The sequence below is a fragment of the Lampris incognitus genome, chromosome 7 (genome assembly GCF_029633865.1).
Source record: "Lampris incognitus isolate fLamInc1 chromosome 7, fLamInc1.hap2, whole genome shotgun sequence".
In the NCBI taxonomy this organism is placed as follows: domain Eukaryota; kingdom Metazoa; phylum Chordata; class Actinopteri; order Lampriformes; family Lampridae; genus Lampris; species Lampris incognitus.
Window position 1 is genome coordinate 28,835,502 of NC_079217.1, and position 72,089 is coordinate 28,907,590.

The window sequence follows — 72,089 nt, forward strand, 5'->3', positions numbered from 1 at the left end:
CCACAGAGATGAGGGAGGTGATCTTAGACAGAATACACGACGGGCACCAGGGGATAGTTAAGTGCAGAGAGAGAGCTAGCCAGTCAGTGTGGTGGCCCAAAATGACAGAGCACATTACAACAAAGATACAGCAATGTCAATTCTGCAGAGAACACAAGAACACACAGAGAAAAGAGCCTTTAATGTCAAGTGAGCTCCCATCCAGACCATGGCAGAAAGTTGGCATAGACCTGTGTGAGTACAAAAAGCAAAACTACTTGATAGTGTCTGACTATTATTCCAGGTTTTTGGAGATTCTAAATCTACCAACAACTACTAGCAGTCAGGTTGTAGCTAGGCTGAAGGCTACATTTGCACGTTTTGGTATCCCTGAAATTGTAGTTAGCGATAATGGGCCACAGCTAGTTTCAGAAGAGATGAGGAGGTTCAGTGAGGATTATGATTTCATCCATGTGACTTCAAGCCCACACTACCCCCAGAGTAATGGACAGGCAGAGAGGGCTGTTCAGATAGCCAAAAGCATATTAAGGCAGGAAGACCCTCTCCTCGCCCTGTTGACATACAGAGCTACACCCTCTTCTTCCACTGGAGCCAGTCCATCGGAATTGCTCATGGGTAGGAGACTCAGAACCACCTTACCCACATTGCAGCATAACCTGAAACCGGCCTGGCCTAAAGAGGAACTGATCAAAACCGCTGACGCCGCAGCCAAATCGAGGCAGGCTTTCTACTACAACCGCAGGAACGGCGTGCGGACACTGCGCCCACTGAACTCGGGTGACGCAGTACTCACCAAACTTGATGGACAGAAAACATGGACAATGCCAGCAGTTGTTCACAGTCAGAGCTCCACTCCCAGATCCTACATAGTGGAGACAGCTCAAGGTGAACATTACAGAAGGAACAGGCGCCACCTGTTGGCCACACCCAAAACACTCACCTTTGTCAGCAGGGATCCTGACCATGTCACTCCAGGGGAGAGTGGAAACACGGATGAGTCCCGAGCAGCAGAAATGCCAACTTCCACACCATATGTTACTCGCTCTGGCAGGGTGAGCAAGCCTTCAATCCGGCTGGATTTGTGAGGCGTATGGACTTGTGTATTGCGGGGGATTTTTTATTTTTTGTGAAAAGGGGGGTGATATACAGGTTAAAATTGTTGGCAGTAAATGTTCAGAGAAATGTTTAGAAAATCATCTTAGAGGGGGAGATGTAATGAATGAAAGGTCACGTGTTTAACTTGACCTACTCACGGATGTACGTGCAGTGCGTGTGACGTATACAGGAAGTTAGAAGCGCATGTTATGAAGGTTGTAACTCGGATGAACGCTAGTAAAAGCTACACAGTTAAGAACCTACGAAGTCGGCTCGTTCTTGAATTATTCTTATGTCAGTAAGACAAGGCGTCTACGGACATTACAGCTGGTCTTCTCACTTCTTTCCCTCTTAAACATCTATACATCACTCTCGTTTTAACACTCATCAGACTCACTCTCCTCTCTCCTCCCATATAATAATACACATTTATACATTTCTATCTCTCCTTTCTCATCCAACACAGCCTCTCTCTCAGTCATACTGGCCCATTCTCTCGGCATCCCCCCCTTGATCTTTCCCATCATCCTCTTTGTTGTTCCCAAACTCATTTCATCACTCCTTCCCCTAACTTCATCTACCACTGTGCCCTCATAAACCCTGGTATTGTGTTTAGAAATCACGTCAGGACATAGCGCTGTCGCTCGACACAACCTCTGCATTGCATTCTTTATTTTTACTGGCACAGCGTCACAGACAGACCCGATCAAACAACCCAGAGCCCGCAGGCATCACCAATCGATCTCAGTACAATAGAACAGCGCCAAATCAAATGCAGCACTGTCGATGTGTGCAGACATAACACCCCCCCACCCCCCACCCCCGGCAGGATTTAACAATAACAGAACTACTGGGCATCACACATCAATCAAGGTGCAGTAGAACGATGCCAACATCAACCAAAGGCAGCACTGGTGATCCAGTGTGCAGACATCACATTTCAAAGATTAAACAATCACAGAATCACTAGGCAACACATATCAATCAATCACAGCACAACAGAACAATGCTATCATTAACTAATTGCAGCACTGGTGATCCAGTGTGCAGACATAACATCCCCCCCGGCAGGATTTCAAACATGAAAGGTTGACACAAAGTCCTCTAGGTGGCCAGGGCGTAAACGTGTGCGAACAGGTCGCGAGGCAGCCTGAGGCTGGGCAGGCGGAGGTGGGGAGGGGGGAGGCAGGGGAAGCTGAGGCCCAGGAATGTCTGGGCCCGTGTAGGAGCTGCATGAAGCCCCAGGGCGTCTTGCCATGCTGAGGGAATGGCTAAGGTTGTGTCACCAGCTGTGTGTGGTGGAGCTGACACCTTCCGCAGACGACTCGAGTGCCATCGCTGGTAGGTGGCTGGGCCCAGCTGACGGGTGACTTGGAGAACACCTCAGAGCCATAGAACTGAGCAGTGAGTTCTTCTGATGTGTGCAGTGGATACTTATCAGGGACCACTGCCTTATTTACTGCACGTAGATCGACGCAGACACGCAGCCCCCCCGACTTCTTCTTAGCCACCACGAGGTTTGAGACCCAGGGTGACACGTCCACCAGTTCAATGATGCCAGCTTCCAGCAGTTGTTGCAGCTCAGCGGAGACCCCATCACAGAGAGCCAGCGGGATGCAGAGCAGTGGTTGGATGACAGGTTTCACAGCAGGGTTGAGGAGAGGTTGATGGGCGAAGGCGGAGAGGCAGGCCAGCCCCACATACAGTGATGCCCACTTCTGCTGCCAAGGCATGGCAACTAGCGGGAGCTACAAACCTACGATAACTCAGGGCACCGGGGTAGGCACCGGGGTAGACAATAATACCAGTTTAATATAAAACACAATAAATGCACAATATATATATACAGTATAATAATCAGATGTAATAATCAAACAAAAATATAATATAACATAAGCAATTTAGATTATGATGGTCCTAATTTATAATGGTACCAGGGTGCCGTGGGTAGGTGGAGCTCTGGTGGTGGGGAAGGGTGGCCATGATGTTGGTGATAGTGTCCTAGGGTCCTGGTCCAAACGGGGGGGAAGGGGGTGAAAAGGTCCACTGGCTGAGGGAGGGTGGAAGGGGGAAGACGGACTGTCCGATGAGGTGGAAGCTGTTGTGACTGGAGTCCGTGTGGTCGTAAATCACGCGGACAGTGGGAGGCTAGCCAGCGCTAACTAGCTAAGCTAGCAACCCACTCTGAACAGCTAACCATGCTAGCACACAAGGCTAGCGGTGAACAGTCCCGAATCTCCTCTTCACGCTTCCACTTGGTTATAGAACATGCAACCGAACGAAGTTCACCAGACGAACTAATCTCTAACTTGGTTTCAGCTACTCTAGTAACAGCCTAGCTGCTGCTGGACACAGATCCTTTTCTCTACACTATCCTTTTAAAGTGCAAGGCCACACGTGTTTTGAGCTTGTCTCCACCTATCACACTGCTATTCCTGTCATTTGAAAAATGCCAGATAATGGATATGAAGAGGGGAGAGAGGATGGAGGTTTGGTGAAGGGCCTAGCCCTAGTTGGTCAGAGGAAGAATAGGGTGGAGTTGTGTGGAGTGATCATGTGCAATATAGTATGTCACCTTCTCTTGGTCATTGAGGTACACTGCAGTTTCCATAGCATGTAGAAGATGTCTGCTGTAGCTGAGCAGTCTCTTTAATCCATCAACAGGTTTGTTCCTGTACCTCAGTAGACTCAGGTAGGGGTCTTTTCCAGTAGTGACTCAACTGTTCTCTTGGTCTGGCAATTAGCTGTGTGACAGATTGAGATGGGTGCTGTAAGACCTGTCTGAGCACACACAAACACAATCTACCTCCTGGTAATGCCTCACCGCATCACCAGATAAGGGTGTGAGGTCAAACTCAGGAAGATCCTTGACCTTATATTGTAAAGGATAAAAGATTGCTGTCCTGATGGATATTTGCACACATTGGCTCAGTGACACTTTAAAAAGAAGGGGAATAGTGAAACAAGAATGTCTTTAAAAGATGGTCAGCTGAGAACATGGATAGGACGGGTATGAGATAAGTGTTGAATGGAAAAGGGCATCACAAAGATTCTTATTGTGAGTCTTCATATTTCACAAAACAAGAGCACCTTGTTTGATACTGTCAAGCTATGGTTTACACGTAACTGCACATATACAGAGAGATAACAGCATTAATAACCAAAGACCAAAACCGTATCATTCACCAAGGAGAACAAGTAATGCTGAGTTTATAGAAAATTGTAACGTTTTTCGAAGACATATATTGGTTGACGCAAGAAACAAGTACACTGTCGTAGTGACCTACTTTGACGTTACATATTCACCATGTGGAAGAGACTATCCCTTTAAGACAGTGGGTTCAGGGGTTAGCGGGGGGGGGGTTGTGGGTAGACTTAAGGGCGTGGTTTTAGAAAACAAAAAGTTTGTTTTGTGGAATAAACGACCCCACGGCTGTGTGGTCAAAAGGAGAAGCGGTTTCGTCTCCTTTCTTTCACCCTCCACATTGGTGACCCCAACGTGAGCGATGAAAAACGAAGCTACCAGTGCAGCGGCAGTGACTAACGCCGTCTCACTCAAACTACCCGATTTCTGGGAAACGGCTGCAGCAGCATGGTTCGCTCACGTCGAAGCCCAGTTCGCGATTAGGAACATCACCGTGGATGAGACCAAGTACTACTATGTCGTGGCGGCAAACGGAACATCTACGTGTAACCCTGTTGAAATGTATTCATTATTATAAGATATCATTTTGAATAAATAATTTCATAGTTTAATATATAGAATTTACGGTTAAAATGTTAAGATTCATTGACCAAAAAGGAAGTTATGATTTTGCTCAATGAGAGAAATGCATATTGGGTAATGTTCATGTTTTACAGAATACAGCATCTAAAAATGTTAAATATTTGTTGTGTAATAATATATGTGAAAATGCTTTAAAATGCCTGTAAGAATAGGAAGAAAGAGGTACACAAATGTTTTGTGAATTTAGTTGTTTTTTTTCTGAAACTGGTGAATGAGCCAATCACATTGGAGGTCAAAGGACGCGGGAGGGAGTGGAGAAGAAAAACATGAAGACAGTGTATGAGACGAGAGAGTCTAGCGAGAGCGACGAAGGAGTAAGACGGAAGAAGCGTTTGGTCTGATGAAAAGAAAAACACGAAATGTTATGTTAATGTGTACACCATTTTAATGAAAGTGTTCAACCAGGACTCTTATACTAAACTTTTTTTTTTTATTTTTTTTATTTCTGATTTTTCCCTTTTTTCTCCCAATTTAGTGGCCAATTGATACCTATTTTAATTCAAACACCCACCCTCGTATTGCATGCGTTCGCCAACTGCATCTCTCCGGCCGGCAGTCTCGAAGGAGACGCCTCCCCACTTTCGTGACAAGGCGAATCCAAGCCGAACCACTGTTTTTCCGACACACACAGAGATGCATTCACATGACGAACACAAGCCGACTCCGCCCCCCTCCCGAAGACAGCGTTGCCAATGATTGCTGCTTCATCGAGTCCGGCCATAGTCGGATCTGACGAGACCGGGGCGCGAACCCCAGTCCCCAGTGGGCAACTGCATCGACACGAAGCCGATGCTTAGACCGCTACGCCACCGCGGACTACTCTTATACTAAACTTTAATGGTGATATTGCTGTCCGTTTTGAGTGAACTACTCAGCACAAGAAGACCGAAAGAAGTTTAAGTTAGCCGCTGACTTAGTGGCTAGTGCTTTTGCATGGACTTTGCTAACAAGCTAGCGACCAGCGACCTCGACTAGTAAAGCCTGTGTGGAATTGCGAAACGGACGACGAACAAAGACCCCGACGGAGCCCGATAGCGTTGCCGAGTGGTGGACTTTGCCGAGATCGTCAGCATCGTGAATCTTTTTGTCACATCTCCTCCTGCTGCCGCCGCCTTGGACCTTGTGTATTGGAGGCTACATTCCATTGAGGAAAGGTACCGTTCTTTCGTTTTTTGCCTGCGTGGGAAGCAGCCATTTTGTTTTTGCCTGCGAGATGAAGCAGCCATTTTGTTTAAGGCTACAACGTTCACAAGCTACACTCAGGCCTGCATCATTTGAACTGGGTATTTGAAATTAGATTAGGTTATTGCCGGCTATTTTTTTTTCTTGGGCCCTTATGTTTCAATGTGTATGTGTATGCATTTGACTGGGAGATTTCAAAAGATATTTGAAAACGAAGCATTTACACACTGAACAATATTTTCTAAGTAAATATTTTAAACTTCTTATAACACAGGGTGTTGAATGACTACTTTTTATATTTTAAGTTAATTAAGAAAAAGTATTGCATATAGCCTACTAAGTAGTAATTACACACATACAAGTTAAACACTGATATGTTTATTAGTGAAACCCCACTTATTTGATTAGATGTTTTAAAGAACACAGGATAGCCACCTCTCACTATAGCCAAACCCGCTAGAGAGGCGCTACATAAGGCGTCACGGATATTGGGCCTGCTGCAAGCCCCGCCGCCCGCGGATAAGTACGCTACAATTAAGAGACACTTGCTGCAGGCTTTTGAGCCAGCAGAGGTGGAGCGGGCGGACTGGTTGTTTTCGCTGCAAGGCTTTGGAGACGGCAAGCCATCGGAGCTAATGGACAAAATGCTGGCTTTGTTGGGTTCGTGCGACCCCGCCTTCCTTTTCGGCCAGCTGTTCCTCCGTCAGCTCCCCTCGCACGTCCGGACGGACGTGCCTTGGTTAGCTCCAAGTTGTCCACCACCAACAACTTTCGGGAGCTGGCCGCGGCGGAGGCTGACAGGATTTTTCTGGCCAGCCGACAGCAGTGTGCGGCCGCTCTGTTGCCTGCTGCCCACGCTCTTCCACCACCGCCGCTTGAGGCTGCGGGCGTCGCCGCGGCAGCAGTTTCTCGTCGGCAGCAGGACTCAGGGACTGTGCTTCTACCATGCTAGAGTTGGAATCAAAGCCAAGCAATGCCATGCACCATGCGCTTTCAGCGGGGCGGGAAAAGCCAGGGCCGGCGCTCAGTAGTAGCCCTGAGCATTGGCCAGGAAGGCAGGCTGCTGTTTATTCAAGACAACATCTCCGGCCGGCGGTTGCTAGTTGATTCGGGCGCGCAGCGGAGTATCATACATGCGACAGCAATGGACGTGATGGTCGGCGAATTCCCCAATTTTCCCTCGCGGATGAATAAAGTATTGTGACGTGGTTAAATAATGGACTTCTTAGACATCCTTTCAGAGTTAACAAGTAAGCTTTTAATGACCGCAAGTCAAGCAAGTCAGAACAGACACAAGTTTGTATGGGTCTTAGCTCCACCCTTTTCTTGGCCACCGAAGCGACCCTATCTACTTGCCTACTCTTTACCCTCGTGGTGGGAAGTAGCATGTTATCTAATACAACTTCTCACATAACGGCCCCATTACCTTCCACTACATCACCGCTATCTGTAACAGATATGTCCGTTTTTAACATGTTCCATATCCCACAACATAACCATAACGTTGACAGCTCAGTTGCATTGTGGGTAATATGTGAATGAACCTCGGAGCAGAAACACTAGTAGAATTCGCCACACTATTCTGATGCTGCAAATGGCACCCCCGTCCGCACCTATGGCGCGGCACGAGGTATGTGGAGGTGGTTTTTGGAGGTCGACGGTTCGGCTGGGACTTTGTGATGGCGAAGGTGTCATTCCCCTTCTGTGCGCGGCTTTTCTGCGCGCTTATGGACTGTTGTGGACGTTAAAAACCGCCGCTTGATTGGCGCCGTCTCCTTCTGCTCCTATCCATGGTCGCTGGGGGAGGTGGGTCCCATCGGTTTGTCCAATATGCTTGCCACCGGGGATGAATTTCAGCGTCTGCTCGCTGAGTTTCCGAACCTCACAACACCCATCTTCTCATCAGCAGTCACCAAGCACGGGGTGGAACACTACATCATCACCATGGGCCCCCCAGTCTATCCCCGCGCACGGCGCCTCGACCCAGCCAAGCTCACCATCGCCAGGGAGGAGTCTGCCAACATAGAGCTCCTCGGCATCATGCGCCGCTCCGACAGTCCGTGGGCCTCCCACCTGCATATGGTCACGAAGGCTAAGGGTGATTACCGCCGCCTCAACAACGCCACGGCGACAGACCGCTACCCCGTCCCGCACATCCAGGACTTTTCAGTGCACTTGACAGGGGCGGTCATTTTCTCCAAGGTGGAGCTCGTGCGCGGATACCACCAGGTGCCGGTCTGCCCGCAGGATGTGCCGAAGACGGCAGTAATCACGCCATTCGGCCTGTTCGAGTTCCTGCGTATGCCGTTTGGGCTCAAGGGGGCTGCGCAGACATTTCAGCGGCTCATGGACTCTGTTCCTGTTTGTTTACCTGGACGACATTCTCGTGGCCATTATACGCACTTGGTCCACCTCCGGCAGCTGTTCAAGCGGCTCAGCCAGCATGGGCTCATCGTCAACCCAGCAAAGTGCCAGTTGGGTCTGCCAGCCATTGACTTCCTCGGGCACCAGGTTACAAAGGAGGGAGTAACCCCCCTCCCCAACAAGGTGGACGCCGTCGCCAGATTTCCACGCCCAAACACGGTGAAGTCCTTACAGGAGTTCCTGGGCACGGTGAACTTCTACAACCGGTTCATTCCCCGGGCGGCTTATCTCATGCGCCCCTATGAGGCTGTGAAGGTTAAGGACCCCAAGGGCCCGGTGGTCTGGTCGGAAGAGAGAAACCAGGCGTTTGAGGACACTAAGGCTACGCTGGCTGACGCCGCCTTGTTGGCACATCCATCACCAACTGCACTCACCACTGATGCCCCATATTACGCTGTGGGGACCGTGTATGAACAGTGGGCGGGCGGAGCCTGGCAGCCGCTCGCTTTTTTCAGCCGCCAGCTGCGCAGCAGTGAGAGAAAGTACAGCACCTTTGACCGGGAGCTTCTTGGCCTGTTTCTTGCCATCCGCCACTTCCAGTTCCTGCTGGATAGCTGCCAGTTCTCTGTGTTTGTGGACCACAAGCCGCTGACGTTCGCCATGGCCAAAGCCACCGAGCCGTGGTCTGGGCACCAGCATCGCCAGCTATCTTACATCTCTGAGTTCACCGCGGACATCCGGCATGTCGCCAGCAAGGACAACTTCGTCACCGACTGCCTCTCCCGGGGCAGGGGGGTCGTTTGTCCACTTGGGACTCGACTACGCTGCCATGGCTGCAGACCAGGCTGCTGACATGGAAGTGCAGGCCTACTGGACCGTTGACACTAGGCTGCAGTTGAAGGATGTTGCATTTGACCACGCCGGGGCCACGCTTCTCTGTGACGTCTCCACGGGTTAGTCCCGGCCCACGGTGCCCACTGGCTGGCAGCGGGGGGTTTTCGACGCCATCCATGGCCTTTCACACCCAGGCGTGAAGGCATCAACGAAGTTGGTGGGGGCCAAGTTCGTGTGGCATGGCCTCAGGAAGGACATCAAGGACTGGGCAGGCACCTGCGTGGTGTGTCAGCGCTCCAAGGTTCACCGCCACACCAAGGCACCCCTGGTGCCGTTCCTGGCACTGCCTGGGAGGCGTTTTGACCATGTCAGTGTGGACCTAGTGGGACCCCTTCCTCCTCCCGTGGTTTCACTCACCTCCTCACCATGGTGGACAGGACCACCAGGTGGCCGGAGGCTATTCCGTTGTCATCCACCACATCTGCTGAGGTGGCCCGGGCATTCATCGGGTCCTAGGTAGACAGGTTTGGCATGCCATCTGACATAACCTCTGACTGTAGCCCACAGTTCACATCCGAGCTCTGGACTGCAGTCGCTGAAAGCCTAGGGGTGAAGCTCCACCGCACCATTGCGTACAACCCGCAGGGTAACGGTTTATGTGAGCGGTTTCATCGTTCAATGAAGGCTGCTCTTCAGGCCAGCGTCACAGACAGCAGATGGGTCGACCAGCTTTCATGGGTCATGCTTGGCCTGCGGACCGCCCCTAAGGAAAACCTCCAGTCCTTGTCGGCCAAGCTGGTTTACGGCCAGTCACTGCGAGTCCCAGGGGAATTTCTCCCAGATGGCACGGCACCCTGGTCTGCTGCTCACCAACGGGCCGTGTTCCAGGACGGCGCCGGCATTTTCACTCGTCCAAACTTTGCGGCATGGCCTCCCTCAGTCTTACGGCCCCAAGGACCTGAAGTCGGCCGGGTACGTCTTCATCTGGCATGACGCGGACCCCCTGCGGACCCCCTACGACGGCCCCTTCCGCGTCCTGACGGCGGAGACTAAGAACTTTGTGGTGGATGTGGGCGGTAAACCGGAGCAGGTTTCGGTGGACTGCCTCAAGCCGGCTCACCTGGACATGGACAGGCCAGTTCAATTGGCCCAGCCCCCTCGGCGTGGATGCCCCCCTGCCCTACACCCTTCAAGAGGAGCTGCCACGTTGTTGTTGTTTTTTTTTTTTTTTGTCCTGGTGAACTCTGGGGGCGGGGAGGTGGGGCGTGTGTAGTGACCTACTTTGACGTTAGGTATTCACCATGTGGAAGAGACAGTCCCTTTAAGACAGTTGGTTCAGGGGTTAGCAGGGGGGATTGTGGATAGACTTCAGGGCATGGTTTTAGAACATAGAACGTTTTTGTAGAATAAACGACCCCACGGCTGTGGTCAAAAGGACTGCGGTCTTGTCTCCTTCCTTCCATCACTGTAAAAGTTAAATCCCATCATTTCCGTGTTGTAAAGATGTTCCATGTGGGAATATAGCCAATCACATGTTCCCATGTTGACATGGTAAGTTGATTTCAACCAGCTAAATAAATCACCTAAATCATAGTATGTAGCTGGGAGTCTATGTTTTACACTGTTTAGTGACAATGCCCTAAACAAAATGGGTCTCTCTTAGTTTTTCATCCCAAAATAGGATTCTAATTATTCCATTTGACACTGACCTTGACAGTTCTTTTCATACCATTTTCAGACATTTAAATATATGGTTATCTTTTTAAGTGCAGCTTTCCCATAAAAGCCTTTTATTGGTTGGAGAATGTTTAAAACAAGGTTCCTTGCAAGTTCAATGCAAATTAAATTTCAGCCACAGATGGGAAGAGCCAAATAGATTTTTTGGCAGACAACAGCCTCTAGTAAATATTAATGATGCTATCTGTTTAATACAAGGCATTCCACACTTGGATTAAAGAAAAACTATAAACATGTATACGAGTATTTTGTACATTTTAAGAGAAGAAAGAAAGCCACTTTATTTTGTCATTGTACAAGTTACAATGAAATGTGTTCTCTGCATTTAACCCATCCTATTGTATAGGAGCAGTGGGCAGCTGCAGCACCTGGAGACCAACTCCAGTTCTTCTTTCCATGCCTTGCTCAGGGGCATAGACAGGACTTTTAACCCTAACAGAATACTCTGTTATAAACAAACAAACCAATGTAGGTGCACTGACGTTTTCTCATTGAAATTTGTCCCCCCCCCCCCCCCGCTTACACTGCCAGCCTCACCCCACTGGTGACATACTATCAAAGACTCTGAGGATGTCAGACATCAGTGGGCAAAAAGCACATGGGGGGGGGGGCAACGGTTAGAGATGGAGGTGAATCTCCATGCACCCAACTTTAGAGACACCCTGCGTCTCACCACAGTACAGATCACCATTCCAGTTTTGTATGGGGCGGAGATGAGCCCAAACTATGTGTTGCAGTCTTCTGGGCTCAAGGGGGCTGCACAGACATTTCAGCGGCTCATGGACTCTGTGCTGCGAGATATGCCATTCCTGTTTGTTTACCTGGACGACATTCTCGTGGGCAGTATACATCCACGGCGGAGCACCTGGTCCACCTCCGGCAGCTGTTCAAGCGGCTCAGCCAGCATGGGCTCATTGTCAATCCAGCGAAGTGCCAGTTGGGTCTGCCAGCCATTTACTTCCTCAGGCACCAGGTTACAAAGGAGGGAGTAACCCCCCTCCCCAACAAGGTGGACGCCGTCACCAGATTCCCACGCCCAAACACGGTGAAGTCCTTACAGGAGTTCCTGGGCATGGTGAACTACTACAACCGGTTCTTTCCCCGGGCGGCTTATCTCATGCGCCCCTATGCCATTCACCATTCTAGTTTGCACGGGGCGGAGATGAGCCCAAACTGTGTGTTGCAGTCTTCTGACCAACACAGAATAAGGAAATGTATCTTTATTCACAAAAATACTGAACTATTCATCCGAGCCACTTTCATCATTTCTATAACATGAACAAAAATGGAAAAATATCACAGCATTCTTACCAGAAGCATGCCTAGAAAACTAATATTTCATATAACAACTGCTTTATGCTCCAGTAAATAAGTTGTGGCTACATTTAAAGCTTCAGATGACAAAAGGTAGTGAAAGCACTGGGTTTAAGTAAAATGATAAGACTCCCAATTAAGTGCATATTATTTGCTAAATAAGTCAGACATTTTTGGACCTTTCCAAATGGCAGAAACATTGAAGTCATTCATCTCTGACTTAGGGAATTTACACAGGACTATTTTTAACCGTCACACAGCTTTACTAGTTTCTTTAATTTGGGAGAAACTGAAAACAGGGCTGGGTTTAAACACCTGATAATCTCGCTTGCTAAAACTGAAAAAAAAAGAAAAGAAAGAAAAAAAAGCCCTTTCAACAGTCATGATAGAGCATATTTTCTCTGACACTTAATGAGTAAAAAAAGATAAACGGATTAAAAACATGTCAGAAATGTCAGCTGACGTAAACACTTTTTATATGATTCCAAAAATGGAGCACAGAATACATACAACATGGAATAAAACAGAAAAAAGTATCAAAATTCATTGTCCAACAGCAATTTTACCATTACTATACAAAAACATGCTCAAGTGAAACACTATAAAGAGTAGCCATGCAAGAACACAGAGTTTACGTTTAAGACTGAAGTGCCTGCAACAGAGCTGTGCTACATGCAGAAATAAAGTAGCAGACCCACTGCACTAAAGTACATTCACTGCACATTACCACAGCTCTTGATTGCAATAGTACAGTTTGGCTTCGGTTGAAAAATATTCTATGGCAATTCCAGTGCTCTGAGGTGTGCGACTATCAAGAAATAAGTGACAAATGAAATGCAATAAAATAATTGACATCCTAGTAATGTATTACTACTAAGCAAGTGCTCTGTGATCAGACCTCGACACCAAATCCACTTAGTTGTGTTTACCAACTAATCTGCCTGACAGATAGGGTTTGCACTTGAGAAAATCTCATTAATCACATAGTCTCTACCCTGAACCACAACTGCAAAAGCATGGGAGCCCAATGAAAAATAAAATTTCCCACCAGGTCAACTTACTTCTCAAATATAATTTAACTATATATCAAAGCTGTTACAGATGTTAATTAAACTCAGTAGGCCTTGGAGGATTGTGGCTCAAGACATCAGTCAAAGGTAACTTGTACTTGTTTTCCACATGGTATCTAGTTGTCCTTTTTGTTTTCGCTGTCATGAATATTCTGAAGGGAAAAGAAGAAAAAAAGCCATCATGATGTTATAAATTTTTAACTTCACTCATCTAGGTCGACTTCTTTTAGTGGTTGATGTATGGGATGCAGAAACATCGGACTACCTGTCTCTTTTGGGAGCATGTCTCACTAGAGAGGTAGTACCTCATCTACTGTTCAGATTCCTTCAAATTTATTTTTCAACAATGACATGAAAGTGAAGGCAAATCCGTCTCTGGTTAAGGAAAACTCAAGGCTCAGCGTTTTTGGTTTTTATTTTTCAAAGCCATCCAGCATGCCAAATTTCGCCACAAGAGGACATTGTTACATAACCTCACACGTACAGGAACAACTTTTGGATCCGTGGAAACATAAAATCCGGGTGAAAATCAGTTTAAAAATCTGGGTATTTTTCGGGGAAAATCAGTAAAAACCGAAAATGCTGAGCCTTGGGAAAACTGCAGACTGCGGTGCTGATTCTCAATGCCTTCGGCAGTACAAGAGGTCCTTTCACATTACAGATTCACTGATTCAACACGTTCATTGTTAATATCAAATATTTAACTAAATGTAGCTTTAAGCACTTCTCCCAAGACCAAATTCAGGAGAAATATAAGATACTTTAGAGAATGGTCTTGCATGGGGGCCCATTGTCCTTCTCTGGTTGAAAACAAGAGGCTGACCTGTAGTACTTGGTTTTCTTTTAACAGTCTGTCATACTCCTTAGCCAGGCTGTCAGTCTGCTTCTTCATTGCCCCTGCTTCAGAATGGGAGTTCTTCAGGGCTGGGGAAGAGATGCAAAACAAATATAAACAACAACATACCATCCAAGCCCCCTCATCAGCTACATTGTTCATGTTTCAAATTATACTACCAAAATACTTCAGTTAAGCAAATTACTGTTAGCATATTCAAATAAACATGCATATTCAAATAAACATGCGTACTAACCATCTTCTACGGTTTTCAGTTCTCCTTTAAGCTTCTCCACCTCTTTTTTCAACAGCTCCATGCCCTCTACAGTGGTCTTATCGCCCTTACCGTCCTTCAGAGTCTAAAAATTCATCATGCTTATCATTTAATCATCATTACCAACAATTACAGGTTCCATCACTGGCAATATGCACCTTGAAATGTATCTACAAGTCTGGCTATACCACTGACATTCAACAAGAAGATCAACAACCACTGCCAAGAGAATAGTTACAGGAGAGATAATGGACAGCATGCAAAGACAAATCTCCCTGCATAAATTAACAACACAAGCTAAGTCAGTGTACATTGCACCAGTATGAAAACCACTTCTCTGATGTAGATTTTGCCTACTTTGATTCCAGAGTGAAGGATTTATCACACAATATGTATTCATGTCTCCACCAAGCCGTTGAGAAAGCTTACCTGTTTTAGCAGCTCATTGTCCTCCATGTATTTCTTGGCAGCCTGGCTGGTGTGCTCTGCCTGTGTCTGAAGGGCAGCAATGGCGCCAGAGGCTGTTGCCAGTTGGTTGATCAGAGTTATTACCCGCCTCATGACCCTTTAGAGAGACAGTAGTGAGACTCTGCTAAATGACAGGTCATCACTGGAATCACATTTTGTTTTGGGGTTTTTTTTAAATTCTGATGACTCACTTCAAGAAGGAACAGTGTTAAAAATCAGGGAGACAAGCCTTGAATGGGCCACTTACAATAGCAACAAAACTGGGCATTCCTCAGTACATTAGTGTTATCACCGGCTAAATTATGAGAGCGCAAAGACTCACAGCCAAAGGAAAAGGGAGAAGCCAGAAATGTAGAGGTTCCTCTGGGATCTGAAGAGCTTCATGTGGAGGTGATCAAACATATTAGGGTGCAGCTTAGCATCCTTTCCATGGTCTGAACTTGAATATTTCCTCACCTCGCGCACAGCATCTGAATGATAAGAGGCAACCCATAAGTCAAAACAAAGCTTTATTTCTTACATATTGAAAGCTATATAATCCAGTTTTTGTAAACACTTAAACTGTATATGAAACTTCTTGAAGAGGGATCAGATTTACTAACATATATTTACATGCTTTCTAAGGTCCACTTAAAATGTGACTTCCACACCTGGCATTCACTGAACAGAACTTCAACAAAGTCATTTTGGTCATACATCTACAACCAGATATTGTATTTACTTAAAGCCCCACAAAGAAAGTTTTTTTTTCATGGCTCATTAGCAAATAATGTGGTTGTGAGTAATAATTGCACCACGGTTTGACCAAATTACCAGGAAATCCATTGCTTTTGCCTTTAGAGACATCAGGTTATAAACTAAGTTGTAAGATCGGCCCAGTGAAAAGAGCAGTCATTGTAGATTAAAACAGAACTTTACTCTTCTGCTGGTGGTAGAACTGAATTATTTAAAAATCTTATATTTTAATTTTTTAAATTTATACATTTTGTACTTGTACATTTGAAGCCACTGGTAGTTGGAACTGCACTCTCTCAATACACCGTCAAAAACTGATGTGAAAGCTAGCCAGAGGAGGCAGATGTAGACATACTTAGACAAACTGTTTTATGCACACACAACAAAATTCTAAACCCTCATCACAAAGGTTTCACACCTTATCACTTCTTTTTTATTGGTCACTCAACCTCTAACAGAGGATGCTGTTTTAATAGGATTTTTATGACTTTTCCAAAACTCTCACAAGAACTTTAAATGGAAATTGTACTTTCAAACTTACTGACTTTTCCAGGTTATTCATGACCATATGAATCTTGCACAAAGTGGAAAAATGCTAACATTGGTAAACAAACACACCACAATCAGATAAAAGAAAAATGAGACCATTCAAATAAAAATGCATCCATCTCTGCAGCCAAGGCTGTAAACAATGTTCGCCAGAGGCAAGTAATTCAGGAGATGGGCAAGCTCAGATAAGACAGTACTAGCTTGTCTGGCAAGTGGCAAATCTGCTGGCAAACCCATTGCATCAAAGTACAAAAAATTAGAATAATCAAGTCAAGGGTACAACAAATTTATTGGCTGTCTAAATGAAACTGATCAGCCAATAAAACAAAAATCAGTCAGCCAATTAGCAGTCCTTGATCATACAACATACTCATAGGTACAACATGCTCATAGTTGTATCTTGCTCAGTACGTCAACAAAATACAAATACCATCTACTGTTGCCAATTTGGAGGCTTGGTTGTTATATTCAGTGACTTTTCAGACCCTTTTGGCAACTAAATTCCTCAAAAGTAACTCGCAAAAAAGGTAGCACCTTTTTCTAATGTTGGGAGAATGTCTTCACTGATACTAACAGAACGTGATGTAGAAGCATGTACCATAGCCTGCGCTATATGTGCTAGCAAGAGCAAAGTCATTTAAGAGGGGGCTGCAGTGAGTCTTTCTTTCAGTCCCACAGAGCTCATACAGGTCAACCTACATAAAACAGCCACGTGGTGGGCAAAGCAACTTATCTACACCACTAATTGTTGATTAAAAAGATAATTATAATTAGATTACTTAGCAAAAAAAATGTGTTGCTAATTGTATCTTTTTAATACGTTTATAGTTTAATCATGCTAAACATAGGTCACAAGCTATTTTGTCATTCACATTTTCTCTTTGTTTGCCACTGTAGCCCTTTTCTCTCACATTTTGTGGGTTCCTATCTAGTAGCTTTTGAGGTAGCCAATAGCCACTTTCCTTACAGAAGAATTGTGAACACTGACACCATCTAGTCATGGCCTGTATAAAAGGTGACAGTCACACACAGAGCTGTCTAACTAAACTGACTTGGCAATCACTACAGCATGTACAGGTTTATTGCAAATATTCCACCACTACCTCAACTAAACAACTCCTCATCAAAACGAGAAGGAAAAAAAACAAAAAACAAAAACAAAAATCAGCGGAGGAGGACAAGTAGGGAATGGCTATCCATGGACCATTTAATTACATGATGCTCACCTTCGGATGTATTATTTCTGCATTCAAACTTGAATCAAATCCTGGACAAGCAAAATGTTTACAGCACTAGCCAAGTTGGTTAGAGCCAAAAATTATCAAATTCCATCTCCATCTTCATCTGTTCAGATGTCTTTGCTTTTCCTTAACATGCCTCCAATGCATAATGGCAGCAGCAACATTTATTAGTTTTATTCCTCTGCTTATCACTATTTTTTTTTGCCAGTCGTCCCTCCTTAGTTAGAGCTTATCTTTTTAATTTCTTCTGAAGGCTGAGGAGCTCTCCCTACCATTGTTTCATGCACCAAAACAATATGGTTTTGCTATTGCTCACACTATTCATTTACTTTTCCAAGGGTATCCCTAAGGGAAATCCCCTTGGATGTATTCCCAGTCACTGATGCAAAAAAGAAGGGGGGGGGCATCAATGAAAAGATTTCCAAGAAAGGCAACAGACCGTCTATGCCAGACCAAAACGTCTGGGAGAGGGGACAACAAGTAAAAATACTGAGTTTAATAAAATGGTAAAGGGTGGATCTTGTAGCTTCTCATAAGATTTGTTGCATGGAAATAATAGAGATATTTGTTTTAACTTATAGTCAGACTTTAAGGTAGACTTGAAGAAATATTTTACCAGACCTAAGCTTCTGCCTGTTTCCACTACAGAAAAATATTCTCAGTTGCTTGAACTCTCCTTGAGGTTAACACAGGTCCTCGTCCCTTTTCCATGTAAACTAACGTGACTTTGAATTACTATGGCCTGTAATATTTTAAGAGAGACACTGCGGTGTTGTGCATTTTATTGTCAAATGTTTTAAACTTACCAAGGAAGAGAACAACAAGAATTATGATCATTGTGAGAAACACCTTGTTCCAGAACCTAGCCACACTGTTCCAGATGCTCAACTGGAATATAATCTGCCATCTGCAACAGTACAAACACATATTTCAGACGGGGAATGATATGTGTACAGACAAGCATTTATACATGCACACACAGCATACAAGCAGAAATATACCTCACAACAAAAATATTGGTTTAATGTCAACATATGACAGTTTAATTGTCTAGTACTTGAGTTACGATAAAGACTGAAAGGACCACATTCTGCCAATACAAAACAGAAGTCACACAGAAATACAAAGCATTTAAGGTGGCTGTGGCTTACCTCCTTGCTGAGATGAATGGCAAACAAAGGATGAGAAGAACGCCAACTTCCACGTAGAGAAAGAAAGCCACGGAAGTCCACTGCAATGTCATCTCCGCTAGAAATTTCAGCAGAAAGTTTACCATTAATCGGATTTAGCATATATTTCTTCGCAATCAAATGGTTTTGGTCAATCAAATGGTTTTCAGCTCAGCTCTTCTACATGACTTACTCCTCCTTGGATTTAAGTGTAAAAGTAAAGCTTCTTAGCGACTAGTATGCACCATGTTCAAACTTCACATTCCTCGATGTTACCAACTGTACAACTTAGTTGGTAACATTTACAGTTACATAAACTAATCACAAATAACTTTGTTCTTATTTCGAAGAAGTGTAACATCAAATAGCATGCCTATCTGACACCAAAAACCCAATGAAATGATTAAAAAAGGCTAGCTTCATATCTGATCCTCTTTAACGAACAGATTCAAATATACTAGGTTTTATCCCCGATTTGTTCTAAAATAGATAAGCTACATTAATCGGTAACAGGATAGTAACACCTAACATGAGTGTTGGCATTAATTCATCAAATTATCGACAATTACTCGTAAGAAACATTATCAAGGGACGACGTTCATACTCAGATAAAATAAAATGTATGCAACTACCCAGCAAATCACCAATACTCACTCAGTCAACAGGCAAACTTTGACAGAACTCAAATCGAAAAGTTGCTCAGTTATTGCTTTACACTTCCTGTTTCCGCCCAGAACGCCTTTCGTGGACCAATAAACGCATTTTATTAGAACTAACTTGAGGTCGGTTTTATAACTTCCCATCACGTGTTTACTCTCAATAGTGGGAGTGACAGCTGATCCCCAGTCTGCAGTTTAGAATTCTCCCGTGGAATTTTTCTTCTTCTCTTCTAGAACGTTAAGCAGTGATCAACCAAACTAAAAGGTCAATAGCGGCCCCTACGGTAGAGCTCGATAACGGCGAGGAACCTTGTCTTCAGAGTTGCCAGCTTTGGTAACCTGGCCGGAGTGAGATTTTGCGCACGTGCACGCGCTTTCATTCGTTGCATTCATTTTTCTTTGCTGTGCACTTATCTTTAGACAGCTAACATAAAGTAGCACAGCATGTATTCAACAAGGAGATAAGCATCGCGCACCAATCAGAGAGTAATTTAAGATGCATCTCCGTGGAAGCACCCACATAAAGACCCAGTTTTCGAATACTCGGCTGTCTTCTAGAGTCAATGTCGTTCGGTTGGTTTAAACATTACTATAAAGACTTTCAGACCATTACTATACCAGGAAGACTTTTACGTTCACCGGTTCATCTCTGTTGCTATCGCAGTGTTTTGGCGTGAGATTTGCCTTGGTGTTGTTAGAGCGTGAAACAGAGCCCGAAAGCGAGAGACCCACGCCAGATGCGTGAGAGTAGGCAACCTACAATTTTTTCTTTCTAACCTTTCTTTGTGACCTTTCCTTCTGTCCACTCCGACGTCTGGCTGAGTGTGCTTGAAATTATCTGTCATTTCATTTCATACTGAAGCACAAGACCGAGCCCAGGTAATCCACTGCAATCGAACCACTTCACTCATTCGCATGTATTACAAATTTATTTATTCAAATATATTTTTCAAATACATTTATTGTGTCAACTATAAACGATCACAAAACACGATGAAAAAACTTCTCCTTAATTTCTTGGACTTTGAATTTTCCAGGACGTTGACATCAGCTCATGGCAAATACAAGAGTGTAGAGCCGAAGGAACGGAGAAGACCGTAGGTTCACACTTTAGCCGTGTAGGCAACTTTCTTTAATCCACGGTAAATCAGAGAGACAACAAAACCCAGCTCGACTGAGCGGAGGTGGCAAGAATAACCAGAAAACTGGCTGGACAACCATAACTTAACCCTGCGTTAACCTGCCAGGGCAACCATGACTTAACCCTTAGTTCCTGGGTTGAATTCTGTCCCCAATACGTGTCCACCACATGAGCCCCCCCAGAATTCGCCCTAGTAATCGAAGTCAGGCAGGCGCGGGGGGACGACAGGCCGTCCGCGGCGGCTCCGGATAACAGGGGCCGGAGTGTCTCTGGGAGGCATTGACGCGGGCCTGTGGAGGTCGGCCTGAGGAGCAGAAGAGGCAGCTCGGGCCTCCACGGGGGGAGGAGGCGGAGCCGGGGGACGACCGCGACGAGGAGGTTGGGCTAACTCCAACGGCTGCGTCAAGTCCAGGTGTGCGGGTTTAACTCGGTCCACTGAAACATGCTCGGCCGTGCCCCCAAAATCCACCACCAGGTGCTTAGTTCCCCGTTCCAGGACGCGGAAGGGGCCGTCATAAGGGGGTTGTAGAGGGGGGCGGTGTGCGTCGTGACGGATGAACACGTAGTCCGCTGACTGCAGACCTGGGGGCACCTGGGACACCGGAGCGCCGTGTTGGGCGGTAGGGACGGGTGTGAAAGCTCTGACCCCGTCCAGCAAGGAGGCTCGTTGGTCCACAGCTGACCAGGGACGCGTTGCATTGGGCATGAAATCGCCTGGGACTCGCAGCGGCGTGCCGTACACCAGCTCCGCAGAGGAGGCTTGTAGGTCTTCCTTCGGGGCGGTCCGCAGGCCCAGCATGACCCATGGGAGCTTGTCAACCCAGTTGCAGTCCTTGAGAGTAGCCCGAAGCGCAGCCTTCATGGACCGGTGGAAGCGCTCACATAGGCCGTTCGCCTGAGGGTGGTAGGCGGTAGTGCGATGAAGCTTGACGCCCAGAGCCTCACCCACAGCATTCCATAGCTCTGAGGTAAATTGTGGCCCGCGGTCAGATGAAAGGTCGGAAGGCGTACCGAAACGTGAGACCCACGACCCAATAAAAGCCCGGGCCACATCAGCAGACGTCGTGGATGCCAGGGGAACAGCTTCAGGCCAGCGCGTAGTCCTGTCCACCACAGTGAAGAGGTAGGTGAACCCATGGGAGGGGGGTAGGGGACCAACCAGGTCGACGTGGACATGGTCAAATCGTCTCTCCGGCACTGCGAAGCGTTCCAGGGGCGCCTTAATGTGGCGGTGTATCTTAGCCCGCTGACAGGCAACACACGAGTCGGCCCACGCTTTCACGTCTCTCTTAAGTCCCTCCCACACAAACTTAGAGGTCAGGCGCACGGATGGCTTACCGCCTGGATGAGAGAGGCCGTGCACAGCTTCAAATACGGGGCGTCTCCAGCTGTGCGGGACGATGGGCCTGGGCTGTCCTGTGGAGACGTCACACAGGAGGGTGACACCTGTGTCGCTGAAAGGAACGTCCTGCAGGCGGAGCCCCGTGTCGGAGGCCCGGAGACGGAGGATGCTCGGGTCCGTGGCCTGGTCAGCAGCCATCTGTGCATAGTCAAGGCCTAGGTGGACCGCTCCAATCACTGCCCTAGAGAGGCAGTCAGCTACCTGGTTAGACTTACCAGCGACGTGCTGGATATCGGTAGTGAATTCCGAAATGTAGGAGAGTTGTCGTTGCTGGCGAGCGGACCATGGCTCGGCCGTCTTGGACATGGCAAACGTGAGGGGCTTGTGGTCCACGTACACAGTAAACTCGCGGCCCTCTAGCAGGAAACGGAAATGCCGGACGGCGAGCCAGAGACCGAGGAGTTCCCTGTCAAAAGTACTATACTTGCGCTCTCGGGGTGTAAGCTGGCGACTGAAAAAGGCCAAAGGCTGCCAAGCCCCCCCCACCCACTGTTCGTGAACCGCACCAACAGCATAGTCCGATGCATCCGTGGTTATGGAAATAGGCGCTGTAGGTGAAGGATGCGCTAGCAGGGTAGCCTGGGAGAGCGCAGCTTTAGTCTCGGTGAATGCACGGTCCCGCTCTGCTGTCCAGTCGACCGCCTGGTTGGGGGACATGCCTTTCAGCGCCTCGTACAGCGGCCGGATGATAAAGGCGGCTCGGGGAATGAAGCGGTGGTAGAATGTCACCATCCCGATGAACTCCCTTAGCGCACGAGCTGTTTGGGGGCGCGGAAAGGCCGCCACCGCTTCCACCTTTGAGGGCAGGGGGACTGCCCCGTCCCCAGTGATGCGGTGCCCGAGGAAATCAATGGCTGTCAGCCCGAACCGGCACTTCGCCGGGTTGACGATCAGCCCATGCTGGCTGAGGCGTGTGAAGAGGGCGTGAAGATGGGACAGGTGTTCTTCCTCGGAGGCGCTGGCGATGAGTATGTCGTCCAAATAGACGAAGATGAAAGGAAGGCCACGGAGCACTGAATCCATCAGCCGCTGAAAGGACTGGGCCGCGTTTTTGAGTCCAAATGGCATTCGTAGGAATTCAAATAGGCCGAATGGGGTAGTCACCGCTGTCTTGGGGATGTCTGAGGGGTGCACGGGAACTTGATGATAACCACGGACCAGGTCGACTTTTGAGAAGACGCATTTGCCAGACAGGTTTGCAGAAAAGTCCTGGATATGCGGGACAGGATAGCGGTCGGGCGTGGTGGCGTCATTTAGTCGGCGGTAGTCCCCGCATGGGCGCCAACCTCCATCAGGCTTAGCGACGATGTGGAGTGGGGACGCCCACGGGCTGTCAGAGCGGCGGATGATCCCCATGCGTTCCAGGTGCTCGAACTCAGACTTGGCAATGGCGAGTTTGGGGGGGTCGAGACGCCTGGCTCTGGCGTAGACCGGGGGCCCCTTCGTAGCAATGTGATGCTCCACCCCATGCTTAGCGGTGGGTGCAGAGAAGGTAGGCTGGGTGAGGTCAGGGAACTCAGCGAGGAGGCGGTTGAACTTGTCTGCCTCTGAGAGAGAGTTGGCTAGACCTGCATAGGCCGCTTCCCTCCGCGTACATGCGAAGGAGGAGAAGGTTAAGGCATCGACCAGACGGCTGTTCTGAATGTCCACTAGCAAACCGTAAGCGCACAAAAAATCAGCTCCGAGGAGGGGAAGCGTTACATTGGCCATGACGAACTCCCACGTGAAACGTTGTCCACCAAAACACAGTTCTACAGACTGCACGCCGTAGGTGTGGATAGGGCTGCCGTCAGCCGTCGCCAACTGGGGGCCCCGCTCCCCGCCCATGATGTCGACGTCAGTAGCAGGGAGCACGCTTCTCTGTGCGCCCGTGTCACAAAGAAATCGCCGACCGGAGATGGTGTCGAGGATGTAGAGTAGCCTGCTCGTATCGCCAACACTCATGGCCACTACTGAGTGTTGGCCCTCTCGTTTCCCGTCGGCCTGTAGTTGCAGGGGGAACGGCACCGTTTAGCTTTCGCACCAAATCGAGCGTGGTACATACAGAGTCCAGAGGGCTTGTAGCGGTCTGATGCTGTGGCGCCACCGTCGGGCCACGCCCGCGATGTCGGCGGGGGGCCAGTGAAGGTAGGAGCCAGCACCCCGGCACGGGAGGAACGTTGTGTAGCGACGAAGAATCGGTCAGCCTCCTTTGCCAGCTCACGGGGATCAGTGATGGTGGAGTTAGCGAGCGCAGTCTGGACGTGGGGCGGCATGTTGCGCAGAAACAGCTCCATAAACAGGAAACATGGCTTTTCTTGACCCAGTAGGTTTAACATCCTGCTCATTAGCTCCGATGGTTTGCCATCTCCCAAGCCCTGAATTGCGAAGAGGCGACGTGCTCTCTCCGTTGTTGACAGTTCAAAAGTTTCAAGGAGGAGATGTTTAAGTGCGGCGTATTTACCATCGGCCGGTGGGTTGGTTATGAAACCGCTTATCCTGGAAGCCGTAGCACCCCCCAGCGCTGCCACTACGTAGTAGTACCTAGTCTCGTCTGCTGTTATGGCTCTGAGCGCGAACTGTACCTCAGCCTGCGCGAACCATGTAGCCGCGGAAGACTCCCAAAACTCCGGCAGTTTAATTGCAACGGCGTTCGTAGCCATAATGTGTGTGGTTTCAGAAAACTTATCCGAAAACCAACGTCGGGGTCACCAGTGTAGAGCCGAAGGAACGGAGAAGACCGTAGGTTCACACTTTAGCCGTGTAGGCAACTTTCTTTAATCCACGGTAAATCAGAGAGACAACAAAACCCAGCTCGACTGAGCGGAGGTGGCAAGAATAACCAGAAAACTGGCTGGACAACCATAACTTAACCCTGCGTTAACCTGCCAGGGCAACCCTGACTTAACCCTTAGTTCCTGGGTTGAATTCTGTCCCCAATACGTGTCCACCACAAGAGAAAAAACGTGACTGTTGTAATGCTTATGGTTTATAATGCATGTGATGCTTCTTGTGTTGTAATTTGATGTTGTTTTATTTTATTCATTGAGGGGCGCTCTTGGTTCATTTTGTTGTAAGTGGTTGTGAGTTGTTGAAAATCCATTCCAAAGGTTTGTGATCACTGACAAGAGTAAAGGGTGCTCCATAAAGGTATATGTGAAAATGTTCACAGCCCAACACAATGGCAAGAGCTTCACGTTCTGTTTGTGAATATTTTTGCTAATGGGGGACAGTGCCCTACTTGCATAGCTTATCACTCTAACCGGTTCATTTGGGCAATTTCTTTGTGCCAGTACAGCCCCAAGACCTGTAATATTCTCTAGAATATAATTGCCCGTTTGGCTATAAGGATGTGATACAAGCACTCCTATTGGCTGTTAAGTTAGCTGCAAGCTGATTGGTCCATCTGACGCAAGAGGACGCAGGGGGACCACATAATTGTCAGGCTATGTTTAGCACTCAGAGGAGTCACTACGGCGGAGTTAGCTACTGTATGATTGTAACCGTCACCGTTAAAATAAAGACACTGAACTATAAAGTCGTCATCGGATTCCTCCATAGAGACAGAAAGTCAGACATGGTGTCAGAGTAAAAGCGTGAAAAGGAGAGGAAAGAAGAAACAGAAAAATCAGAATGGACGTCGCTGGAGTTCCTGCACCCCGCATGGACTGGGAAGCTAGCAGTCTGCCCGAAGCATGGCGCAAGTTTAAACTGCACGTCGAGTTGATGTTTTCTGGACCTTTAAAGAGGAATTCGGAGGAAGAAAAATGCAGCTACCTACTGATTTGGGTAGGAGAAAATGGACGGGACATTTACAATACATGCCCGCTCCAGAAGCGGAAGGAACGTTGTTGGAAACATACTACGGTCGTTTTGAACGGTATTTAAAACCCAAAGCAAATGTGATCTTCGCGCGCTATAAGTTCCATGGAAGAGCACAGGCGGCTAGCGAGCCTTTCAAACAGTTTGTGACAGATTTGAGACTGCTTGTGAAGGACTGTAATTATAGAGAGAGTGAAGGGGAGATCAGAGTGTTATGTCTGCACACATCGACAGTGCTGCATTTGATTTGGTGCTGTTCTATTGTGCTGGGATCGATTGGTGATGCCTGCTGGCTCTGGGTTGTTTGATCGGGTCTGCCTGTGATGCTGTGTCAGTCTAAATAAAGAATGCAACGTAGCGGTTGTGTCGAGCGACAGCGCTGTGTCGAGCGACAGCGCTGTGTCCTGACGTGATTTCTAAATACAATATTGGCGACGAGGATGGCTGATATCCCTCTCCCACCACCTGCCCCCTTCCTGGCATTACCTGGCGAGCCTCCGGTACCATGGACTCGCTGGCTACATAGTTTTGAAAATTACATCATCGCCTCAGGGCTCGACGACGTGAGCCAGGCTAGGAAGACGGCTCTGTTGCTACACTGCTTGGGAGCAGAGGGTCATCGTGTGCTTGGGACTCTGGGGAACGTCACAAGCTTTGACGAAGCTGTGGGACTTATGAGCACCCATTTCGCTGCTCCACAGAGTGCCCTCCTTCGGCGATTTATATTCCGTCAGCGACACCAACTGCCTGGTGAGTCTGTGCAGCAGTATGTAGCTAATTTGCGAGGGCTAGCTAGCTCATGCAAGTTTGGCGCGCTTCGGGACGAGATGGTTCGCGACCAGCTAATCGAACACACCAACAACGCAAAGGTGCGTGAGACTCTCCTGCTGGAAAAAGACGATCTGCTGCTGTCCAGAGCAATTACCATCGCACTACAGGTTGAGGGAGCAGCTGAGTGTGCTGCTATGCTAAATACACAGCAAGTAGCCACCTCCAGTCAAGCTGCCAACGACTTCTCCCTCTACTCACGGCTGCCCCTCGGGACGCGACCCAGCCAGAGCGAGGCGGGCGCCGACTCCACTGGGGACGTCTTGCAACTGCAACGACGGCGTTCTCGGCCCCGCCCTCAACAGTCCTGTGGTAACTGTGGGTCTCGGTCTCATGTTTCAAGGGCTCAGAACTGCCCTGCCCGTGGCCAGACATGCCGTAGCTGCGGTAAGCAAAATCACTTTGCCAACGTCTGTCGATCTTCCCCGGCTGGGTCAGAGGGCCACACCCCCCAGTCTTCAACCGCCGTCATTCACAAGGTGAGTTCTGGGCCAGTGTCATTCAAATCATCATGCACAGTCAACATTAATGATGTGTGCATCCCCCTGCTGTTGGACACCGGTGCAGGTGTGTCTCTCCTGAATGTTGATACCTACAGTCAATTTTTCGGTTCACTGCCACTGTCCGCACCCTCAGCTGTCCTCTGTGGGTATGGTGACTCCAAAATCGATCTGGTTGGCTCTCTCCAAGTGACTGTCCGCTATGGAACCAAGCTGGTGCCCAATGCAGTTTTTCATGTGGCACGCCGTGGGGCCATCCTGATGGGCCTGGACCTGTTCTCCGCTCTGGGGTTCTCCCTCTTAGACACAAGGGGGGCGGCAATCCTGACTCTTGCCACACCTTGGCAGCAGAAGTGGCCATCGTTGTTTATGGGGCTGGGCTGCCTCTCCGCCTTCGCCCATCAACCTCTCCTCAACCCTGCTGTGAAATCTGTCATCCAACCACTGCGCCGCATCCCATTGGCTCTCCGTGATGGGGTCTCCGCCGAGCTGCAACAACTGCGGGAAGCTGGCATCATTGAACTGGTGGACGCGTCACCTTGGGTCTCAAACCTCGTGGTGGCTAAGAAGAAGTCGGGGGGCCTACGTGTCTGCGTCGATCTACGTGCAGTAAATAAGGCAGTGATCCCTGATAAGTATCCACTGCCCACCTCAGAAGAACTCACTTATCAGTTCTATGGCTCTGAGGTGTTCTCCAAGCTCGACCGCAGACAGGGGTACTTGCAGGTGCCCCTCCACCCCAGCAGCTGAAACCTCACAGCCTTTGTGACACATGCAGGAGTGTTTCGCTACACCAGGATGCCTTTCGGTCTCAGCTCCGCCCCTAGCTGCTTCCAGAAAATCATGGTCTCTGTGCTGGCTGGCATACAGGGTGTGGCCATTTATCTGGACGATATAGTGGTACACGGGCCCACCAGTGAAATCCACGACAAGCGCCTCAACATGGTCTTCGCAGCCCTGTCCAAGCACAAGCTAACTCTCAATGCTGAGAAATGTGTCCTCTCTGTGCCAGCCATCGAGTTTGTGGGGTTCCGGCTGTCAGCGAGCGGTGTAACTCCACTACAATCCAACGTGGACGCCATTCAGGCCATCCCTGAGCCCAGCTCGGCCGCCCAGGTCGCCTCCTTCCTGGGTATGACAAGTTACTACCTGAGGTTTCTTCCCCAGTACTCTAGGACCACAGCCCCCCTGAGCCAGCTGCTGCGTAAGGACGAGCCATGGGTGTGGTCAAAGGCATGCAGTGACGCAGTGCGTGATCTCAAGACTCAACTGACTTCACCACCAGTGTTGGCTCACTTCGACATCTCCAGCTCCACCTTTGTGACCTGTGATGCATCAGCCACAGCGATAGGGGCTGTGCTGTCTCAAACCCAGAACGGTGTGGAGAAGCCCATCGCCTTCGCCTCCCGTGCCCTCATCCTGACCGAGCAGCGGTACTCCGTGGGTGAGCGTGAGGCGTTAGCCTGTATCTGGGCTTGTGAAAGGTGGCACCTCTACCTCTATGGCCGCTCCTTCACCCTCAGGACAGATCACCAGGCCCTGACAGCGCTACTGTCCACATCTGGGACAGGCCACAAACCCCTGAGGTTGCACCGCTGGTCTGACCGCCTCCGCCAGTACAACTTCAGCCTGCAGTTCACCCCAGGCAGAGACAATGTTGTCGCCGACCTGCTCTCTCGCTCTGTCTCCACCCCAGCTCCACAGACGGACACTGACTGTGTGGAAAAGGACATTGTCCAAATGCTACACACACCCCTTCAGGCCACTATCTCTCTGCAGAAGCTGAGGGCAGCCTCCGAACAGGACCCTGTCCTCTCCCAGGTCCGCACCTACATCCAGAACGGCTGGCCTCACAAGGTCCCAGAGGAGCTGGCTGCGTTCGCCCGAGTCAGACAGGAGCTCTTCTGCTGGAACGACACCTGCGTGGCACGTGGGTTTTGCACAGTGGTCCCAGCTGCTCTCCGTGCACGTGTTTTGAATATGGCGCATGAAGGCCACCTGGGCATTGTGAAACTGAAACAGCGCTGCCGAGACCTGGTGTGGTGGCCGGGGATAGACAGAGATATTGAGGCTCTGGTGAAGGACTGTTCTGCCTGCCTTGTGAGTGGCAAGACTGGCCACCAGGCTCCCCCACCCCTGCAACCTCTCGCCTGGCCCTCTCAGCCCTGGGAACACCTGCAGTTGGACATTTGTGGTGAGATCCATGGAGTTCCCCACCACCAACGCTTCATGGTGGTCACCTACGATCTACACTCAAAATGGCCTGAACTCACCACTTCCGGCACTGTGACCTCACAGATCATCATCGACTTCCTGGACTCTCTTTTCTCTCGCTGGGGCCTCCCAAAGACCATCACCACTGACAACGGCCCTCAGCTGGTCTCTGCTGAGTTCACTGCTTATCTCGAAAGCAAGGGCATCCGTCATATACGCACTGCGTACTACCACCCCCAGGCCAATGGCGGCGTTGAACGTTTTCACCAGTCACTGAAGAACGGCCTCAGAGCACACATGGCCCAAGGATGCTCTTTCACGCAGGCCATCCGTCACACTCTGCTGCACTATCGGGCCACACAGCACTCGACCACAGGCGTCTCCCCAGCCTCTCTCATGCTAGGCCGGGAACTGTGCATGCCCCTTGACAGGCTCCGCCCCTCCACACCCCAGGCACCTCCCTCTGGGGTCAGAGCCTCAGTCACTCGTCAGCAGACGCGGATGAAGCAACGGTTTGACCAGTCAAAACGAACCAGGGTGCCAGACATCAATGTGTCAGACTGGGTCAGGGTCCGCAGGCCCCACAGGGACAATAAAATGGCTTCATACTGGTCCTCTCCTCTCCAAGTCACCCGTCAGCTGGGCCCAGCCACTTACCTCCTCAGCGATGGCACTCGGTGGCACTCCAGTCGTCTACGGAAGGTGTCAGCTCCGCCACACACAGCTGGTGACACAACCTTAGCCATTCCTTCGGCATGGCGAGATGCCCCGGGGCTTCATGCAGCTCCTACACGGGCCCCCGACATTCCTGGGCCTCAGCTTCCCCTGCCTTCTCCCTCCCCACCTCGGCCTGCCCAGCCTCAGGCCGCCCCGCGACCTGTTCGCACATGTTTACGCCCTGGCCACCTAGAGGACTTTGTGTCAACCTTTCATGTTTGAAATCCTGCCGGGGGGGGGGGGATGTTATGTCTGCACACATCGACAGTGCTGCATTTGATTTGGTGCTGTTCTATTGTGCCGGGATCGATTGGTGATGCCTTCGGGCTCTGGGTTGTTTGATCGGGTCTGCCTGTGATGCTGTGTCAGTCTAAATAAAGAATGCAACGTAGCGGTTGTGTCGAGCGACAGCGCTGTGTCCTGACGTGATTTCTAAATACAATACAGAGACCGTATCGTTTTCGGAGTTCATTCACCGAGAGTGAGAGAGAAACTACTGAACATCGGTTCCGAGCTAACATTGGAAAAAGCAATAGACGTTGCTAGGTCTCATGAACTATCACAAGCACAGCTCAAAACCATTGCTAGCACCAGCACGGGCACGCGCGAACAGGCTGTGCATGCAATCGGTCGGAATGCAACAAAGAAGAAGCATTGGAAAAGGCGCGAGGACGACACAAAATGGCGCGCAGCGTCAGACAATGCCTCATGGAGAGAGAGGGACAGCAACAGCAGTAAAGGATGCAAATACTGTGGGAACAAGACTCACAGTGGAAACGAAACATGCCCAGCAAAATGCAAGCAATGCAAAAGCTGCAGCAAATGGAACCATTTCGCTAAAGTGTGTCTCTCCAGACCAGGAAAAGGCGTACACACTGTGGAGGAAAATGAGTCTGACAGATGCTCAGACAATGAAGAACTGTTCATCGACGCATTGACACAAGGTAAAGACAGTAAAAATATGGATCAAGTTTTCGCTGATATACAAGTAGGTCCAAACAAAAACACAGTCAGTTTTAAAGTAGACACTGGGTCCTCAGCTAATGTCATTCCCACACAAGCTTTCAGAAGACTGGGAATACAGAGTGCATTGCAGCCCTCCACTCGCCCACTATATGGCTATGGTGGTGAGCGGCTCGTCATTCAAGGTAAATGTGACCTGAAATGCCAGTACAAAGGCACCCAGTCAATGTTGAAGTTCTATGTTGTTGACACACAGGCACCACCTGTGCTAGCATTAAAAGCATGCTTAGACTTTGGACTGATCAAGCTCATACTATCTGTATCCAACACACCCGAGATATCACTCATTGAGGAGTACTCAGATGTTTTCAAAGGAATAGGACTGTTTCCTGGTGAATGCACAATCCACGTTGACCCAAATGTAACACCTGTGGTCCACCCACCGAGACGCGTTCCAGTAGCCTTACGCGACCGTCTCAAAGAGGAGCTACAGAACATGGAGAAGCAACAGATTATTGTGAAAGTCACTGAACCGACTGAATGGGTCAACTCAATGGTGGCACCAGAAAAGCCACGCACAGGAAAAGTCAGAGTGTGCCTCGACCTGAAGGACCTGAACAAGGCTGTGAAACGACCTCATTATCCTCTACCTACCCTCGACGACATCACCTCCAAACTGGCAGGAGCCTGCTATTTCAGTGTCATGGATGCTCGCTCAGGGTACTGGGCGATAAAACTCGCAGAAGAGTCGTCCAAGTTGACAACATTCAACACGGTGTTCGGAAGATACCGTTTCCTTCGTCTACCTTTTGGGTTGATCTCCGCCCAGGATGAGTTTCAACGGAAGGTTGATGAGACCTATGAAGGTCTACATGGAGTCACAGCCATAGTGGATGATGTCCTCGTATATGGAAAGAGCAAGGGGGAGCAGGACAGCAATCTCCGAGCCATGTTGCAGCGCTCCAGAGAGCGAGGAGGGAAACTCAACCTGAAGAAGAGCACGATCTGCGCCACCGAGGTCAGCTATTTTGGGCATCGCATCACAAAGGATGGAGTCAAGCCTGACCCAGCCAAGATTGCAGCTGTGAGAGACATGGAGCCACCCAAGGACAAGGGTGAGTTGGAGACAATCCTCGGTATGGTTAACTATCTGTCCAAGTTTGCCCCGATGCTCTCAGACATCAACACACCCATGCGTCACCTGCTGAAGGAGTCGAGTGAATTCAGATGGGATGCGCAGCATGACGAAGCTTCCAGGAAGATGAAAGAAGTGATCACACGCGAACCAGGACCAGTCTTAGCCCACTATGACCCTGGTAAAAAGCTCAGACTACAAGTCGACGCATCGAAGTACGGACCAGGTGCAGTCCTGCTACAGGAAGAAAAGCCCTTCGGATATGCATCCAAATCGCTAAATGACAGTGAAGTCAATTACGCACAAATAGAGAAAGAGCTATATGCTATTCTGTTCGGATGCAAGCGTTTTCACCAATACATCTATGGTCGTCATGTCATCGTGGAGAGTGACCACAAACCGCTTGAGTCCATTATGCGAAAACCACTAGCAGCAGCGCCCCCGAGACTACAGCGGATGATCCTCCAGCTACAGCGGTATGACTTCACCATCGTACACAGTCCAGGCAAGGAGATCCACGTGGCAGACACGCTGTCCCGCAAGTCACTCACAGACCAAGATGACAGCCTCAGAGAAGGCATGGACATGCAGGTACATACAGTGTACAGTGGCCTGCCGGTCAGTGACACGAAACTGACAGAGATCAGAGCTGCGACTGCCGCAGACACACAGCTCACAATGCTGAGAGAGACAATCAGAGAAGGATGGCCTGAGGAGAGGAGAAGATGCCCTCAGAGTGTTGCAGAATACTGGAATCACCGAGATGAACTGTCAGAGATGAATAACATTTTGTTACAAGGCGAGAAAATCATCATACCTACCTCGCTCCGCGCAGAGATGTTATCCCGGATACACACAGGACACAGGGGCATGGAGAAATGCAAGCAGAGAGCCCATGACATGGTGTTCTGGCCTGGTATGAACAAGCAGATCGAGGAGATGGTTGGACAGTCCCCCACCTGCCTCACCTACAGACCGTCAAATACTAAAGAGCCCATGATCAGCCACAAGATCCCAGACAGGCCATGGCAAGTAGTCGCTACTGACTTGTTCACCTGGAATCATGACAATTACATCGTCACAGTGGACTATTACAGCAGATACTTCGAACTCGACAAGCTACACAGCACAACATCCTCAGCTGTGATACGCAAGCTGAAGGCAACCTTCGCCAGACACGGCATACCTGAGACTGTTACCTCAGTACTCAAGTATGGAGTTTGAGACCTTCGCGAAGACTTGGGAGTTCACCCACACGACTACCAGTCCGCATCATCCCCAAAGCAACAGCCTCGCCGAAAAAGCAGTACAGATCGCCAAGTTGCTGATGGAAAAGGCCAAGGCTGACCAGAGAGACCCCTACCTGAGTCTGCTTGAGTATCGGAACACACCTGTCGACAGCTTCAGATCACCAGCCCAGCTGCTCATGAGTCATCGTCTACGCTCAATTCTACCCAACACACACCAGCAGCTTCAGCCCAAGGTCGTCAGTCACAGAGACACACACGCCAGGAGAGTCCAACGTCAGCTACAGCAGAAAAGGTACTACGACAGGTCAGCGAAGCCGATGTCACAGCTGCACGAAGGACAACACATCAGACTCCAGGAGCATGGCTGTTGGAAACCAGCAGTTGTCATGCACCCAGCGGATACCAGCAGATCCTACCACGTCCGTACAGCTGAAAGACAGGAGTACAGACGAAACAGATGTCATCTCCTGGACACAAAAGAAACACACACTGACACTCACACCAACACAGGCATTGACGATAACTATGGTCAACTCACAATTCACAACACACCACACGTCTCACATGCAGAGACTGTCCCCTACCGGACAAGGTATGGACGAGCGGTGAAGCCCAGAGAGGTTCTGGACCTGTAATGTACAAGGGTGTAGGCGGATCGCTGCCCTTATCTAAAAAAAAAAAAAGTATTGTAAAATGTTCTTGTGATTTGTATTACCTCTTAAGTGTTTGATTACTTACTGTAGTTTAATATGCATACAGTAATATTGAATGAATGATATTACCTGTTTTATTAAGAGTATTGACTCTATCAGTGATTACTATAAAATGTGTTTTCTTTCGTCCGGATTGTTCATACGTTTGATATAGGACATGTGCTACTAATGTTGGGAGTCTAATGTTTGATTTCAATTTCTTAAGAAAGGGGATGTAATATTCTCGAGAATATAATAGCCCGTTTGGCTATAAGGATGTGATACAAGCACTCCTATTGGCTGTTAAGTTAGCTACAAGTTGATTGGTCCATCTGACGCATGAGGACGCAGGGGGACCACGTAATCGTCAGTCTATGTTTAGCACTCAGAGGAGTCACTACGGCGGAGTTAGTTACTGTATGATTGTAACCGTCACCGTTAAAATAAAGACACTGAACTATAAAGTCGTCACCGGATTCCTCCATAGAGACAGAAAGTCAGACAAGACCCACTAGACTTTGTGTGGATCAAATTAGGTCATCACGGCATCACTTATTAGACTTTTTTTCACCTCATTAAGTGACCTCTGGTGCGCTTCTGTCCAAGTCCAACGAGCAGTCTTTTTAGTAAGTTCCCTCAAAGGTTGAGTTCATCTCATCTCATCTCATCTTAAGCCACTTTTCCGGGGTTGGTCGCGGTGGCAGTAGACTAAGTAGGGCACTCCAGACGTCCCTCTCACCAGCAACACCCCCCAGCTCCTCCTGGGGGATCCCAAGGCGTTCCCAGGCCAGATTGAACATGTAGTCCCTCCAGCGAGTTCTGGGTCTACCCCGGGGTCTCCTCCCGGTTGGCCATGCCCAGTAAACCTCCAAAGGAAGGCGCCCAGGAGGCATCCTAATCAGATGCCCGAACCATCTCAACTGGCTCCTTTCGATGCGAAGGAGCAGCGGCTCTACTCTGAGCTCCCTCCGAATGTCCGAGCTCCTCACCCTATCTCTAAGGCTGAGCCTAGACACCCTACGGAGGAAACTCATTTCAGCCGCTTGTATCCGCAATCTCACCCTTTCGGTCACTACCCAAAGCTCATGGCCATAGGTGAGGGTTGGAACGAAGATTGACTGGTAAATTGAAAGCTTTGCCTCCCGGCTCAGCTCCTTCTTCGCCACAACGGTCCAGTACAACGTCCGCATTACTCCTGATGCTGCACCGATCCGCCTGTCAATCTCCCACTCCATCCTACCCTCACTCGTGAACAAGACCCCGAGATACTTGAACTCTTTCACTTGAGGCATCAACTCACCCCCAACACGGAGGGAGCAATCCACCATTTTCCAGTAGAGAACCATGGCCTCAGGCTTGGAGGTGCTGACTCTCATCGTGGCCATTTCACACTCAGCTGCAAACCGCCCCAGTGCGCGTCGGAGGTCGCGTTCTGATGAAGCCAACAAAACCACATCATCTGCGAAGAGCAGAGATGCAATTCGGAGGTTCCCAAACGGACACACTCCTCACCTTGTCTGCACCTTGAGATCATGTCCATGAATATCACAAAAAGAATCGGAGACAAGGGACAACCTTGGCGGAGTCTGACACCCACCGAAAACGTGTTTGACTTTGTGCCAAGAATGCAGACACAGCTCTCACTTTGGTTATACAAGGACCAGATGGCTTGTAGCAACTGCCCCGGTACCCCATAATGTTGCCACAATAACTCAAAGATTTGAGTTGGACTGGCTAACAGTTGTTTAAGAAAAAAAAAGAAGAAAAATAGGGTTGTAATGTTTATGGTTTATAGTGCATGTGATGCTTCTTGTGTTGTAATTTCATGTTTTATTTTATTCATTGAGGGGCGTTCTTGGTTCATTTTGTTGTAAGTGGTTGTGGGTTGAAAGAAAGAGGACGACAAACCCCGGAGAATGTAGAATCGCCTTAGATAGTTACGATTGCCAAGCATGGAAGCTGAATAATAAAGGAATTTAAACATTACATTGCTGCCTTGGAATTAGATTTAATAACTTTACAACTGATTACATTTTTTACACCTTCTGATAATTAACCTTCCCCAGTTTGAAAAGCTTGGACCCTTCAGTAAGGTATAGGATATGTTAATACCTGAAAGGATAACTGAAAAAAAAGCCCTGGTAGTTCAGACCCTGGTGTTGTCTCTGGCTTGGCAGGGCATCACAGGGATTACAACTGGCAGTGCTCTTGGGTGAGGCAGTGGGGCAGTTTGGTAGAGTAATATTAAGCAATCACAATTTCAAGTCATGACGATGCAGTCACTAACTGGCAATTAGTGCAGTGGGAAACCTGTACACGTGCCCTGACACAGATACCCCTGGAGATGCCTGCAGGTTAATATAAGCAGTCAGCTGGCTACACATGTATCATAGGGTCCATGTAAAAAACACACTGATTTTATCCATCCATCCATTCATTATCCAAGCCGCTTATCCCAATCGGGGTAGTGGGATGCTGGAGCCTATCCCAGCAGTCATTGGGTGGCAGGCAGGAAGACACCCTGGACAGGCCACCAGGCTGTCACAGGGCTCACACACCACACACACACACACACACACACACACAAATTTTATGAACCTCTTAAATGGGTGACAGTGAGGCCTCCAGAACACATGATATTGGACATGAAAAGTATATGAAAAACGAAAGTTATATATAAAATATTTACTGTACTGGTAATTTTACACCTCACCCTTATGGCACACATTAGTTGATAATCTGCACAATCTGTACAATGAATGGGGAATTTGTGACAATCGCATTCAAATGAAAACGGATATTACAGTATAATAAAATCGCATAATACGAAGTCCTGTTATGAGGAAACAGCTTTATATAACAGTGACTTGTCAACTTGAAAAAAAAACAATCAGAACATTAGCATATTGTGTGATACAGTCTAAGCCCACAGCACTCACATGCAGTTAATATGAATAATTCCCTTGGGTGGTGACAGTTACATTAGTTAGTGCCTGGGTATTAATTTACTATACAAATAAAGCATGGTAAGGTTACAAGTATGAATAGAACAGGATCCTGCAGAGCCTAGTAAGCTTTCCTTATGATTGGTCTAGTTTTTCACTATTTAACTTGTACTGACCTGCTTGTTTTAACAAAAGATCAAAAGAGCAAATGACAGAACCATATGGACAATTGGTACAAATAATCCAGCAGTACCTTATACTTTTATTTGGCATATATAGAAAGTAAAATAAAGTTGATAAAAGGTAAAAATTGCATTTTCTAGCAGATTCCTGATGGCTCCTTCACATAGCATGCACACTATATGGAATCAAACCTTAAGAGTCATGTCCTGGGTCAACCCCTACCCAGGGCACTTTGATGTTAACCTCTTTACTATGACTCGGTGCTGTCACATCCATAAAAAGTGGAAAATGCAAAAAAAATGTAAAAAATAATAAATCTGCACTTCAGTCCACATTCATGTCCCTAGACTCTGAGCTGATCCATATGTGTTGTGGAGGTAGTCCAAGACAGCAGATGTACTCGATAGAGAATTGAACACTTTTCTTTCAGGCTGGGAGCTAACCCTCTCCAGCATGTAGATAAGGTGATGGTGAAAGCAGGTGAACGGGGTACCCTGCTCTATAGCAATGTCCACCCAGTCCCATACACACTCCAAAGGCGTATCCTCATATCCAGCAAACATTGCAGGGTTGGCCAGCAATCCCCGAGCAGCCATCACACCTTCAGAAGAAAAAACAAAGACAAGTATGAGGGAAAGAAAATAGAGAGAACTACTTCAACTGATACCTCTTCGTCATTTAATCATATCACACTTTTAGTACCAATGACACCACTAGCATTTTTTACTGTTTTAAGCTACAATCCTGAAGATCTTATTTTTACCTTGCTGAATCCTATTTGAAATCATGCTGTTGTGTCATTACTTTTCCAACCACCAAACTGAAAAATGACCTGGGTTGAACCTGGGTTTTCACTCTGGTGGGCGCTACACATTGGTGGTGGTTGAAATTAGTTATCCCCTTCAATGTGACACACTTTGGGTGTCTAGAAAAGTGCTATATAAATGTAATGATTACTATTATTATTATTAATTTATTTGCTGGCAAAGCATTTCTATGAGCTTGGTCTGCCGTATCTGCTTATTAAGCATAATAACTTTGCTTCTTCAAACTCACTGCTACCTGCCTTATTCTTCCACATTTGGCTTCTTGGGTGGAGACATAAAAATGCTTTGTGGCGCATCATTTTTCTTGGCAAAGTGCTACCAGACAGTTATCATTAAAATCAGTAAGTACAAAAATGTTCAGGATTTAAGATTTCCTTGGGATTACCTTTAACATCTTTGACAAAGTATCAAAAAGGGTGTTTGTTTGCATGTATATTTTCAGGATTGTGGCTTTAAAAATGGCTAAACACTGACACTTCGCCTATGTCACTTTGCCACTGTCGTGTTACTCCATACAGACTTTTGCACATTGTATTTCATTTGCATATATTTGTATATTTATTTATCGGTGTTGTCTCTATTTCTTCTTCTTGCACAATTTCGGGGGTTGCCAAAAAAGGCAGTTCACTGCTCATTGTATTTGTACGTGAAGTACATGATGAATAAACCTTTTGAATCTTAATGCAGAAATGTCAACTACGAAACAGTACCATGCCATAGAAAAAAACAAAAACAAAACTACCATCAACACCAGTGAGCCGGTGAATGGATTCCACATCACGGAGACACTTTATGTCACCATTTGCAATGACAGGGAGGGACACACTGTCTTTTATCGTCTTTATGGCATCATAGTGGACTGGCTGGTGCCGTTCATCTGCTGTACGCCCATGAACTGTGATCCAGGACACACCGGCTGACTCAGCCTTCTGGCAAAGATCTACTGTCTGCCTTAGATCCTTGTGAATTCTGCAGACATGATGGACATATTTCAATGTTGCAGTGTCAGGTTACAGGAGACAAGCTAATCAGAAACAGTGATTTGGGTCTGTGATTTGAAGTGTGTCTTTTAATAACACATGATCTCCTAGAGTTCAAATAAGATGGTATAACCTAGAATATGTCTTCTCTTCCTTACCTTATTTTGATGGATGCTGTATAGTTAGGATTATCCACTTGGTTTCGGACCTTTCTGACCATGTCTTTGACAAGTTCAGGCTTGTTGATAAGGCATGCACCATAACCCTCTGACATGGCCCATCTGAAAATGCACACAACAAAAGAAATCAATCAATGTGAGTGTGCATGGGATTTAAATCATTTCAACCTAATGTCTCATTCCAATGAAATGTAGTCAGGGCTGCTTTTCTGTGCACACAGAAAAAAAAGTCAAATCATGAAATTCAATTACAAAATCGGTTTCATGTCCAAAGCCGGCGATTAGTAAGAAATAAAAGCATCTTTGACTGAAGCACCTCATTGACATCTACAGTATTAGTATCACACCATATTATGCTGTTCATTTTAGCAGTTTGATTTTTAAGCCATTCCAAAACAGCAAAAAGCCAAGTTAGAAGTAATTGAGGCATTAATGGTCAGGGCCTACTGTAAATACACTGCACCTCTGGGGACAGCCACAGTTGAGATCAACTCCATCTGAGAAAGGAGCAACTGCGCAGGCTGCATCAGCCAAGGTCTGGGCATCGCTAGCAGCGAACTGCACAATAAGAGGTCGGTCAGCTGTTGGAAAAGATGGAAAAAGTAACAGGGCTTGAAAAAGTATAACACAAAATTGCAATAGAACACATAACTGTAAAATGCAAACCCAAAGACTAAATCAGCTTTCAATTGGGAAAAAAAAGGCACTCCAATTAATCTGTTAAGACTGTATTGCACCTGGCTTAACACATCTCAGCCTTTAAAAATGCCCAATGCACTTGAAGGCCAATTAAAATAGAGGCTTTTGATGAATTGATTGGAGTGCCTTAGATCTTTCTGTATTCAAAACATTCCTTTCTTTGTCCAAAGAGCACACAGTCACAGTTTTGAACACTATAAGCTATAAAGCACGACTGCTTTTTATCTGAACTCCATAAATAAAAGAAAAATGATGTAAAGTTCAGCTTATGCTGCTAAGTAAAGTAGTTGTACATTTCAACAGATGGATGCATAAACTCAAATATATTGATACCATAGTATAGGTACTAATCTTGAGCTATACCCACTCACATTCATTTGTTGTGAATTCACTGTCTCTGGCTTTGACAGATCGCATGAAGTCCGCAGCGACTATCATTGGAGTGAAGCAAATTTCACAGTCATATTTCCTTACCAAAGATCTGAATGCCAACCTGAGGAGAAATAAATTAAAACTTAAAATAATTAAATTGTTGTGCATATCATTAAAAAATACAAAAGTCAGGGGCGTCCGGGTAGTGTCGCGGTCTATTCCATTGCCTGTCAAAGTGGGGATCGGCATTTGAATCCCGTGTTACCTCCGGCTTGGTCGGGCGTCCCCACAGACACAATTGGCCGTGTCTGTGGGTGGGAAGCTGGATGTGGGTATGTGTCCTGGTCGCTGCATTAACTTCTCTGGTTGTAGACTTGCTCACATTAACCTCTTTTTCTCTTTGCATTTAATACATTTTTAGCAACACTACTGTGTAGGCAAATAAGATGTTGAATGTTTGCCTGTGGGACATCTACTCAACATACACCTTTTTCGCAAAGTGGAACATGTTTTCTACTTCACACGTCTTAGATGATTGCATTTGTTGCAGATAAAGGTTCAGAAAAACTGAAAGTCTTAGCTCATATGTTTGCTGCCTTATTGTTGAGTCCTTGGAGCAAATGCTTTTATTAGCCACCAAAAGAGAAACCTATCAAAGCTAAAATCAAAAGAACCTCACATCCACTGTCAGACAGCTTGACCATGAAAAGTCTGACGCCCCTACAGTGAGAGTAAATAAAATAAATTGCAGTATAAAACTTCTGTCTTGTTTCAGTTCTGTATTATCACTCATTGCTTTTTATAAGTTTTACTGTTACTGATTATGTTTGTTTCATGTTTGCTGTCACCGACTGTACCATCTGCTATTTTCACTTGCACTGGTACAATACCCATTCATTGTGGTAACTGTTACTGGCAGCACAATCTGTCACTTGCAGTTTACGGTTTACAATATATTGCATTGTGTCACCTTACCATTGTACAGACATCACTGAATCATTTTTGTACATACCCTCTTCTTGCACTTTGATTAATCTAAGTTCTTTTATTTCCCACTTGTGTGTTGAGCCAGCAGACCAAGCATTTCATTATGAGTGTAACTATAAACTTGCTTTCATACGTGACAAATAAACTCTAAACTTGAACACTTCTCATAAGGTATGTCTTTATGCATGCTCAATAATCCAGGCAAGGAAATCACAGAAAGTTGAATTAGTTCACCTGGACATAACGTTTATTGAGAGAAAAGTTTCATCACTCATCTAAGTGACCTCTTCAGCGGTCAATAAACGTTGTGTCCAGATGAACTGATTCAACTTTCTTTGACTTCTTTGAAGTTATGTTTAGTCAGTCAATGCGCCAATGGGAAACAATGAAAACGAAGAGGACTAAAACAAGCGATTTTTTTTTTACCCAGACTAGGTTAAAAAAAATGGTGAATAGGCAACATTTTGGGTTTACGGATATAGTTCTCCCGTGCATTTAAATACAATAAAGGGGGCATCCCGTCCCAAATAATAAACAACAACAAGAAGTCTGCAATCACAGTCACGATTTGGCAAATAGTAGCAAAAAGACGTGATTCTCAACAACATGCAAAAAGGGATAAAAACGTTTGCAATAACCCAGATGCAGATTATAGCTGACGATAAAACAATGACTTGGGGCCATAGTTCTACTATAATACATCCATGCTTGGGGCTGATAGATATAATTGAATTCATTCTGGATAGCGGTAGCCGCGAAATAATGAGCTAAGCGTTTGCTACGTAAGCCGAGGTAAAGGGACGGTCAAATAAACTTACTTGGAATACCGAACCATCGGGGCACATATTTTCAGGACCTTTCCTCTTTGAAACATATCTGTCACACCGGGATTTGACGTCCTCATGTTGCTCCACCAACACCGTTAGCTGACTAGCACAGCTTGGTTAGCAAGTACACTATTGGAATGAGTGGAAGTCGGTTTGTGGATCAGTCTGTTTGACAGCCTAAACTCTGTTTCACCACTACAGCTGTCACGACCGTAAACACTGTCCCGGCGTCCACATGAGTAAACGAAGATAACACGTATAGATCATAGTGGCTTTCTGAATGACAAAACACACGGCGAAAATCAGTCGTCGACGACTATTTCCCGCGACAGTTACACGACCTTTGAACTGTATGACATAGTAAAATGCGACGGATTTATCCTTTTGTTTTATTATTGTTATTTCCCCCCAAAAAATGATACATTGTATAAATTGCAGGAAAGTAGCGACGGACAATTTCTCTCACTGACTGCATGAACGCGTGTGTCTTTTATTTCATTCACAAACCAACAGCCCGCGCAGCATGGCGCTGCTCCAACCAATCGTCGTCGTAGCTCCCCCTGTCAACCCAGAAACGCTTTCTTAAAGCGACCAGAACCGATTATGGTGAATTATGCCCATAGAGTCCGCTACATACGTACCCCCAGAATTCATCTTAATAGAAAGCGTAAACGTGGAGGGGGGCGGATGGCCCGGCCGCAACGGCTTCGCCCACTGGCGTAACATATTTATTATGGGCCCTGGTGCAAGCAACCCTCGTAGACCCCCCCCCCGTCTCTCTCTCACACACACACACCACCACCACCATAGGTGGGTTTAGTAAGTAATTTTAGTAATTTATTTGTATAGCACCTTTCACAGATATACAATCGCAAAGTGCTTCACAGCATAAAATATAACAAATAAAATAGAAATATCAAAATAAAAGACAAAGTTTACACAGATTAGTTATTGTAAAGGTCAGTACGTCAAAGATTGGCTACACTTCAGAACCACGGAGAGCAGACGCACAACGGACAGAGTTCGGAAACCTAAACAGACGGTCTCTAAATCAAATCAGTCGACAAGGCAATGAGACAAGTCAACAAAGCAACTAGGCTGTAGTATAGCTAATTGCCTTGCAGGCCCGTAGCCAGAAACATATTTTTTTGGGGGGGGGGTCGGGCAACACTGCCGAAAGCTACCGGTAAATAAAATTCCCACACTGTATACTATAGCCTAATACCCAACCGTACGGTAAATGTCAACGTATTAATGGCCCATAGATAATCATCAATGCATTAATAAATAAAAGTGGGTCTCACCTTATAAAAGCAGGTCCAATCGTCTTTTTTGTCTGCAAAAGATGTCCAGTACCTCTTCCGGTATCACCACAATGTCTGTGCTCCGAGAGCAATGTCAGTCCATTAAGCCGTCTTTCCGTCATTGTACTGCGCATTTTGTCCTTGATCCTTCCCAGACGGGAAAAACTTCTCTCGACATGGGCACTGGTGACAGGAAGCGTGGTCAAAACGCGGAGAAGCTTGAAGATGCTTGGAAACAACTCACTGTTACAGGCATTTAATGCCTCAATGGCATTTTGTGGAACATAAGTTGCATCTTTCCATTTATCCCGCCAGGTGTCAATTTCTGACTTTACAACTTCCAGATACGGTGACACTTCATCAGGATACAGGTTGGAGAGCGCTTGAGCTGAGCTGTCGTTCAGCATGCTGACCTTAGATGGCAGTAAGGAGCAGAGGTTGGAGATCACATTTCTGTGTTTGCTGAAGCGTTCCTTCATCTGTGATGAATAAAAGTCAAGCATGACTATGAAAAGCTTTTGCCGGTAGTGATTTTTACAGGCCTTCAATGGATCCTCATTGCAGTCCATGCCTCTTCGTGGTCGAAATTCAACCCCATACTTGGCTGCTTAGGAAGAGGTCTTTTGGAAAATCTGCCTGAACTCCATCTCAGAGTTAGCCCTCATCTCATCTACCTGCTTAATAACAGCATCAGCAGCTGAAACGCAACTCACCAAGTCACAATTTTCCTTCTGAAGGAAGGTGGACAGGTGGTAGGTTTTTGCAAGCATCTTCTCACTCACATTCATGGACAGCATGAATTCTGCATTGTCAATTGAATTAAAGAGCTGAGTGGCTTTGACAGATGTGTCTCCTGTGAAGGTTTCACGGATTTTGTGCAGGCTGGATCACACAGGGTCTAAAAGCTCGTTGAACGTAAATATTGCGTCGTGGCGTTCGACCCATCTCGTTTCACACAACTTCGTCAGTCGCGTTTTCTTGCAGTCGTAAAAGACGCTCCGTCTCGTGTCGCAGACTGCATGCAGACCGCAAAGCCGAATCATGGAAAAAAGTGCAGATTTCCGAGACAATTCCAAAGCAATTTCGCACCATTTGTACAGTGCAGCACTTGTTTAGGACCAAATTCAAACTGTGGCTGGCACAGTGCACATAAACTGCTTGCTTGCGTTTCTCTTTGATTTTAGCTTGGGCACCATTTAAACGGCCACTCATGGCAGATGCGCCGTCGTATCCCTGGCCACGTAAAAACTGTAAATCAACGCCTGCATTTGTCAACTGACTTTCGATTGAATTGGCGATTGCCTCCCCGGTTAACTTCTCGATATCAACAAAGGTTCAAAAAATCCTCTCTGATGCTATATTGGCTGTCATGCTGGTTCACGTATATGACACAGACAGAAAGCTGCTCCCGCCCTGAATCATCTTTCATTTCATCTGCCAACACAGCGAAACACTGCGCGGAGTTTACTTTCTGCACCAGTTTGTTTGTTATCACATCTCCAATTATGCTGATTATTTCATTTTGTACATCAGGACTGCAGTAGCTAGCGTTTGCTGCACATTTACTCAAGTGTTGTAACAGTACTGTGTCGCCATATGTAGCGCTAAACCTGAGTAAAGCCCTGAAATTTCTGTCATTGTGAGTTGGCTCATTCAATGTCACTGGTCCTGAATCAATATCACCTCTCAGGGCGAGTTCTTGGCGACCGCAAAAAATCAACGTTGCAATGATGCTTTTGGGTTTTTCTCGGTTTTCTTGGACTCGCTTTTTTCTCTCAGAATCTAGCCTCGGTGAAATTGCATCCATTTTATTGTTGAGAACCATTTGGAAATTGTCCGCTTTCAAACTTGCATCCAAGTAATATGCCTTTTGTGCGTGGTCTTTGAACGTCTCTAAAGCATGTTTCCAGTCTGAGAAGTGGACATTAATTAGCTTGCCAGCTTTTCTGTGCCCTCCCTTGCCCACATGCTCGACTGCAAACGCAACACAGTGCTTACAAAAACAACCGTCGGACCTTGTTAAGTATACCAGCCAGCAAAACTGGTCAATCCAATGACGTTGGAAACGTAGTTTACCTCCTAGTTTTGTAGGGAATGTTTGTCCGCTGTTGGCCGTCCAGTCCAGTGAGTATATTTCTCTTCTCTGTTCATCTGATATTTTCCCACCAATATAATCCACAAAGTCGTGTGAAAACGTTTCCGAGGTAGAGGACGGCGGGTCTGCTAACTCTGGCTCCGTATCCGAGGAGGAGGGCAGTGGGTCTGCTAACACTTGCTCCGGAAAATCGGTAACTTTAGTGACCAGATCATCTGTAATGTTCTCTTTTTTTCTTTTTTGAGTCAGGACACGTTGAAACAAAAAAATCACCGATTTTACGAATATCAACTTTACTGCTCTTGCCTGATTTACAGGTAGCTTTCGGCGGCTCCATTGCTTTTGAAAAGCAAACTATAGATCGACCATTTAGCTAGCATAACCAGTGGCAGGTTGCTTAGCTGACTCGTCAGACCCCTGAGCCAATCAAAAGCGTGCGATTTTATTTGTTTTACGAAACAGACCAATAAGATACATCATGTTTGGAAACAAATTAACTGACAGGTTTAACGCCTGTCAGTCACGATAGATGCAGTGTATGAGTAGGCTAGAGGGGCGGTGACAAATAATCAAAACGATAACTAAATAATTATTGGTGCCATTTCAGACGGGCCGTGGGGTTTCGGGGGGGGGGGTCAGACACGAAAACCACCTACCTGGCTACGTGCCTGTTGCCTTGTCATTCGACAGTAACAGGGGAGCACACATCAGACTCAAAACCTAGTAGAGCACATGGTTTGGCACGCACGCAGCACACATTGCAGCTTTCCTTTTTTCCCTTGCTCTCCTTCCTCTTTTCACGTCCACTTTTATGTGTGTAACTCATGCTTGCTTGCTTGATTTTATTTTTCTAACGTTACTTAGGTAGGCTAGATAGGTAAATGATATTGCGCGCGCTAAACAAGCTATCATCACATGCTCAAAACAGACACGTAACATTGGACTAGCACAATGCATGCAGAAATATTGACGGCCCTGTTGAGATATAACACCAGTGTATTTGTATGACTATGTGTTACTGTGTACTATTATTTTGTTTACGACTTTGTCCACAAGTAGGCGGTGTTGCGCTTGCATGCGCGGATTGATTACGTCACTGAGACGCCGTTCATTTTCTTCTTCTCCCAAAACTACCGAATAAACGGAGCCTGCATTTTTCCCTCCAGCAGAAGTTCGGTAGTCAGTACGATTCTTTATAACGGTTTAATAAATCCACTTCATCTGCGCAGAGATAGACATAAAGTATTAGTCTAGTCTTCTAACAGGTTATGGGCCCAGATAACGTTGGATTATTTAGTGGTTTGATAAAAGAAGTACACGAAGTGTGATAACCTCGGATGGCGGGATGCGCGCAGGTTAGCACGGAGTAGCAAGTTAGCAAGTGTGAAGCTAGTTAGCATCGAGAGAGGCTATCGGGAAGCTAACGGAACGCTAAGCTAAGCTAACGCTACCTAGGGAGATGGAGCGAAAGAAGAGCAGGTGGCCCATATTCAACGGACAGGCCGATGAGTATGAACTGTGGGAAGAGCGAATGCTCTGTTGCATGCATGGTGTGGGGCTGAAAACCACCATTCTTACCGAGCCCGTGGGACCTTTGACAGCGGAAGAGCAGGCCCTAGACGAGGAGCGGAACGCGGACGCCTACTGCGCATTGGCGCCTTTATTGGACAATACAAGCTTGGGACTGATCTTCGGAGAAACGAAGAACAACGGTAGAGAGAGTCTACGGGTGTTGCGGGAACATTACATTGGTAAGGGCAGACCCCGGATTGTCACTCTGTATGTAACATTGACTGGGCTAAAGAAAGCTGATAATGAGACGATAACCGAATAAATTATCCGAGCTGAACAAATCATTACGGCTCTCAAAGGGGCGGGAGAAGCACCGAGTGAGGGACTAATGATGGCCATGGTGATGAGGGGGTTACCCGAGAGATATAAGCCATTCACTCTAATGGTGACACATGGCGACAGTGAGTTGACATTGGGACAATTTAAGGCCAAATTGAGAAACTTTGAGGCGGCTGAAGATGTAGCTAATGCTACAGCATTGGACGAGACGTCCGAGAGGGTGATGAAGGCCCACGCAGCGCCTAAGAAAAAGCCAGTGAAACGCTGTGAGGGAGATGATGAACAAACAGTGTGCTGGCGATGCGGTGACAAAGGGGAAATCGGACTGTTCACGCAGCGTGTGGTGCAGCTTCTGCCGGATCAAGGGTCACACGGACAAATTGTGCAAGAAGAAGGACCCTGCTGATGGCGCCAGGTGTGCACGCGAGCAAGGTGGCGGCGGCGGTGGTGGTCACGGAGCAGGTCGAGGTCAGGGACCGGGGAATGCTGCGAAAGAAGAGGACTACATCTTCAGAGTGCAGGCTGGAGAGACCAGCTCAGCAGCACCAGGACGACGGCAACAGTTCAAACCAGGATTGATTGTGGACTGTGGGGCTTCTTCCCACATAGTCAATGATAAGAAGAAGTTCAAGAGCTTTGACAGCTCGTTCGAGCCAGAGAAACACTGCATGGAGCTGGCGGACGGTAAGCGCACCTTTGGTGTGGTGCAGGGCAGGGGAGATGCTACGGTATGTCTGCTCGACAGTGAGGGGCGACGGTGTAGAGTGACACTGCGGAACGCACTATATATTCCATCGTACCCCCAAGAGCTCTTCTCTGTGAAGTCTGCGACAGCACACGGAGCCAGTGTGTTCTTCGAAGAGGGCAGAGGTGCCCTGATGTCACTGGATGGTACCAGGTTTGACATTTTTGTACAGGGGAAAATGTACTATTTGCAAACTGAATGTGTTGTTGAAAAGTGCCATGTGAGCCATGATATAGAAACTTGGCATGAGATAATGGGCCACTGCAACTATGACGATATCATAAAGCTACAGGATATCACTGATGGTGTGCATATAAAGGGTAAAGTGTGTAAACCTGACAAAGAGTGTGCAGTATGCATAGAAGGGAAGTTTACCCAAAACAGGAACAGAAAATCTACAGACAAAGCCAAGACACCACTGGAGTTGGTAAACACTGATTTAGCCGGTCCTGTGGCAAACGAGTCCATAAATGGTTTCAGGTACATGCAATCATTTACAGATGTGTGCACAGGGGCAGTGTGTGTTTATTTCTTAAAAACAAAGAGTGACACAGTGCAAGCGACCGAGAAATTTCTGGCAGATGTAGCTCCCTATGGGACAGTGAAATGCATAAGGTCGGATAATGGAACTGAGTTTACAGGCAAGGAGTTTCAAACCCTGTTGAGACGGAACAAAATAAGACATGAGACGTCCTGCCCATACTCTCCCCATCAAAATGGCGTTGCAGAGAGAGAAGGACGCACACTATTCGAGATGGCAAGGTGTATGCTAATAGATAGTGGTCTACCAAAGAGCCTCTGGCATTATGCCGTACAGGAGGCAGCCCACACCAGAAACAGATGCTTCAACAAGCACACAGGCACTACGCCATACACGGCAATGACAGGAAAAAAGTGCAACATGGCTAGAATGCAAAAATTCGGGACAGAATGCTATGCTTACCAGCAGGACAAGGGAAAGTTAGATTCTAGATGTGAGAGGGGGCGTTTTGTAGGACACGACAAGAACAGCCCGGCCTACCTAGTCTACTACCCTGACCAAGAGAAAGTACAGAAACACAGACTAGTTAAGTTTATACACAAGGCAACTAGTGAAAATGAGACTCAAACACCAGGTCTGCACCCAGAAGACTGGGTAAGAGAGAGAAAGTCTGTTGAGACAGCTGCAACTCAGCCTAGAGTACAGAAAAATGTACAGACTGACGGTACACAGTCAGCACCCGAGGATGATGATGAGGAGCACCCAAGGGTGACGTCACAAGCCTCAGCCAGTGGGAGGTACCCCCAAAGGGAACGCAACCCTCCAAGATACCTGATTGACTATAGCCAGGGCGACAGTGATGACAGCTCCCTCACTACTATAGATTATCCATACAGGGCAGTGTGCGGTGTCCCTCTGACCTTTAAAGAGGCCATGGAATCGCCAGAATCAGAAAAGTGGTCCAGGGCAATGGACGAGGAAATGGAGTCTCTAAGAGACAACAAAACATTCACCCTTACGAAATTGCCAGAGGGCAAGAAAACAGTGGGAGGAAGGTGGGTGTATTCGATAAAGACAGATATAGATGGACACGACAAGTACAAGGCTAGATTTGTAGCAAAGGGATATAGCCAGAGAGCTGGGGTGGATTATGGGGAGACATTTTCGCCGACAGCCAACCTAACAAGTGTTCGAGTGCTTCTACAGAAGGCGGCTCAATATGACTTGATTTTACACCAGATGGATATAATGACGAAACCCGTATCCAAGGTAAAACTGAAGACATTTGTTAAGGCAATGTTTGGTGTGTGAAATGTGAGTGGTATGGGTTATACCAAGTTTTTTTTTTATTTTGTTCTATAAATATGAAAAGGTATACAGTAAGCTCATGATTCATAAGTGGGAGTGTTGAGATATAACACCAGTGTATTTGTATGACTATGTGTTACTGTGTACTATTATTTTGTTTACGACTTTGTCCACAAGTGGGCGGTGTTGCGCTTGCATGCGCGGATTGATTACGTCACTGAGACGCCGTTCATTTTCTTCTTCTCCCAAAACTACCGAATAAACGGAGCCTGCATTTTTCCCTCCAGCAGAAGTTCGGTAGTCAGTACGATTCTTTATAACGGTTTAATAATCCACTTCATCTGCGCAGAGATAGACATAAAGTATTAGTCTAGTCTTCTAACACCCCCCCCACCCTAGCGACGGGTCCTGGTGCCACTGCACCGGCTGCACCACCTATATCAGGGGTCCCCAATTACTTTTCATAGCGGGCCACTTTTAGGGCCACTTTTAAAACCACGGGCCACTCAACCGCCAGCAGCATGTTGTTCGTTAGTTTGTTTTGGTGTCTAGTCTGGTCAGTTAAGGGCAAATATGGGGTCAAGGCTGCAAAAAGTCATTCACATTTGAGCCAATGTTTTTCTGTTAATTTAGGGTCCAATAAAGAAAAAAATGCAAGGAGCCCAAAATTTTAGGTGGGGGAAGTCTCTGAAATGGCCACGCCCACTTTTTAGGCCTGGAAATCAGTATCTCGGCTCCTGAATGTCGCAGAGAGCTGATCATGGGCTCAAAAGAAGCAGAAGCACCACATTTATATAAGCATTATGAACAAACATATACCCCAAAACCTTTACTTTTTCAGGTATTTACAAAAAACTAATTTTCACTGGTCACATACATGGCCACGCCCACTTTTTAGCCCTGGGACTATATCTCAGGCTCAGCTCTCGGAGGTTGCCCCGAGTTGATATTGGGCTCAAAAGATGTGGAAATAACTATTTATATTAGTGCTCTGAACAAATATACTGTATGCCCTAAAACCTTCACGTTTTGAGCTATTCATGAACATGTTCTTTTTTCCATTGAATTGATCAGCAGCATGCAATCAACTTTAGCCAAATCTGTGCAAGAAGGCTATACAGTTTGTTTGAGTAAAAGTGTTACATCTACTCATGGAGTGCTAGTATTCAAGTTGACTCTTTGTTATAAGAGGAGGAACCCAGTAACCACCAAAGAAACAAAGCAAACCATGTGAGGTCCAAAAAAATCTTTATTTTAACCTCACACATCCCATCAGACTGGATTCAAACACTTGCTGAGGCACTTGCAATAAATGAGACATTTCATCCCTCTGCCAGCACAAGAACATGAGGTACACTTATTAGATCTGCAACTACACACCCCTGTTACTTGAGACAATGTATCTCTTGTGGAAACTGTGCTCCACTTGACGAAGAGTTCCTCTCCTTCGGTAGTCCAACCCCATTCAATGACAGGGGGACAAGGGAGTTGTAGCAGGCTGTTTCCCCACAGCCATCCTGCCTGGAATGTAGCTCTCAACAGATGCTGTAGAAGCGCATCCTGACTTGGGGGTAGGTCTCTCAGCTCATCATTAACTGAGTGCTTGAACAGCTGGAATCTGAGCTCATCTATACTGACACAGTTGTACAGTCCAGTCTTGTTGTACCAGCTCATTACCCAGGGCTCAATAACTTCCATGCTTTCCTTAACTGTCTCGATACTAGGGCAGCAACTTAGTCCTCTCAAAGCAGCAGTGAGTTCTGTGGACTTACTGTGGTTTATCCAGGCTTTGTATTGAGCAGTCTTTGAGTGGCCAAAGAAGGCGCTCACAGAATCACAGCCACTAAAAGAATGGAACACAGGCATGGCATCGGCCACATCTCCACCAAGCTTCTTGTGTGCTTCTGTGATTGAGTAGAATTGGCGTTTGCCAGGAACTGCAAAGTCAACTATAAGTTGCAAGTCATTACATACTGATAGGAACTGTGTAGTGAACCCTAGTAGGATGACTACCACATCGGAGTCGACTGTTCTAACTGTAACTGACTTGATCCCCTTGTTTAGCATGTGCATCACATGGCAAACGATGCGGTTGTCAGCCTCCTCAAGCATATCTATGCTGTCATAAAGCTGGATCTCGAAGCTTTCGCCGAAGTTTGCAAGCACCTTTCTGCCGTAGGTGATGCTGAACTCCTTGTCCCAGTTCCACGCTTGTGCCTTAGCAATCCTGGCGAACATTAGATTCAGGGCTACTTTGTTGTCTACATTAGACAGAAAAGCTTCAAAGAATTGCTTAGATTCTGGCATGGTGTCATTCTCACTGAAAGCCATCTGTGAACTACCTGCTGATCCCCGGTTCTTCCTAGTCGCAGTCTTGATACTCATATTCTGGTAGAGGTCAGCCACAATGTCAATACGATTGGCTTTCTTCTCATGACCGATCCTGGCAATGCTGTTCAACACTTTGATTACAAAGTCTTGGAATGTCATGCCTTTGGTGAGAGACTTTGCCATGATTCGTACTTGCACAGACAAATCTATCACAAGTCCTTCTGAGGATGTAGATTGAACTTGTACACCGATGTCCTTAAGAATTTGAGACTTTTGGCTATGATAAATATCTCCATCCTTTGTTGACAAGGCGTCGGGTAAACCTGAAATTGAAATGAATAGTTAAGCTAAGTGTAACTCTTGGGCTTACTGTCAAATCAATTAACTTGAATGTGAAATTGAATCAATGAATATCACTGTATTAAAAATCTGGTAAGACTTAAGTAACATCTAAAATATTTGAATAACTGACTTTATATCAATTAGTTTCACCTGTGAATTCACCACCAAATAACTTCCTTGTCTCTTCTTCTCTTGATCTGCAGGCCTCCTTCAGCTTTGCAAAGGTTCCTTTGGGTGGCTTGATTGCAGGGCTAGCGAGTTGGACTTTTGCACATGAACTTGGGAGTTTCAGGGCATTTCGTGAGATGGTTGCATTGACATCCTTCTTACTTAATACAATTCGCTCCTGCACAAACTGGTCATGCTGAGTTTTGCCGACTGTAAAGACAAAACTGGAGTCTTTACTTATGACATCTGGGAAGGGAATGGATGAGTTCAACCTCATGAACTGAGCTTCATCGAACGGGTTGGTAAGGATACCCTGGTACACCTTGAGTGTGTGGCTTGAAAATGTTTCCTTGAAGGAATCCAGCATTTCTTTGTGCCCGTGTGATGGATCTTGACCTTCGACCTCATCTAGGTAGCGCTGGATTTCGGGTAGCGCAAGTTCGAGTTTCCTGAAGAACTCTTGATCTTCCCGATTGATGATATCGACATATCCAGTGTCAGACTTGATGACCTTTATGTTATGTTCCTGCTTTTGATCACATGCAATCTTTGAGAATGGGTTGTCTCTGGTGTTTACTGTGAAAGAGCCTGAAAGAAATTCCTTGAACAAGTATGGGTGTCTCCATTTGAGCTCTTTGAGATCCTGAAGAAACACTGATGCCCATCTGGCATAGTGTGTATGATCAAGTGCAAAGAAAAGAGGAATGAGCTGCTCAAGTGCACTGATCATCATGATGAAGTTTGCCTCTCGAAAGGATCTTATGAAGATAAGAACCTTCTTGATTGTGTCAACAACATTGTTCCAGTAGTGAAACATGGGGCTGTTTTCATTGGCCACCCAGTTACTCCAAGTCAAACTGTTGTCCTCTAGACGTTTTGCCTGAAATGTTTCATCTCTCTTCTTGGCCAGCACCACAGCCAGGAGTTGAATACAGTATCTAGCCTTCTTTATGGAATTCACATCGCAGACAGCAGTTGTCAGACCTTTGATATTCAGATTAGCTGAGGTTAAGATGGTATCAAGGCCAGTTCCTTTTATCAACTGCCCAACACAGACAAGAGAAACCTTCTCAAGGTGCAGCCCACCCATGAACGCGAAGTATGAATGAGAAAACTCTTCCCCCATGGCCCACTGTATCATCTTCTTGATGGCATAAAGGGGCTGATCGGATCCACCCACTGCAACCTGGCCTGGGTTAAGATATCTTGTGTATGATACTGCTATTCTCATGACATGGAGCTGAAGACAACTAAGATATTTTCTAAACTCATGATTCGTGTGTGTATTGTGCTTCATGCTTTATAACATAGGCAGCGAATGAGATTCATGTCAAATATAGCTTTTTACAACCTTCAGGAGCTGATACGTGAAACGTGACCAGTAAAAATTAGTTTTCTTAAAATATCTGAAACAGTAAAGGTTTTGGGGTATATGTTTGTTCATAATGCTTATATAAATGTGGTGCTTCTGCTTCTTTTGAGCCCATGATCAGCTCTCTGCGACATTCAGGAGCCGAGATACTGATTTCCAGGCCTAAAAAGTGGGCGTGGCCATTTCAGAGACTTCCCCCACCTAAAATTTTGGGCTCCTTGCATTTTTTTCTTTATTGGACTCTAAATTAACAGAAAAACATAGGCTCAAATGTGAATGACTTTTTGCAGCCATTTTGCCTTAACTGACTAGACTAGTCGATACGTTGCAGGTATTATAATTTAAACAGAGATTTTTCGATATAGTACTGTAACCGGTTATTTTCTTGCCCGGTGCGGGATTCGATACGAGGTGTACTGCACCATAAGGCGACATCACTAACCGCTCGGCTAAAGGGTCAGACCCGTTAGCTAGGGGCTAATGTGTTTTATTAGTAGTTTACATTATTAGTCTTACTTTTACTTAGAAATTTAAAAAAAAAATTGGTAGGGAAATAAAAAAATTTATTCCTTCTGGCATTTCTCCAAAAATTCTCGCGGACCATAAATCAACCCGTCACGGGCCGGACGTGGCCCGCGGGCCGCCTATTGGGGACCCCTGACCTATATTTACGCCAGTGGCTTCGCCGCACAGGTGCGGAGGCCGGGGGCCCACAGGAGAAGCCTTAGGGACCCTGTGGCGGCGTGGGGGTAGGGTGGGAGGTGTAGGAACCTTATGGGCCTTGTTGAGAGGTGGGGGCAGGGTAGGAGGACGCTCCGCCGTGGGGGCTGGGCAAGTCCAACAGGTCGGTACAAATCCAGGTGAGCCTGTGTCGGGCCATCCGTTTGTGTAGTGGTTGTTTGGTTTCTCCTATGTATATGCCAGTGCAATCCTCGTTGCATTGTACGGCATACACCAGATTGCTTTTCCGGGTGTGTGGTACACACACTTTGTGATGTGACATGATTGGCTTGAACCAAAAATCGTTTCTCTTTCCCAGTTTAACAGAAATGAGATTACATTTGGAATTATAATGGAGGATAAGAAAATTGAACTTTTGTTAAATACTTTATTTATTTTAGGTAAATGTTTTATTCATAAATGTAAATGCATTAAAACATAACCCTTATTGGTCGTCTTTAAAAGAGAACTAAAACTATTGCAAATCGCAATACAGTTTTAGTTCAGAAACTGGGATTGAAATGATGGAAAATCCATAATTTCTGGAACCCTGGGTACTGGTACTGAATGATGTAAAATATATAAAGTGCCTCTCAAAATTATTTATGCAGTGGTGTGGCCTTAAAAAGCCAAACCCCTTTCTTGATAGCTTCAATATGTTGTCAATTTTTTTTAATTTAATAAATTCTTGTTTCCTCTAAGTCGCCCACCATGCCTGAGAACCTCACCCAGCACCCCATCTCTGTTTTCCCTTATTTCTTTGAAAGTGCAGCTTGAGAGATCATGAAGTGAGAGTGATTTTGAACAGTGCGCGCATGGGGCTGCCTACCAGTTGGTAGGCAATATGGCGCCCGTGTAGCCAGTTGGCCAGACTCTCTCTATACACGGCGCTGGCTAGTAATTCAACTTTTGCTAAGTTCAATTGTAAACCAGATGCTTTAGAAAATATATCTATAATTTGAATAGGCTTTGGAACCTGCTCAACTTTAACAAAGTTGTGTCATCTGCCAGCTGACTTGCGATTATTTAGTTCTCAAATACACTCAACCGCTCAATATCTGAGTTTTGATAAGAATCGAGAGCATTTCGGCTGGAACTAAAAGAGTAAAGGAGGGATTGGGCAACTTTATTTTATACCTCTGTTAATTGTAAATCAAGGGGAAGTGCCACCCGATAAAGATATTGAGCTATTAGTGCCATTGTAAAGGATTTGATTAAATTCCTGAAGTTCTCTCCAAAACCACAGAGCTCCAATGCCTTGAAGATAAAAGGATGCTCTACCGTATCAAACGCTTTATAGAAATCAAGAAAAAGAATAAAGCCATCATCATCATCAATACAATAACTATATTCAAGTAGGTCTAGGACTAGGCGCACATTATTATGTATTGATCTACCTCTTATGAATCCTGACTGAGTGTCACTTATTCTTTGAGAAAGTCCTTCTTTGAGATGATTTGAAAATATGTGCATGAGCAGCTTGTAATCAGTGTTGAGGAGGATTATTGGTCGCCAATTATCCAATATATTTTTTTTATCTTTATCTGGCTTTGGAATAAGAACTATTACACCTTGCCTCATAGTCTGTGGAAGTGATAAAACTTCAGTAGTTTCTTTTAATGTTTCAAATAAAAGTACTTTCATATGTTCCCAAAAATGTTTATAAAAATTTGCTGTAAGGCCATCTGGGCCAGGACAGCGGCCATGAGTCAAGAATGCATTGCTCTCTCGTAGCTCCTCATATGAGATCTGTGCCTCACAGTCATTTCTGAAATCTTCATTTATTTGAGGAATGAAAATTTTCATTTTGTCAAAAAAAAAGACTTCTGCTGTATCAGGGGAAAATTTAGAAGAGTATAGATTACTAAAAAGGAATATGTTCCATTGGCTATCCTCTTTGGGTCAGCGCATTCATTGTTATGTATGATCAATGTTTCCAAATTATTTTTTTCTTGGCAGGTTTTCTCTAATCTGCAAAAATAAGGATTTCTCTCTCCTTCCTCAATCCATTTTGCTTTAGATCTAATGAAAGCCCCCTTTGCTTTCTTTGTGTAAATATCATCCAGTTGGGTAGGTAGTGTAAGTAATTTCCTTTTGTCAGCATCTGCAATTGTGGGTTTACTGCAACACAGACATATTTCTCTTGTCAGTTCGGTCTCTTCTAACTGGGCAGAATGTTTCAGGTGTTAAAGGATATGAAAAGTTTCTTATTCTAAATGTAAAAATATCAGAAGAAAGGCTGTTATCTTTAAAAAAGTGAGTAATAATATTTTTAATCCCCAGACAGTAGACCTGAGAATGTAAAAAGCTGGCATTAAACTTCCAATTACCCTTATTTTGCTTGTAAGCATTAATAGGTCTCAAAGTTAAACTAATAAAACAGTGATCTGATAAGGGAGCGGTTGGTATAAAACATCCATCCATCCATTATCCACACCGCTTGTCCTGCTCTCAGGGTCACAGGGATGCTGGAGCCTATCCCAGCAGTCATTGAGCAGCAGGCGGGGAGAAAACCCTGGACAAGCCGCCAGTCCATCACAGCCCCCCCCCCCACACACACACACACCTAGGGACACTTTTAGTGAGGCCGATTCACCTGACTTGCAAATCTTTGGACTGTGGGAAGAAACTGGGGCACCCGGATGAAACCCACTGGCCGGGTACAATTGGGGAGAAAAGGGGGGGGGGGTGAATGAATGACTAAATAAATAAGACCCTGGGCAGCAATACATCTTAAAGGTGCAATCTGACTTTTCTCGCGAACTAATCCATTTGAAACGTGATGAAAATGTGGCGATTCTGCAGGACACCCAATCAATATTACAGTAGAACAATGTTTCAGTATTATCAGATGTAGGAGGCAGAAAGTACGGAGCCCCTAAGGGGACATGGGCGATTTTTTTTAACTATCTCGTGCTCACGAGATACTAACTGGTGCGCACGAGATAGTAGCGCACGAGATACTATCTCGTGCTCACCAGTTAGTATTAACAAAACAAAAAAAAATCACCCATGTCCCCTTAGGGGCTCCGTACCGTACATATAAGAACTAGTCATTATTTTATGATAAATGGTTTAACAATGGCATTATATTAGTGAGTCAGTTGTTTAATAAAGAAGGGCTATTGTACTACTCAGGATTTCTCGCAAAGTATAATATTCCAATAACCCCAAAAGAATTTTCTATAGTTTTCAACGCTATCCAATCTGGTATATATGTACATGTTATTTAGGAATGTTGACCACCCTCTGCCCTTGTCAATGTCACCCCTGACCGAATTCAATCTCCATTAGGAAAAGTTTGTTTTTCTTTTCATAGAGGTATGAATTCCAGAATAAGAGCTTTGTTTCAGACCAACACCGTTTCTATTCCTCCACCAATATTTTATTGGAGTAACTTTGTTAGTAATACTGACTGGAAGAAAGTTTGTGTTGTGGTCCAGACGCAAGGCGCGTCTCCGCCTGAGTCTACCAGCTGGGTTCAATCAGCGCGCTCGTTGAGAGCGCAGCTACGCACCAGAGGCTCATCGGTGATCAGCGCACCTGAAGCCAATCTGCAGCCAGCTATAACAGAGGACGCTGACGTCCACTCGTTGCCAGATTGTGCTATCTAGTACGAACCCCCGTGCCGGTGCTTCTCGGGCTCCGTCTTCCTCGCGTCCCTTGTATTCCTCGGCCCCCTCCCTTGTGCTCCCACGCTGCCTCCCGCAGAACCCCTACTCCCGGACTTGAGCTTCACCAGCACGCACAAACACCCTCCAGTCATTTACATTCCTGCCCACACGCACCACACTCGCCCTGCACACAAACACATAGTCTTTTACAAACACCACATCCAGGACTCTAGTTGCACCCTACACATCCCGCATTTCCCTTCCCTGAATAAGAATAAACGTGCCTACGGGCTTGACCCTGCCGGACCCCTGCACTGGTTCCTTTCCGACGTACAACAGTTTGGTCCTTACCACAAAAGTTTCTTCTAAAAATAAGGTCAACGAAGTTTCATTTAAGTTGATCCATAGATTCTATCCAGTTAAACATTTCTTATAAAAGTTAAAGAGCGACATAGGTGTAAATTGCTCTTTGTGTGAATTACATCCTGAAACTTGCTCCCATTTATTTTGGTCTTGTACCTTTCCATATAAACTGTGGAAAGATGTTAATCATTTTATGGTTAACATAATTTGCTCAGATTTTGCTCTTTATTATAGAAATATTATATTTGGTTGCTGTGATTACAGTGACCAAGATGTTAATGCATTTTTTCTAATTAATCTAATTCTACTTTTTGCCACATTCCACATTCACAAATGTAAATTTACAAACAAAAACCTAATCACTTTGTATTTATGAAAGAAATGGAACAATGTGTGTCAACGATTTCTTCCTCTCAAAACAAAAAAGCTATCAAAGCAATGAGTGTTTGCAGTGTGGTTTTAAGTAAATGTCTTGTCATATACTCGCGTCTTTTTTTTCTTTCTCACTAGATGTTTTTTCTTTGTTTCTGTTTGACACTGCTCATCGTGTTATTTTATCCATTATTCATTTGATTCTGTAGTCTGCTTTTGTTATTATGTATGTTGACAGTTTGAAATAAAGAAATATATATATATATATGCGGCCCCTGACACAAATACACACCGGCTCAGGATCACCTAACTCTCAGCCGCTAGGGCAGCTGATTTGCCATAATAAGCAACTCAATTAATAACCCCAAATAAATAAATATATAAATAAAATCATCATTGGTGGTTGTTGTCAAACAACTTTCTGGTGTACTGCTGCTACTGACTGAACATGAAAATAGGGGAACCACCATGAATGCAATTAAAGTTAAAATTACATTCCCCAGCATTTATCCCTTAATAAATAGTCATTTTAGCCATATGAATCATGGAGTTAGGTTGCATAACCGACATCCTTACCATGGACACAGAGTCCAGTCTCGTATAACGTTACTGACATTTGGTGACAGCTGGTGCAGCGTCAAGTACATATATGTGCCAGAAACATGAAGCTCCAGCAGGAACAAGAGGTCGAAACATGATGCCGATGTAGCGATCCTTCTGCTGGACAAACAATCATCATCACTGTATAGCAGCATTACGAGATATTTTGACGAAGTCTAATACATCAGACTCCCTGTGTTAGCTTTGCGAAAATGCCATTTCTACAAGGATGCAAACTATTTACTGCCGAGTTGACGGCACACGAACTACAATGGCTGCTGCCCCCTAGTTTGTAGTCCAAGACAATCAGTTGCACTTCCAACGTTTCTATTTCTCTGCTTCCTACATCAAATTATATTGGAACATTGTTCTTCTGGGACGCTGATTGTCTGTCCGGCATAATCGCCATATCGTCATCACATTTCAAATTGATAAAACAGCTAGAAAAGTTGCAGACTATAGCGATACAGCGTTAAAGTTAGGCATGTAGTTCTGATGGCCAAGATTGGGATTATAGCGGCTAGGGAATGAGTATGGGTAATGAGGGTCCTCACAAGTATACTATAGTAGGGAGGTTAAGCGACTTTTGACTTCAAGTCATGATGCAAAGGTCCCTTTTGGTATGGAAGTACCTAAAGGCCATAGAAATAAATTCATCCAGACACAAGTGAGATCACATTTTGTATCTGAAATACACGCGTTTTTTTTCCAAAATGGCCGCCGACAATACACTAATAATAATAATAATAAATCAATTTTATATCGCGCTTTTCTAGTACTCAAAGTCGCTTTACAATAAATGGAGTGAACCAAGACGACAGATGAACATAACACAGACATACAGGGGTGGATGGGAAGGGGGGCTACGCTTATAGCTATGACAAAATTGGTGTCAAAGTGTACATTTATAGGGTCAAGGAATCCAGCTTAATAGATTTCAAGGCTACAAAACCAATAGTTTTCTCCTTACCATGACAATTGGGGGTAAAATATGCAAATTGTTTTTTGTTTTTTTAAGCACGTTTTCAAAAGTCCACTCACTGAAATAACAACTTAAAATGTTCAATATGAGTATAATGGCTGCAAAGGTACTGAGTAGTGAGCTAACACATTCATAACCATGTTCACAGTTTCGTTGAGACACAATGCTTGACAGAAAAACCTGAGGCAAATATTTCCTGTCAATAGTAAGATGTAGGCAATGCCACACCTACAATGTTGTAGTGGTGAAAACTAATATACTAGTGTTCATACATCGCTAAGCTGATTTTCCGTTTAGATATCTGCACCACTGTGGGAGTATGAACCATGACATCCACAGAGAGACATGCAGGGCAGCCTCTGCATGCAGCATTTACAAGGTGCCTTATAGTCGTTCTTATACTTGCAAATGACAAGTTCTGGCAAGTCCCTTGAAACAGTGGGAGTTGTAGTGTAGACAGGAGTTGGTGCAGAATCTGGAGAATCCTGCTGCTGCCATCCCCATAGAGAGGGTGAAACTGTCACATGGTCTTTGACAAGCGTATTGCCCCACACGTGTCCACTAGATGTTGTTCTTCTAGTGTTGCCATATCATGGAGATGGATGGGCAGGTTCCAGACATAGAATAGAATAGAATAGAATAGAATAGAATGCATTTTATTTGTCATTTGTACATACATACAATGAAATTCACTCTCTGCGTTTAACCCATCCTAGCTGTGTAGCTAGAAGCAGTGGGCAGCCGCCGTGCAGCGCCTGGGGAATGGTTTACTCTTGGTTTCCCCTTTCCGGGTACTGACAGCAGGGTAGACTGTGCCTGGGGATTTGAATTCAGAGTTACCTTCTTCTAGCCTTTGTCTAAACAGGCATCAACCTAGAAGGCAGCAGGTGGTTTTGTTGTCAGAGTGTTTCCTTCTCCTAGCCTTTGCCTAAAGATGCGTCAACCCACAGGGCAGCAGGTGGATTTGAAATCAGAGTTCCCTTCTCCTATCCCAATGTGTTGGCTGGACTGGGCATCATGGGAGGTACCATACAGGCATGCAGGAGGACCAGATCTATCAGCAGGGATGTCGTCCTTAGCCAAAGGGCCCTTGCTGAGGTAAGGTGCTACCCCTCTACAGCCTGTGCTTGCAGTTTAGCGTCTTACTCAGGACATAGTAGGTATGATCCAGTGCAAATACCCATGGCATCAGAGAATCAAGTATCTCCATGTAGAGGGAGAAGTCTGCTGAGTGACAGGACTTGACAAACTGAAAAAACAAATAAGTGCTTTATATGAAATACTAGAAATATGTGAAGGAACTGTAATCTTGATTCAAGAATATAAATTGGACAAAGGAGTGAATGAGACACATGACTTGAACATATCTTACCTGAAGAATGAGAAGATCCAGCTCCATGGACTTGAACCAGAAATCTGCTTGGGGTTGTGAGGCACACAACGTCTTGAGCCATTCATCAAAGAGCAGAGGGAAGAGATCGCTTGGCTCATTATCGTCATTTGTTGCCTTCTCCACGTACTGATCGTAAGCCTTGTTCATGAGCACACGGAGAGCAGCTACAGACACCTAATGCATGTATCAGGTTCTGCAGATGTGATGAACACCAAAGAAGGCCTGAGCTTTGCCACTAGTCAAGATACCACTATTGGTAAGAGCTGCGTCCACCCACTGCCATCCAGCCAGTCACCAGACACACTCCACAGCATCTTCTCTGTATGCATTGGCCCCAATGTTACAAGGAAGGAGTCCTCGCCAAGCTCTGTCTGGGGGAACTTCCACTGAAGTTTCTTGGCTAGTGTGAAGAGTGGTTGATCAGCTACCATGACTGGTGTCTGACCTGGATTTAGGTAGCTGATTGTTTGTTGGAGGATTTTCATAGCATGCCAAGTCATAGTGGGGCTGGTAGGGGACTCTGTGAACAGTGGCAACATGTATGATTTGGATGGGGGAGGGGGGATGAAATAGACTCCGTGATGCTGGCATAATATGCAGCCCATGAGATCCATTCTCCGGCTTCAAGGTTCTCTTTCACGAGAAAGTTTCTGACTCTCTCCAACCACTGGTAGCCTTCTTCAATGACATTGATGAGAGGATGGGAGGCTGGTTGAGGATGACTGTTGGTATTCAGGGCAGGAACATACATGACCTCATCAGTTGGCAGTGAAACATCCAGATCCATGGTCGTGTAGTGAGCTGGCAAGGATTTCACATGCTTCTTCCCCAACTCAGCTGGATCTAGGATGTCAGTGAGATTCTCAGTTTGTTGGCTGTCGGAAGAGAAGTGCTGCTGAATGCTGATGCATGTTCCATGGAGGGCCGATGTTGCTATTGTCGATGATGGGTTGCGGTCAATGTTATCAAAACCACCATTGGTGAAGACACCCTTGACTGCCTGAGGTGGGACCACCACACCAATCTGCTCCCAGTGATTGATCACTGAATTTGCTATGTCTATGCTGAATGTTTTCAAGTGGTCATATGACACACATATTCCTCCCTTATGCATGGCTTCCACCAGATATCTACTACCAGTTTGATGGTGTAGTGTCATTGCCAGACATAGCGAAGCTGGTGTTTCCCTCTCTTTTAAGTGACGAGGAACACTGCCAGGATTCTTGGATCTGCGTCTTACGGAGCTGAAAATGATTTGCTGCCCAATGGATGTTGCAGCCTGGGACTTCTTGGGTCCAGGAGGCGACTGATCAATACCTGATCCATCAAGAAGAATCAGCTTCACAGGTAGTTGAGAAGGAACCTGTAAAAGCATGCTTCATGGGGAGATCCTCTTGCCGGAGGATTTTGGCTGCTTTGAAAATGACGGAGACATCAGTAGATGTGTTGCATTTCATGTCAACAACAGCTTTGCTCAGGTCATCGTCAAAAACAAGGGACCAGACACAATTAATTCGTACTGATATGATGTCTGGAATCAGGCGTTCGATGTCCTCCCTAAGGCGTGTAGTATTGCATTTGATTTTTGGAAAGCCCAGATCAGCAATGCGCTTGTCATAGAGGGCTGTCAAGTCAGACATTGCCAGTGATTCTCTTGAGCCACGATAATCTTCGATGAATTCAAGCAACTCATTGAGGACATGTGCTCTGATGACCTCAGTTGCATTACTTTCAGTCATGTCCCATCCAACAGTTTCTGCTTTTCTATAGAGCCTAGTCAGGTATGCACAATGATAAACAAAACAACTTCAATAGCAACCATGTCACCACCAGCTAGTTGAGCCAATAGATGCTTGTTACCCACCACCTGAGCACATTCTTTAACTTTTCTATCCAAGCCAAGGGTGGCAGCCCTCCTCAGTTCCTTTTTGTTGCCCACTTCACCACAGAAGAGACACGGTGTGTTGAGTGGTTCACATGATGATGTTGAGGGTGTGGGTAAAGCCTGTGTGGTGGACTTGTCACTCATGTGTCATGTTTTTACTGGGCTCACTGACTCTTCCTGCTTTTTTCTTTTTCTTGCTCTCTCAACTTTTTGCTTGTCAATGGCATTACTGCAGCTTTTGTGCCACACTACTGGATTCGACATCATCAGCTGCACTACATCCTGAATACCACCACCATTGCCACCACCACTGATGTCATCCACTACTATAAAATTAGGCAAATCACCTAATTCCTTCTGCTCCTGGATGTTATCTGTAACTTCTTTGTAATATGCATAAAGTCTTTCAGGATTGTTTCTCAGTTTTACAGATGATGAGGGATCTAAAGCGTTTTCATTGCTTTTCTGTAGGCTGGATTGGCATATGAAGCATAAACTCCAGTCGTGAGTTTCCATGATGGAAACATCTAAGTACTAATCTGAAATGAGAAATAATTTTCCTTTAACTTCATGAGATATATAAGATGATAAATAACATGCATTCACAAAAGTAAAAATCAATCAAATAATGAAGCTTACTAACCAGCTAGCTACATGTAGGTATTAGCAACATGTGCTTGCTACAATCGAATAATGAAACTAGTTACTAGCTAGCTAGTTATTAGTTATCTAACATTAGAAAGGTTTTGTATTCAATGTGAAAGTAATACAAACCTCAAAGTGTTAACTTTAATCTCAAATTTCGGCCATCTCCGATCTTCAACAGCTGTCACAGCCACCGGCGCTTGGGTGTGTTGTTGTAGCATCAACTGATTTGCATAGGCTACTCCTGACTGGTCAAAATCTCATGCTACTGTAACCGGTTATTTTCTTGCCCGGTGCGGGATTCGATATGGGGTATACTGCACCACAAGGCGACATCACTAACCGCTCGGCTAAAGGGTAAGATTCGTCAGCTAGGGGCTAACGTGTCTTATGAGTAGTTTACACTACTAAAGGACATATGTAATGTATAGAATTAGCTGTACTGCTTTAAAAAAACGGTTTTAAAAGAAAAGATGTGGAAAGTCACCCTGACGACACTTATTTTTTAAATGAAATGTACGCATTTTACCCCCAATTGTCATGGCAAGAAGAAAACTATTGTTTTTTGGGGTTTTTTTTAGCATTGAAACCTATTTAATTGAATTCCTTGACCCCAAAAATGTACATTTTGAAACCTATTTTGTCATTATAGCTATAACAGAAGCAAAGATATCCGGTCTGGAGTATTGTCGGCGCATTCGGTGGCCATTTTGAAAAAACGCGTGTATTTCAGATACAAAGTGTGATCTCACTTTAGTCCATGGGCCAGACGATATTTCGGTACACTCAAGGTGGCAAAACTTACTTATAATTTTTGAAAGGATCCATGTCTGTAGATGATATTTTGGTATGATAGCCATTCCTGAGTGGCAGCTGTATCACAGTTATCAGCTCATGAAGTTAACCACCCCCTAAAGTAAATTGCATTTTAGACGCTGGTGCATATCCTGGTTTAGCCTCATGGTCAGGACATTTTTCAATGTTCTATAATATTGTCTTTGGTATCATTTTAAAGGGGACCTTCTTAGCTTTCATTCAAGCCCTGTTGTGGATATTTCTCACAAATATAGAGCTCGTCAACCCGTCAATAACACACATCTTTCTGCAATGTTCGCCTAAACTATATACTTTCTTTTAGCCCTGTGGCATCTAGGAATATCAGGGACACAAAACACAAAAACTGGAATACTCACAGGACTGTAAAGATTCAGGAAATGTATAATATACCCATACTATTTCATTGTGTGAGGTGATTGTGAGCCTTAAATGAGAACTAGACCAAAGCCAGTTAGGTCACAAACTGGTCTCTATACATTTGTTTAAATGCATAATCAAAATACATGATAAAAAGGAATACCATAGTGAGGTAATGAACTATTTTAATATTTTAAACAACATTGACATTTACATATACTTAGTCAATGATACATGTAATCCCATATCATTAGTGGGTATATGTAATGGTAATGGGTAGGGTAATGGGTATATGTGAATATGGTTACATTATTGTTATCAAGCTCTGGGTAACCAAGTCCAGAATCAACATCCTGTGCATCAATAGACTACTACCACAGTAATACCATCAGAATCATCACACTGTCATTCATCAAACTGCTCGTTTCTCTCATCATCTGACTCCCCAAGTTCAAAGTCCAGTTCTGGACCATCCTGCTGTTTTTGGTTACTGCAGGTCTGTAACCTGCACATGTCTGTGCATGGAAGTCCATTTGACAGGCACATGCAGCTTGGCATTTTGCATGAATGCACACACTTGCATGTTAGCATTTCCAAGACCACATCTGGTGCAGGTGGGGAGCGCATCCAGTAAATGGCCAGCTTGCCTTCATCGTCTGTCCATCCATACTCAGTAGGGCTTGGCACCACAGGGTTAGCCTGCAGACAGCACTTCCATATTGCTGCCTGATAGTTGGCTCGTTGAACATGCATAAAGAGACAGTCTCTACATGGTGGCAGCTGGCTGGACTCAACCTCTCCCCTTTTGGTGCAGAAGAGCTGGTAACGCAGTTTGTTCACCTCAGCAGTGCTGCTATTAGCAACATACATCCGACAGGTGAACTGCTCAATTTTCTGGAACAGCTCATCACTCACATTCCATGTCTGTCCCAGTTGACTAAAAGTCTCTTGGCAGGAAGTGTGCTTTCTCACTATCTTCAGGGCATTCAGCTTCCCTCGACCAGCGAATGCACTGACAGTGTCGCAGCCTGTGAAGGCATGTAAGCCAATTAGGCTGTCACAGATGCTGTCTCCAAGTGAACTTGCCAGTTTGGTGATGTCGACAAACCGTGTGCGGTTCTGAGTCCCACACTTCTGGTAGATGGGACAGGTGATGTCCTTCTGGAAGCCAAGACAAAGCACCATGACATCAGTGTCCTCAGCTGTGATGATAACTGACTTTGAGCCCGCATTTGCTGCATGCAATGCATGCAGGAGCAGACGGGTGTCAGCTTCTTCATGTGTGGAGTGCAGTTCTGCTGCTTCCTCACACCCATCTTCTGTCAACTTGTAGCAGGTTTCCTCACAGGTCATGTACAACACCTTGCCATGCAGCATAGCTCTGTATCGTGGGAGTTTCCACTCTTCCAACAGAAACTTGATGAGACTGGTCTTGTTGGAGGAACTGCACAGAAATTTTCTCCACTGCTGGACGTGGTGTCCCCCTGCAAGATTCTTGTACTGGAGAGTGATGTCTCCACCCCGGTTCAGTCATTCAGCATCTTTGATCGAAGTCTGGTGATAGACATCAAAAACAACATCAATCCTCCCACTCTGTGCTCCCTCATGGAGGACCTGGGTCAAGGCTGACTCTGCCACCTGTGCAAAGGTTTTGTTGTTGCCATTCATTTTTTGGACCAGGCTCATCCCATCAATGATGGAAGTAGATGGGATTGGGATGTCTTCTGCAGGAGATACATTCTTTTCAAGCTCTCTGGCAAGTGCAGCCTTGTTTGTTTTTCGTAAGGACCCATCAGCATTTGCCAGTGCCCATGGTAGTGGGCCCAATGGGTAGGCAAGGACATCCTTCAGATTCACCTTCCTGCTTTCAGCCACCAGGATCATGTGACTGAAAAAGTTTCTATCTGCCTTCAGAACCACATCCTGTGCTTTCTTTCCATGAGCTTGTTTTGTGCTGACATTGGAGAATGTTTTCAGACTTTGCTTGGTCATCTTGTCGTGGAATTTCACAGGTGGTGGGTCTGCATCTAACCTTGTTTGCTGGAATGCTTGGTAGGCCTCTTCTCCTTTCTCAAGAGCTCTCAAGAGATCTATGGTCACATCAGGTGGAGCCATGTTGCCAGTGGAGAGGCTAACCAAATCAATCTCATCAGGGGACATAGGATTGAGCCAGTTATTCTCCATAAGGTCCATGAGAGACTGGACATCTGCTTCATCTCTCTTGATCCTTGGACTCTGTAGATCTGGATGAGACCATTTGCACCTGCCTTGACCTGTCAGGTCTCTCAGCCGTCTGAGGTACATGCTTCTATACTCAGCTGTGAGATAATATTTGGTCACAGCTCCTGGCTTCAAGCTGAATCCCTTTGTCCCTCCAGCTGTTTGGGTGTCTTTGTTCACCGTTTCTTCTATAGCTTGGTCAACAGGGATTCGGCCAAAGGGATTGGTGGAGCCCAGTTGGACTGAGAAGCCTCCTTCCATGAATTCTGTGTACACATCTGGGTGTGTGATGGGCAGCTCAGACATCTGGGCGTAGTAGTAGGGGAGGTAGCGTGCATAATTCATCCTGTCATAAGCAAAGCACCATGGGATCATTGCTCGAATGCTAGCCAAGTGTAGCATCCAGTCTCCCTCTCTGGATGCTCGGATGAGCCCCAACAAGATTTCAACCATGTCCAAATAGGACATCCAGAAGTTCGAGAGGCTGCCGTTTCCACCTCTAAGGAACTCACGGTAGACTTCAAATAGATCCATGATGCGTGTACAAGAGCTGTTCTCGAGGACCTCCTTCAAAGCATGTTGTGAGACTTCTTTCCCAAGGCTGTCAGTGGTCTTCAGTGTCTCATTCAGGTGAACCATGTCATTCCTGTGAGTTTCTTCCAACCAGGACAGGAAACCATTCAAGGTCAGTCGCATGAGAGCCTCATACAGGAGCTTGTGTAGTCGCACTGCCCTGTTGTACTTGCGGCCATCCATAACACCAGCAATTGAGCCTTCTGCAATCATGCCAGACTCAATGCAGAGGTCTTTGAGTCCAGCATCTTGGAAACGCTTTCCTATTATTGCCAGCAGTGTGCAGATGGTGTGGAATACCCCAAGCCTAACGATGATATCATGGAACTTGTCATGGTGTTTCCATGTGATCTCGACAGCCTTCGCATACAGGGCTTGGTCAAAGACACAGACAATCTTCCTCAGGCCTAAGCACTGCATGATGCTCAGTGACTGGTTAAGCACCTCGTTGACAGTAGACATTTGTGTCGCTGGAGCATTGATGGTAGGCAGATAGCCTATATTGTCGGGGATGACCGTCATCTCTCCTCGAGTCAGGATGTTGAAGCCTGTCCAGCTGCTGACTGACTGTTCTTCTTGTTGTGACATGCGTGCTAGGACCCAAACAAGGTTTTTCTCTCTGGCAAGCTTAGTATTGGCTGCAGTATCGGCATCTGACTTTTTGCTTTGTGGTGGCCCTACCCGTTGTCCAGCATTGTAAGTTGGTAACATTGGTGGGGGTCCATCAATGCTTCTCTTCTTTGTTTTGGGAACAGTGGGCATGGGTTGGACAGGAAGTGGGTTGACTGGCTTTGCTTGCACAGCAATCCCATTGACTCTGTGAGATGTTCCCTCACCACTGACAGTTTCTTCAAGACGGTCGATATTGTCCCAGGCTAAAGTTGTGAATATGCCAGGATGGATGTTAGCTGGAAGGGCAATGCCACTCCCTGATGATGAGAGTTTCTGGAGACACAGGGCAGTGTTGATCTCTTCCATCTGTGAATAGGACACACTGTGACCAAGTCGGTTGAGGATGTTTATCAACTCTACATTTCCTGTCAACGATTTGACACTGAATGGCAGAACAATGTGCTTGGAAGGCTTGGTATTTCCACATGTCACTGCATATACTATGTCATGGCCAAATGACTGCAGAAGGCACTGCACTCTCTGGGATGCATGATCAGGATCATTTGAGCCTGTGAGTAGAGAGTACAGGAAGATAATGAGCGACTCTGGAATGGTAGGACATTCTGCTTCTGGTTTGACTTCAGGCGGCCAGGTTTGAGGAACATCTTGACTTTTAATGTCTGCTCTCAATTTGATGGCTGCTTTGGCTATAACATCTTGTGCACTGACACTTTTCAGGGTCTGCAGCTCCCTTTTGAGAGACTGATTTTCTTTGGCAAGTTCCCTCATGGACAAGTTATCGGGATAGAGGAGGAATTTTCCTTTCTCATCAGGGAATATCTGCAAGGCTCCAGCAAACTCACTCTCCAGGTTTCGCCTTATGTGCTTCTTGGTTGATTCCTTGACTTGGGCAATGCCTTGGGAGTTCATTGAAGCTACCAGTCTAGAAGAGAGATCAGTCATTGTCATCACTTGAGGATTGCCAAAAAGCTCCATCCTGATGAAGTGGAACAGCTCATTGTATGCCTTATTCACAGCAGCTTCATACTGGGCTGCAGCATCATCATCTTCATTGCTGGCCACCTCTCCTTTGGAAACCTCTTCTTTGGTGTAAAGTCTATAGCATGACCTGTGGTAGTGCCCTTCAGCTGCTACAAGGTCTCTACTCACAATGGCAAGGATTCTGCTGTCCCTTTTCTTTGTGGCTGCACTCCTGATCTTTGCATCAGCTCGCAGTTCTCGACACTGCACCAGTACTTCTCTCGTATTTTGTCTCTTGGAATATTTGCTGTTTTTCTGACAAAATATGCACTCTGCATCATAAGTCCTAGATGTACTTGGAGCATGTCGAGCTACTCTCTTAGATTGTTTCTCTTCAGCAGAGACACAACTTTTCTTTTCTTTTGCAAGGAGGCCATCAAGAATTTGCTTCATAGTGAAGATACTGCGACACTTTCTGTGGTAGTAGATTGCTGGAATCTGTCCCTCAGGAATGTCTTTTGCCAGTTTCAGAACTGGTGCATGATTTCGTATCTGAGCTGCCCTGAGCAGAGTTCTCCATGAGTCGACACTTTGTAGTGAAACCAGCTTATCTGTATCATCAGAACAGTGGATAATGCACTCCACCCGTGGGCGCTTTGGTATTGGGTAAAAACTTGCTTGTTCACCAGTGGCCATATTCAGTCAGTTTTCACCTGCCACATACAAACAAATACATGTAACTTAGGTGTATGAACACTACTAAAACAAAGTTTACTTTGCTTCACCAGCGTCATATTACCATTATTTATCTTACATAGCCACAAATAGATACATTACCTAGTTGCTATGCAACAGCTGTATTTTGTCCACATGAGGCCGCTAAAATCAACACAAGATGAAAGTTCCTCGTAGCCACTTTAACTAATCATATTAACATATACATTAAAAGAACATGCTAACATTATGGGAAATTAGCTTACAATCTTCTCCAGAGTGACACAAGAAGATAGATACCAGTTTCCTCTATATGTGTTTAGTAGAAAGCTATCTGGCTGCACGTTAGCCTAGCTTAGCACAATGAATGGAAGTACACAGTACTGGTTATCCTTGGTTGTTGGCCAACTAAGAACTGTCCCAGAGTTTAAGCTAGGCTAATCAGTACCAGGGGTGTTGAAATGCTATATTTGTAAAAATCTGGGCAAATACACAATCGTGAGAGGCACAGAAACAGGTTTCCTGAAAGAAAAATGAAATAGCTGCTCATTTGGAAAGGTTATCATGTATTATTTTACTTCTGTTAGTGTACCAAATAAAATGGCACCAGTGAAGTTGTGTCACCTTGGGTGATATCGATATCTGGTCTGACCCATGGACTAACTGGCTTTGGTCTAGTTAGTTTCTTAGTAATAATGCCCTTCTAATTTAAGGTTCACAATCACCTCACACAATGAAATAGTATGGGTATATTATACATTTCCTGAATCTTTACAGTCCTGTGAGTATTCCAGTTTTTGTGTTTTGTGTCCCTGATATTCCTAGATGCCACAGGGCTAAAAGAAAGTATATAGTTTAGGCGAACATTGCAGAAAGATGTGTGTTATTGACGGGTTGAAGAGCTCAAGTGACCTCTATATTTGTGAGAAATATCCAGAACAGGGCTTGAATGAAAGCTAAGAAGGTCCCCTTTAAAATGATACCAAAGACAATATTATAGAACATTGAAAAATGTCCTGACCATGAGGCTAAACCAGGATATGCACCAGCGTCTAAGATGCAATTTACTTTAGGGGGTGGTTAACTTCATGAGCTGATAACTGTGATACAGCTGCCACTCAGGAATGGTTATCATACCAAAATATCATCTACAGACATGGATCCTTTTAAAAATTATAAGTAAGTTTTGCCACCTTGAGTGTACCAAAATAGGAAATTTTGGGCTCTGGCCCATGGACTACTTGTGTCTTTGGATAAATTTATTTTTAT

General features: G+C 45.8%; 1 protein-coding gene across 2 annotated transcripts; it reads right to left on the reverse strand.

Annotated features, from left to right (window-relative positions):
* Positions 1 to 12,146: 12,146 nt before the first annotated feature.
* LOC130115493 (tRNA-dihydrouridine(20a/20b) synthase [NAD(P)+]-like) lies at positions 12,147 to 42,330 on the reverse strand. Of its 2 annotated transcripts, XM_056283176.1 has the most exons (13): positions 41,947 to 42,330; positions 40,141 to 40,262; positions 39,534 to 39,651; positions 39,050 to 39,172; positions 38,654 to 38,880; positions 27,524 to 27,537; positions 18,637 to 18,728; positions 18,292 to 18,392; positions 15,283 to 15,430; positions 14,922 to 15,057; positions 14,475 to 14,577; positions 14,207 to 14,307; positions 12,147 to 13,535 (listed from the first exon to the last, which is right to left on the reverse strand). In XM_056283176.1, the coding sequence occupies exons 1-13, from the start codon at positions 42,030 to 42,032 to the stop codon at positions 13,500 to 13,502; spliced, it is 1,407 nt and encodes a 468-aa protein (XP_056139151.1). In that variant the 5' UTR covers positions 42,033 to 42,330; the 3' UTR covers positions 12,147 to 13,499. The 2 variants fall into 2 exon arrangements, with proteins under 2 accessions (XP_056139151.1, XP_056139150.1); XM_056283175.1 differs by lacking the exons at positions 12,147 to 13,535; positions 14,207 to 14,307; positions 14,475 to 14,577; ... (3 more) ...; positions 18,637 to 18,728; positions 27,524 to 27,537 and adding an exon at positions 36,588 to 37,685.
* Between the last annotated feature and the right edge of the window lie 29,759 nt (positions 42,331 to 72,089).

Excerpts from the sequence above, each read along its gene's own strand:
- LOC130115493 (XM_056283176.1), bottom strand. The coding sequence starts at position 42,032 with ATGAGGACGTCAAATCCCGGTGTGACAGATATGTTTCAAAGAGGAAAG. Across the intron at positions 15,431-18,291 it reads TCTTGTTGTTCTCTTCCTTG|ATGCTGTGCGCGAGGTGAGG; the intron begins GTAAGTTTAAAA and ends CTTATCATTCAG. Across the intron at positions 13,536-14,206 it reads AAGAAAACCAAGTACTACAG|AATATTCATGACAGCGAAAA; the intron begins GTCAGCCTCTTG and ends TTTTCCCTTCAG.